The sequence below is a fragment of the Lactuca virosa genome, chromosome 4 (assembly GCF_052849685.1).
Source record: "Lactuca virosa cultivar CGN04683 chromosome 4, Lactuca_virosa_CGN04683_v6, whole genome shotgun sequence".
NCBI lineage: Eukaryota > Viridiplantae > Streptophyta > Magnoliopsida > Asterales > Asteraceae > Lactuca > Lactuca virosa.
This window is the reverse complement of record NC_136429.1, coordinates 522511626-522583714: the sequence shown is the minus strand read 5'-3', so window position 1 is coordinate 522583714 and position 72089 is coordinate 522511626. Positions and strand designations below refer to the sequence as shown.

At 37.2% G+C, this 72089-nt stretch overlaps 5 protein-coding genes across 5 annotated transcripts; 2 read left to right on the top strand and 3 right to left on the bottom strand.

The window, feature by feature from the left end:
- Positions 1 to 40818: 40818 nt before the first annotated feature.
- LOC145107113 (uncharacterized) lies at positions 40819 to 42026 on the top strand. Its single transcript, XM_079043981.1, has 2 exons — positions 40819 to 40971; positions 41112 to 42026. Exons 1-2 carry the CDS (start codon positions 40819 to 40821, stop codon positions 42024 to 42026), a joined length of 1068 nt encoding a protein of 355 aa, XP_078900107.1.
- Positions 42027 to 42491: 465 nt separating this feature from the next.
- On the top strand, positions 42492 to 42938 carry LOC145107112 (secreted RxLR effector protein 78-like). The gene has a single exon (XM_079043980.1). The coding sequence runs from the start codon at positions 42492 to 42494 to the stop codon at positions 42936 to 42938; it is 447 nt and encodes a 148-aa protein (XP_078900106.1).
- Positions 42939 to 45777: 2839 nt separating this feature from the next.
- On the bottom strand, positions 45778 to 46738 carry LOC145103680 (uncharacterized). The gene is made up of 3 exons (XM_079040966.1): positions 46594 to 46738; positions 46345 to 46433; positions 45778 to 46124 (listed from the first exon to the last, which is right to left on the bottom strand). The coding sequence occupies exons 1-3, from the start codon at positions 46630 to 46632 to the stop codon at positions 45977 to 45979; spliced, it is 276 nt and encodes a 91-aa protein (XP_078897092.1). The 5' UTR covers positions 46633 to 46738; the 3' UTR covers positions 45778 to 45976.
- Positions 46739 to 48840: 2102 nt separating this feature from the next.
- LOC145107111 (uncharacterized) lies at positions 48841 to 52303 on the bottom strand. Its single transcript, XM_079043979.1, has 6 exons — positions 51917 to 52303; positions 51792 to 51873; positions 51231 to 51716; positions 50841 to 50984; positions 49963 to 50185; positions 48841 to 49858 (listed from the first exon to the last, which is right to left on the bottom strand). The coding sequence occupies exons 1-6, from the start codon at positions 52301 to 52303 to the stop codon at positions 48841 to 48843; spliced, it is 2340 nt and encodes a 779-aa protein (XP_078900105.1).
- Positions 52304 to 69201: 16898 nt separating this feature from the next.
- LOC145109456 (putative galacturonosyltransferase-like 10) lies at positions 69202 to 70570 on the bottom strand. The gene has a single exon (XM_079046614.1). It carries the CDS (start codon positions 70492 to 70494, stop codon positions 69370 to 69372), a length of 1125 nt encoding a protein of 374 aa, XP_078902740.1. The 5' UTR covers positions 70495 to 70570; the 3' UTR covers positions 69202 to 69369.
- Between the last annotated feature and the right edge of the window lie 1519 nt (positions 70571 to 72089).

Sequence of the window (72089 nt, the reverse complement as noted above, 5' to 3'; positions counted from 1 at the left end):
ATCTAGCATGTCCAGGTTTTGCCGTCGCTCTGCCTCGTTCGAGCCTGCGTCGAAACTGGTTACCCGCAATGATTCACTCATAATTTCGAGTGGGAGCACCGCTTCCGTGACGTATGTTAGGCTGAAGGGCGTCTCTTCCGTCGCTGACCTCGCGGTAGTACGGTACGACCACAGTATTGTTGGCAATTCTTCCATCCAGGCCCCTTTTATTTTCATCAGGCGTTTCTTAAGCATGTTCACGATGGTCCTGTTTGATAATTCAGTTTGGCCGTTCGCGTAGGGGTGTGCGACTGAGGTAAAGCGACGATGGATCCGCTTCTCCTCATACCATTCTTTGAAGGGGCTTTGTAACACAGTAAATTTTCAAACAAAATTTTCATTTTAAAACACATGTCACATTTCCTCAAAATCACAAGTAACAATTTATCAACACATTTTTATTTCAAATTGTTTATCACAAATCCAGGATCCTCCAAACATAACTCTTTCTCTCGTGTGTACAATCGAGCCGACGCCTTCCCGATATCATGAAAAGTACTTGAAACACATATCATATAACACGGTAAGCACGAAGCTTAGTGAGTTCCCTAAAATACCACACACATCTCAGTAGCCTCTCATGGCTATACTCAGATAAGACCCTCCGGTCAGTGTGTCTCAGTGGGACCCTCCGGTCCCATAACTCGGGTGGACCCTCCGGTCCTAACTTAGTAAACTCAGGATAATACACAGCATAAATCACAAAGACATAATGCAGGATACCACAATACTCAATATAAGCACATAGACATCTCAGTCGCACAAATATACCACACATGGTAAGTATAGTGAGAAGACTCACCTCGAAAGCTAACAAGTAACAATCTCGTACACGGAAATCTCGAACTAGCCTCCACCTAACACATAGGATAAATATCTCTAATTAATACTCTATTCATACTCAATATACCAAAAAGGTTGCCCTCTCTCTCTCTAGCTCTTGGATTGGGTAAAAGACCATTTTACCCCTCCATGGTCTCCATTACTCATGTATGCCCAAACCCTAAAGTCAACATAAGTCAAACTCGAGTCAACAGTCCATGTTTGACATGACTCGCCGAGTGCATCTATGTGACTCGTCGAGTCCCCTTTCTTTCTTCTGTCCTATCACGAAAACCCACCTTGAATCGTCGAGTTGTCTCGCCAACTCGTCGGGTCACCCATGTCCAGCCTCATCGAGGAAAAACCCCAGCCGACTCGTCGAGTCAGCTCATAGACTCAGTGAGTCCCTTCAATCTGATTTCTCATTCAGACGATTCAAAACAACTCTACCAGTCTAAGCACTAGATCTAGCATCCCAAGACTCCATTGTCACGTAAAGCTTCGATCTTTACGTTCATGCATGGTAGTTTTTCTCCAACATACCAAAACATGCTCTCACAATGTGTTAAGCACAAAATCCCTCATATGGGTGAATAAAGTTGGGACCTTTGGACTCTAGGGACCTCACAAGGTCCAAATCTGAGGTCTAAACCTCAAGAAAACTTTGTAAGCTTGAAGTCCCAAATAAAGGTGGTATAAACCCTAACCTTCCAAAATCATGAGATCTAACCATAAGAATGATAAAGGTGCAGGCTTTTTACCTTCCCCTTGAAGCTTTGGACGAATTGACCCTTGATCCAACAGCTCCTCCTTGTTCCTTGCTGAACAATTCATCTTCTCCTCAATAGATGCATTTAAATTTCTCAAGATTAGCTTGGAGACTCTCATAGCTCACCACACACGTTTAGGGTTTCACATAAGAAGGTTGGGCAACTGATGAGCCGCAAATGAGGCTATAAGTTCCCTTATATAGGCCCCAAACCCGGGGATTTAGGGTTTCACTACACAGCACCTACTCGGCGATTCGGCTCTCTGACTCGTCGAGTCCGCTCATTAATCTCACGCAGTCAACTCGACTCTACTCGACGAGTTGGAATCACAACTCGTCGAGTCACTCAATAAATCCCAAAATTAAACACATAAATAATATACCTGGGAGTCCGGATGTTACAGGCTTCCCTCAAACTGGGTGTCGTTGTCGCTTATTAGGACCTTGGGGGTGCCGAACTGAGTTAGGATGTTCTTCCACGGGAATCTAATATCTCAATAGGAACTCATAACACAAACAAATAAGTAAGGGTATTTTGGGAAATCACCGTTCGGGCTCTGGCTGATTGTACACACTGCTTCTTCTCGTTTTTTCTTAGAAACTCTTGCTCGTTTAGAAAAATCATTTCCTTTGAATTTTTTTCTCAAATCCTCAGTTTGAGTCCAGACATACCTGAAGGTGCATCTGAATCCCTCAAACCAAGGCTCTGATACCAACTTGTAACACCGTAAATTTTCAAACAAAATTTTCATTTCAAAACACAATAAAACACATGTCACATTTCCTCAAAATCACAAGTAACAATTTATCAACACATTTTTATTTAAATTTGTTTATCACAAATCCAGGATCCTCCAAACATAACTCTTTCTCTCGTGTGTACAATCGAGCCGGGGCCTTCCCGATATACACATATCACATAACACGGTAAGCACGAAGCTTAGTGAGTTCCCCAAAATACCACACACATCTCAGTAGCCTCTCATGTCTATACTTAGATAAGACCCTCCGGTCAGTGTGTCTCAGTGGGACCCTCCGGTCCCATAACTCGGGTGGAGCCTCCTGTCCTAACTTAGTAAACTCAGGATAATACACAGCATAAATCACAAAGACATAATGCAGGATACCACAATACTCAATATAAGCACATAGACATCTCAGTCTCACAAAGATACCACACATGGTAAGTATAGTGAGAAGACTCACCTCAAAAGCTAACAAGTAACAATCTTGCACACGGAAATCTCGAACTAGCCTCCGCCTAACACATAGGATAAATATCTCTAATTAATACTCTATTCATACTCAATATACCGAAAAAGGTTGCCCTCTCTCTCTCTAGCTCTTGGATTGGGTAAAAGACCATTTACCCCCCCCCCCATGGTCTCCATTACTCATGTATGACCAAACCCTAAAGTCAACAGAAGTCAAACTCAAGTCAACAGTCCATGTTTGACCCGACTCGCCGAGTGCATCTATGTGACTCGTCGAGCCCCCTTTGTTTCTTCTGTCTTATCGCGAAAATACACCTTGACTCGTCGAGTTGTCTAGCCAACTCGTCGGGTCACCCATGTCCAGCCTCATCGAGGAAAAACCCCAGCCGACTTGTCGAGTCAGCTCATAGACTCGGCGAGTCCCTTCAATCTGATTTCTCATTCAGACGATTCAAAATAGCTCTACCACTCCAAGCATTAGATCTAGCATCCCAACACTCCATTGTCACGTAAAGCTTCGATATTTACGTTCATGCATGGTAGTTTTGCTCCAACATACCAAAACATGCTCTCACAATGTGTTAAGCACAAAATCCCTCATATGGGTGAATAAAGTTGGGACCTTTGGACTCTAGGGACCTCACAAGGTCCAGATCTGAGTTCTAAACCTCAAGACAACTCTGTAAGCTCGAAGTCCCAAATAAAGGTGGTATAAACCCTAACCTTCTAAAATCATGAGATCTAACCATATGAATGATAAAGGTGCATGCTTTTTACCTTCCCCTTGAAGCTTTGGACGAATTGACCCTTGATCCAACAGCTCCTCCTTGTTCCTTGCTGAACAACTCCTCTTCTTCTCAAAAGATGCATTAAAATTTCTCAAGATTAGCTTGGAGACTCTCATAGCTCATCACACACTTTTAGGGTTTCACACAAGAAGGTTGGGCAGCTGATGAGCCGCAAATGAGGCTATAAGTTCCCTTATATAGGCCCCAAACCCATGGATTTAGGTTTTCACTACACAACACCTACTCGGCGAGTCGGCTCTCTGACTCGTCGAGTCCGCTCATTAATCCCACGCAGTCAACTCGACTCTACTCGACGAGTTGGACTCACAACTCGTCGAATCACTCAATAAATCCCAAAATTAAACACATAAATAATATACCTGGGAGTCCGGATGTTACAATTCTCCCCCACTTGAATTAGATTTCGCTCTCGAAATCGCTCCTCAACAACACATAGATCGAATCCAATAACCCAAAAAGCACCATCGAAGGATGTCATACCGCACAACTATCTTCCTCCAAGGACACCTGAACCCAACCAGGAACTCCCAATCCCGAAAAAGAGAGACCCTGCTGCCGCTACGAAACCCGTTCTCATTCTCCAGAACCTGGAAACTCTAGTGGTCTGTCTCACTGCCAGACCGCCCTCACAAGATATCACCTTGCTAATTGTTCCTCGAATAACAGACCCAGATAACTCACTGCCCCTCTGATTCTCTTGCTGCGACTGATAGAATCAAGACATTGACCAAAATTGGCCACCGATCACTCATACCAGATATACTAATCGATCCAGATCATACGCCAAAGGAACGAAAGGGTCACATCTCACCAGGGACTCATCCACTGTACTGCTATCAGAACCCATCTGAAACAATGAACTCTCAACACCATGTCCTCATACACAACAAAATGATCATGCTCGCTCAGAAGTATCCTCTGACATCTAAAATCATAAGCCCCAGCTTCCTCTCCAATATTCCATTCAACACTTGAGCACCAGTTCAACTCCCGACCCAACAGTTGAACCTCCAAAGATTACCCATTTCATACCCAAAACATCTCACTGGCTTCCTTCTCACAATAACTATCTCGGCCCACTCTGACACACAAGTTACGAAGTCTGATTTACCCCAAGAGAATACTAAAATCCCAACTAAAATCGTCTCATCCTCGACCTCTGTCGTCTACTACTCATTAGTTCCATGCGTATCTCGGTCCTTCCCCTACGAACGAACTGACCCAATCAGGTCTGAGACGTCGGATGACAAACAATACCCCTCAAAATGAGACCTATCTCTGAATCTGTAATCTCATTTCGCCTACTCAATACACCACTAGAGCCAAACTTAAACTCGAGAGTCTGATCCGAAACGAAATTGGAACCACTCGTCCCAATGAAGCACTCAACTCATGACCCATGACCCGTAATCCACGCGTACATCACTTCTCCAATTCCTTCCGATTGCGATAACCACATCTTAACTTAGACTATAACGATTCCCGACCAATATGGAGACCTCAGTCTCACCCCTGGTCCGACGACCAGGTTCCCGAAAACTCAATTAATAAGGCTACCCAAGCCTAAAAACTCTTCTGCGCCATGCTCTGACTAGCGAATAATACGGCTTCCCGTAGTATCATAACATTCCCTCTTACTAACCCACGAAGGCTACGGCTCCCCGCAGGCCTACGACACTCTCTCACTGACTCATGAATACTACGGCTCCGCGCAGTATCACAACACTCTCTCGCTGACCAGTGAATACTACGGCTCCCCGCAGTATCACAACACTCTCTCGCTGACTCGCCATGGGCTCACTTCATGGTTTTCCCCAGATAATCCAAAGTGATTACTCCCACTCGGATCCACTCACCCTCTTATCACCCCATAATCTCATCCTCGAGTCATCACCCCACTAAGTTCACTATCGAATACTCCACGGTCCAACATGGATAGGTACACACACCCACCCAGGTTAAGCATCACCACTCCTGACGACAACCGTCGTGACCAAACACTTTTCTCGCTGCAATTTACATTCTTGGATACTCCCGTTTGATGACAATTAGCTGAAGGGCTCCCGTTGGAACCATAGTCACCTGATACACCACTCGCCATCTCATAACTCAAGTCTCAAAATAATCTGAAGTTCGGGGCATCAAACTCGGATACCTCAGTACACCATCACAGAACCTCACGATGTCATGCTTCAACTACTGATCTCCTACTTACACAACTCGTAGCTTTGAAATATTCCAACTCTCAATTTGAAACACGGAGGAATCGTCAATGACTCAGAACACTTTGACGATAATCCGAAACTCCCTCCTCTATTGCTCAAAACCCATGCAAGAATACTCATACCGACCCTGAAGTTGGTTGCCCAATCAACTAATGCCCTTCCCAAAGTGCATATAACAACCCATACGTTGAACCAGAAGTTCTCAACCGCCGAAAATATTCTTTCGAGCCAACCACCTCGAATTCACCATTACAACCTCGAAGAATTGCTAACCACCACAAGGTCTCTGACCAACGGCCACCTGCCGTGGAGACACTCATCCTTTCCTGAACACGTACAACATGCATTATCTCGCTCTGCACCCCACCTCGCCCACCAATAAACCCTGGTCTCATGTATCCGTACCACAGGTCTCTATATCCGGTTCTCTAACCGCTATTGAACAAATCTCGGATCCTTTCAATAAAATACCCGGATCTCCCCTACTCAGGGTTCGAACCATCACCATAGGCATACCAACAATCTACTTCATAGACAGTTTCATATGTTATATCACACTTGACTCTTGAAACGTACCACGTAATCACTCAATGATCTTCCCGATGGAAACTAAGCAACTCCAAATATCCCGTAGCTCAGATAAAAACCTCAGAATCCTCCCAACGTGAATGCCTCTAGTCATCTTGAATGCCTCAGACCGACACACCGCCGGATACCCCGATAGTTCCGGAACAATCCTGACTCTCAATCTGGAAATAATGCACTATCACGCACCTCGTCTTTGATTCCTCGACCAGCCTCCCAACGTGTCATTCAAATCTCATACTGACACACTACTGGACATCTCAACTGTCCCGTAGTAGCCACGACTCTCAGTCTAAAAATAAGGAACTATCACACTCCTCATCTTCGACTCCCCAACCAACGTCCCATCATGAGAATTATCATGAGAACTGAGACCCCACTCCCACACTCGATATCCATCATAGACAATGAGGGACACCGCCCCGATATACTCCTCTTGATCGCCCGACACTGTTGCTAGCATATGCCCTACTATACTCAAATAGGGTATATCCTGTTAGATAAGGTGTCTAAGTCCATAACTATGTTTAGTATGTACTTGACCCGATTTGGCATGGTCCATTTGGGTTGCATGGCATTACAACAATTGGATAGACAAAATGAGAAAAGGACACTTATGGTTTGTTAATATATTATAAGTTCTAATATATTAATGATATTATTTAATTAGTATTGATCAAGAATTAATTTGGAATTAATTTTGTGATCAAAAGGAGACTAATTAAATATATGGGGATTGATTTGTAAATAATTCATTCTTGTATAGTGGGCTTATGGTTCATGATTCACTAGATTGGGCTAGGACCCATTGGGTGCTCCATGGATGCTCCATGGAGGTTATAACCCATGGATCATGGGGGAAATGAAAAGCCATGCACATTAGGGTTTACATGGTGTAACCCTACATGTGACACGCTATATGAAGAGCCCCATAGCTAGTAAAATCGGCCACTAAAACAAGAAAAAGAGGGCTAGCCGATTTTTGAGTGAAAGTGTTCTCTTCTCAAGTTATTCCAAGAGTTGTGGTGTTGTGTGAGACATTTGAGGCATCACTTTGGGGTTCTAGGCTCACAAGGTCTTAAGGAATTCAAGTTACAAGAAAGGTATGTCATTCTACTAGTTTTTGTATTACAAGTTCCCCATGTCATGCTAGTTAGGATGAAAAACGTTGGAAAATCAAATTTGCATGTATCTTAGTAAAACATAGATCCAAGGTTTCTAGGTTTGCATGTACACCATAGGAGTGTTAGAATGCTTAAAACCCATCAGTGGTATCAGAGCCTAAGCTTGTTTTCAAAGGTTATTATAAAAAATTTTAAGTTTTATATGTGTTTATATGATTCTTGAAATTTTTGATATGAATGTTCATATACTTATGAGTTTGTTAGATCATAGGAATTATTTGCAAATTGTTTGTTAGTTTAATTCTTGATCTAAATGTTTTAATGGAGTCCATAATTTGTCCTCAAGTTATGGATTACCAAAAGTCTTTTCTTTTAGAGTCCATTAAAGAACACATAGGTTACATAAAATGAAGAGTCTTCATTTTAATAAACCATTAACTCATAAGTTATGAAGTTGAAAAGTTTTGAATTGTTGAAAAACTTGCCCTCAAGTTTTGGAACATGTAAAGTCACTTTAGAAAACTTTAGTTCTAACCCCTAGAATTTTAAAAGTTAAAATTCAACCCTTATACTTTATAGTATTATAAGTTAATATATATATATATATATATATATATATATAAGATCAAGTCGTTTTACCGTTAGTAGGCCTCATTCACGAAGTCGATCTATCAGGGGGGTATAAGGTTGTTGCCTATAAAATGGCAGCTTAATGGGTGTCCACTCTCACCCACCGCTTCCTTTACTGGTAGAGGGTCGTTAGCCGAACGGGTAGGACAATGACTTTATTTCTCATTAAAAGTATAATGATTATTATAAAGTAACTAAATGTTTTTTATAAATTCCCAATCTTAGTTACTTTAGTTGAGCGTGTGTGGTTAACCGGCATACTAACTTGGATTTAACAAGGTTGGAAAAGGGTGACTTAAGTTTTATCATAGATCGGTGGAGCGCGTGTGGTTAACCGGCACATCGATTAGGTGATAAACATTAAGAGTACCAAGTAAATTTACATGGTTATTCACACCTTTTTTTGTGATCCTCGGCATCCCAGTCACAAAACTTGAAGGGCACAATCGAGACTGAAACATGCCATTGAAAAGTTCAATGAATCTCAAAAGAATCTAGGAGTTTCAAAACCAATTAAAATCTAATAATACATTTCGTTTTCATGGTGGAAATTGGTGAATCATCATTCACCTACCTTCAAATATTTTATAGCTTGGATTACGACATCCCTCTTTTAAGTTGTAAAATATTGTGTTGGGTCCTAGCCTTCATATTACATTTGGGTGTCTTATTAAGGACTATCTTTATATCTAATCTAAACTTGTCTTTCTTCCTTTTCAGATGTCTTCCAACAATGTTGCTTCTGGCTCAAACCCTACCGGCTCCTTCTCTCTCATGAACCTTTATGGGAAAGTCATCTTTGATGGGACTAATTTCAATGATTGGATTAGGAACATAAGGATGGTCACTCGCTATGAGGACAAGGAATATGTCCTCGACAAGCAGCTGAAGGAACTTAATGAGTCTTCTGCTACTCCCGAGGAGATCGCTGACTTCAGGACTAATGAGAGAGATGCCATTAAAGTGGCATGTATCATGCTGGCTACGATGACAGCCGAACTCCAAAAGTCCTATGAGGACTTTTATCCTTTTGAGATTCACCAGGATCTGATGGAAAGATACCATCAGAGTGCTCGTCAAGAGCGATATGAAATAATCTCCTCCATGATAACAACCCGAATGAAGGATGGTGAACCCATCACGGGCCACATGTATAAAATGCAAAGGTTTGTGGACCGTCTAATGAAGTTGAATGTGAACTTCCCCGAGGAGTTGGCAATTGACATCATATTGCACTCCTTACCTTCTTGTTATGATCAATTCCGAATGACCTATCATATGAACAAGGAGGAGGTCACACTCAGCAAACTTCAAGGACTTCTGAAGACCGCCGAAACTGGTCTTAAAGGTAAATCGGTTGTTACTACTTCTACTCCTACCACCGCCCCTGTTCTGGCTATCGGGCAAGGTAAAGGGAAGAAGAGAAAGAACCCTTCGAAGAGTACCAAAGGAAAGTCCCTTGATGACTCCTCTTCAAGTAGAACCAAAAGTGGTTCTGTCACACCTTCTTCCAACCCTAAAGAGGCTGAATGCTTCTATTGCCATGAAAAGGCGCACTGGAAGCGAAACTACTCAAAGTACTTGCAAGATGTTAAGGATGGGAAAGTGAAACCCAACCATGCAGATATTTACACTATATTGTCTAATAACTCACCATGTTCTAATTCTTGCGTCCTTGATACAGGTTGTGGTATTCACATATGTTCTGATTTGCAGGGACTAAGAAGAAGTAAGAATGTGGACCATGGAAAGATAAACTTGATCATGGGGAATAGGAAAGCTTCACCTGTCACCAAGATTGGAGTTTATTCTTTGTTGCTAAGTAGTGGGTTAAGATTAAATTTGAATAAATGTTGTTACTCGTCTGAAATGGCGAGAAATATTATTTCCTTTCACGGTTTGTACAAGCAAGGATTTACTTTTTCATTTGATAATGAATGTGGTGGTATTAATGCTTTCTATAATAATGTTCTTTATTTTAAAGCATTACCTTGTGATGGTGTATATGAAACTGTGTCGGTTGTAGATAACCTAGGAAATAATGTGTTGTGTATTGATACTTCCACTAGCTTGGATAAAGCATCATTATGGCATTGTCGTCTTGGACATGTGAGCAAGAAACTCATAGGCCAACTCCAAAAGGATGGAGTCTTGGAGTCATTTGACCTAAAGTCAGATGATAGTTGTGAATCTTGTTTACTTGGAAAAATGACAAAGTCACCCTTCACTGGTTCTTGTGCTAGGGGTGAAGTTTTGTTGGATCTTGTACACACAGATGTGTGTGGACCCTTCAGAACCGCCACAAGGGATGCTAACCGCTTCTATGTGACTTTTACTGATGATTACAGTAGATATGGTTATGTCTACTTAATCAAGCATAAGTCAGAAACCTTTGAAAAGTTCAAAGAGTTTAAACACGAAATGGAGAATCAGCTGGGCAGGGACATTAAGATGCTTCGATCCGATCGAGGTGGTGAGTATCTTAGTACAGATTTCCTCGACTATCTTAAGGAATGTGGGATTGTCTCACAATTGACACCTCCCAGAACACCACAGCTTAATGGTGTGGCTGAGAGGCGTAATCGAACCTTGTTGGACATGGTTCGTTCCATGATGAGTCGAGCTTCGCTACCAATCTCATTTTGGGGGTATGCCTTAGAGACTGCCGCCCATATCCTTAATCTAGTCCCTACCAAAAAGGTTGCCAAAACACCTCACAAGATGTGGACTGGGAAAGTTCCCAATTTGGAACACATCAAGATTTGGGGTTGCGAGGCTTTCGTGAGGCGCGAGACTCACGATAAGCTCGAACCTCGAAGTGAGCGGTGTATTTTCATCGGCTACCCACAGAAATCCTTTGGTTACCTCTTCTATAGACCCAGTGATAATGTGGTCTCTGTGGCAAGGAGAGGAGTCTTTCGCGAGAGAGAGTTCATAAGCCAAGGAAACAGCGGGAGGAAAATTGACCTTGAAGAAATTCAAGAGTCAAGTAGTGAAGGAGCCTCAAACCCTAGCAATCAACCTGAGGAGGAAACTCCTGTTGATCCAACTGACGAGTCTCTACCTCTGAGGCGTTCCACTAGAGTTAGGAATGCACCTGAGCATTACTATGGTTTCCATATTACTGCGGAAGGTGATCCACTTATCAGTGATAGTACACTGGTAAGTTTGGATGAACCTAACAGCTACACGGAAGCCATGGCAGGTCCCGAGTATGCTAAATGGAAAGAGGCTATGGACAGCGAGATACAATCCATGTATGATAATCAAGTTTGGAACTTGGTCGACAATGTACCAGGTCGTAAGACAGTTGGGTGCAAATGGATCTTCAAGAAGAAGACCGACATGGATGGGAATATACACACTTATAAGGTGCGTCTGGTTGCAAAGGGCTTTTCTCAAACTCCGGGAGTTGACTATGATGAGACCTTTTCACCAGTTGCGAAGATTAAGTCTATTAGGGTTATGTTAGCCATTATTGCATTTCATGACTATGAAATATGGCAAATGGATGTCAAAACCGCTTTCCTTAATGGAGAGTTGGCTGAGGATGTTTACATGAGTCAGCCAGAGGGTTTTGTCAGTACAGAGTACCCTAATAGAGTGTGTATGCTTGAGAAATCCATATATGGATTGAAACAAGCACCTCGCAGATGGAATCTTTTTTTCGATGAGAAAGTCAAAGAGTTTGGTTTTTCGAGGAGCGAAGATGAGTCATGTGTATATGTCAAGGCTAGTGGGAGTATAGTCAGCTTTTTGGTACTGTATGTGGATGACATACTACTCATAGGAAATGACATCCCAACTCTGTAGGAGGTGAAGTCCTGGCTTGGGAAGTGTTTCGCTATGAAGGACCTTGGAGAAGCTGGTTACATCCTAGGGATAAGGATTTTGAGAGACAGGAGTAAGAGACAACTTGGAGTTAGTCAAAGTACCTACTTCGATAAGGTGCTGAATAGGTTCAGCATGCGGTATTCCAAGAAAGGAGAGTTACCGATCCAGAGTAACGCCAGATTGAGTAAGACTCAGAGCCCGAGTACAGAGGATGAGATAGCTGAGATGAGTCGAGTACCGTATGCTTCCGCTGTAGGCTCGATCATGTATGTTACGACTTGTACTCGTCCTGATGTGGCCTTTGCTTTGAGCATGGTCAGCAGATATCAGGGGAACCCTAGCAAAGCTCACTAGACTGCGGTAAAGAACATTCTCAAGTACCTGCGGAGGACTAAGGACTAGGTCCTTACCCTCGGTGGGAGTGATGACTTGAGAGTAGTGGGGTATAGTGATGCTAGCTTCCAGACTGATAGGGATAATTTCCGCTCTCAGTCAGGCTGGGTATTTACCTTAAACGGAGGAGCAATTACTTGGAAAAGTTCCAAGCAGGAGACAGTGGCTGATTCAACTTGTGAATCAGAGTACATAGCAGCAAGCGAGGCAGCAAAGGAGGCGATATGGCTGAAAAACTTCATTGGAGACCTTGGAGTAGTACCAATTAAAGGAGCCTATGGAGATTTTCTGTGATAGTAAAAGTGCAGTTGCCTTAGCGAAGGAACCAAGGGATCACGGGAGATCCAGACACATCGATAGAAAATATCATTTCATTAGACATCGAATAGGATAAGGACTCCTCGTGGCAAAGAGGGTATCATCGGATGAGAACCCAACAGATCCCCTCACGAAGGGACTGAGTAGGGTTAAGCATCTTCAGCATGCGAGGCGCATTGGGCTAAAGGATGATATTAGTTTTAGAAATTAGATAGTTTTTGAAATTTGTAAAGTGTAATTGACATTTGGTGATTAAATAAAAGTTGTTATTTGTTTATAAGTAAAGTGTTACTATCTTCTGTCAATCGTTTACTATCATTTCAATTTTGCATGTTTTGACTTCCAGAATAATTATTTTATGGTATATCATATTATTCAAACCGTCCACAGTCAATCATATTTTGGAACTAGGTAATGAGGCAAGACTGTCATGAATGGGTCTGCAGTTTGTCTGGGACAAAGGGGATGTAGTGTTCATGAGTACTCCTAGAATAGTGATTTGAGTATTGGATTCAACCCACACTCACTTGTATCAATTCATGGAATTTATCTCGAGTGATCGTGAGATGGTAATATCATATAAGTCTTCAAACCCAGAGATATGAGTTGTTGACTATGAGTTGGTTATACATTGATTGTACGAAAACGCATTGGTAACTCGATGTTATAAAATGTGCCTTTGTGTATGATTCAACAAGTAGTAGAACAAGCATATGAGTCGAAGTTTATCTATTCCTTCTAGTCCTTGGAGGATTAGAAGTGATATCTGGGCCCCTCGATGATTTTGTTTTGACCTATGTACCAGGCCCGGTCATAACCAAATTGATCTGTTCAGTTTAGTTCTATGTCAAACAAATCGGAAATCGAGAAACAAACTGCTGGACAATAAGTACGACATTGTTCCATGTATTTGTCCGGCTGATATCTAGAATACAGGATTATATAATAACTTATCTTAAATGGCGCATCATCATCTTAGTTCCGCAAGACTTTGAAAGAGCTACGATTGCTGGTCGGTTCCTGAAGTCATACATGTAACTATAGTTATTAGACTTATCCAAGTGGGAGACTGTTGGATAAGGTGTCTAAGTCCATAACTATATTTAGTATGTACTTGACCCGATTTGGCATGGTCCATTTGGGTTTCATGGCATTACAACAATTGGATAGACAAAATGAGAAAATGACACTTATGGTTTGTTAATATATTATAAGTTCTAATATATTAATGATATTATTTAATTAGTATTGATCAAGAATTAATTTGGAATTAATTTTGTGATCAAAAGGAGACTAATTAAATATATGGGGATTGATTTGTAAATCATTCATTCTTGTATAGTGGGCTTATGGTTCATGATTCACTAGATTGGGCTAGGACCCATTGGGTGCTCCATGGATGCTCCATGGAGGTTATAACCCATGGATCATGGGGGAAATGAAAATCCATGCACATTAGGGTTTACATGGTGTAACCCTACATGTGACACACTATATAAAGAGCCCCAAAGCTAGCAAAATCGCCCACTAAGACAAGACAAAGAGGGCTAGCCGATTTTTGAGTGAAAGTGTTCTCTTCTCAAGTTATTCCAAGAGTTGTGGTGTTATGTGAGACATTTGAGGCATCACATTTGGGGTGCTAGGCTCACAAGGTCTTAAGGAATTCAAGCTACAAGAAAGGTATGTCATTCTACTAGTTTTTGTATTACAAGTTCCCCATGCCATGCTAGTTAGGATGAAAAACCTTGGAAAATCAAATTTGCATGTATCTTAGTAAAACATAGATCCAAGGTTTCTAGGGTTGCGTGTACACCATAGGAGTGTTAGAATGCTCAAAACCTATCATGTCTGTGACCATCTCTGTCCCCACTGATGCCTCTCTCATGCTATAATATTACCTTGCGGCAGACATACTGCCCAGATACTCTGGTGAAAGATCGCAACAATTGCTACCCACAGGGTTTACCTTCAAGCTCAGAAACTGGAAACTCAATATCTCTTCTACTTCTCACAGGAACGGAAATAGCGCAACTCTGGTCACAGAAAGTGACATCTCCACTATCGGCCGACTGCTCGACTCAGACCGCAATCCTCCATAAAGCACCATCTCTACTCATCCCTGAGTCTTGCGACTCCAACTGGCATCTCACCAATAAAATCTCTCGGAAACTGACTTGATTTCCCTCTCAAGGTGTGCTCCATTGAAACTCGTTTGACATGGCCCTCAGGCCCCACACTCTGTCATATCTGTTCTCAGTCTACTCAATCACAACGGGATAACTGGTAAACTCTGAAGCACTAACCGCCACGAACCATGGTACTCGAACCATGTTATCACCTCTCAATCTGCCACGAATCATGGTACCCGAACCATGTTATCACCTCTCAATCTGCCACAAATCATGGTACCCGAACCATGTTATCAGCTCTCAATTTGCTACCTAGAACCTCTGGAATTCTCCCGGTTTCGAGTACGGGTCCTCTGCTTTTAGTAGTACGGGCCCATACTACCTGCCACATCTACCCATACTTTCCACATGGATCATCCCAGATTTCCTAAGTATTTGCTCAACCATTCTCGATCACCAATCCCGATATACTCAGTCGCTACCCAACGAATACTCTCCTCTATCAGCATACTCTTTTGACTACAGACACCCCCTAGGCTCTTCCTAAGTTCTCACACTTCCCTGCCATCAATTGCTGACGAACTCCTTATAATGTCAGCCATCTACCTCCTGAATATCGTCATATTCACTTAGTATTTGACTCCCATCATGAAGAGTTCCACAAAGCACAAAGCAAGCAGCATTCGGGCATCGAATAATCTCCACCAACACGTAAAACCACTCTAGGTTACAACTCTATTTGCTCTACTTGCTCTCAAAAGGCATCACGGAACTCAGGCTATCTCATTACTCTTCTCAGCAAACTCCTCAATGCTCATCTAGATATCTCTCCTAGATTATCTCTGGACTCATAACTCCCTCTCTAAGTGATTCCTGCTAGATATTCTTACTCATCACATACTCAAGGCACATAACAGATAGCAATAACCCCTAGGCTAAGGCCTCACAAATCAGGAAACTCTAGCCCTAATATATGAAATACCTAGCCTATCTTCTAGCATGCATCACTAATATCTCAATAGGAACTCAATACACAAACAAATAAGTAAGGGTATTTTCGGAAATCACCGTTTGGGCTCTGGCTGATTGTACACACTGCTTCTTCTCGTTTTTCTCTTTGAAACTCTTGCTCGTTTAGAAAAATCATTTCCTTTGAAATTTTTTTCTCAAATCCTCAGTTTGAGTCCAGACATACCTGAATGTGCATCCGAATCCCTCAAACCAAGGCTCTGATACCAACTTGTAACACCGTAAATTTTCAAACAAAATTTTCATTTCAAAACACAATAAAACACATGTCACATTTCCTTAAAATCACAAGTAACAATTTATCAACACATTTTTATTTAAAATTGTTTATCACAAATCCAGGATCCTCCAAACATAACTCTTTCTCTCGTGTGTACAATCGAGCCGGGGCCTTCCCGATATCATGAAAAGTACCTGAAACACATATCACATAACACGGTAAGCACGAAGCTTAGTGAGTTCCCCAAAATACCACACACATCTCAGTAGCCTCTCATGGATATACTTAGATAAGACCCTCCGGTCAGTGTGTCTCAGTGGAACCCTCCGGTACCATAACTCGGGTGGACCCTCCGGTCCTAACTCAGTAAAATCAGGATAATACACAACATAAATCACAAAGACATAATGTAGGATACCACAATACTCAATATAAGCACATAGACATCTCAGTCTCACAAAGATACCACACATGGTAAGTATAGTGAGAAGACTCACCTCAAAAGCTAACAAGTAACAATCTTGCACACGGAAATCTCGAACTAGCCTCCGCCTAACACATATGATAAATATCTCTAATTAATACTTTATTCATACTCAATATACCAAAAAGGTTGCCCTCTCTCTTTCTCTCTAGCTCTTGGATTAGGTAAAAGACCATTTTAACCCCCCCCCCCTATGGTCTCCATTACTCATGTATGACCAAACCCTAAAGTCAACAGAAGTCAAACTCGAGTCAACAGTCCATGTTTGACCCGACTCGCCGAGTGCATCTATATGACTCGTCGAGCCCCTTTGTTTCTTCTGTCTTATCGCGAAAATCCACCTTGACTCGTCGAGTTGTCTAGCCAACTCGCCGGGTCACACATGTCCAGCCTCATCGAGGAAAAACCCCAGCCGACTTGTCGAGTCAGCTCATATATTCGGCGAGTCCCTACAATCTGATTTCTCATTCAGACGATTCAAAACAGCTCTACCACTCCAAGCACTAGATCTAGCATCCCAACACTCCATTGTCACGTAAAGCTTCGATATTTACGTTCATGCATGGTAGTTTCGCTCCAACATACCAAAACATGCTCTCACAATGTGTTAAGCACAAAATCCCTCATATGGGTGAATAAAGTTGGGACCTTTGGACTCTAGGGACCTCACAAGGTCCAGATCTGAGGTCTAAACCTCAAGACAACTCTGTAAGCTTGAAGTCCCAAATAAAGGTGGTATAAACCCTAACCTTCCAAAATCATGAGATCTAACCATAAGAATGATAAAGGTGCATGCTTTTTACCTTCCCCTTGAAGCTTTGGACGAATTGACCCTTGATCCAACAGCTCCTCCTTGTTCCTTGCTGAACAATTCATCTTCTCCTCAAAAGATGCATTTAAATTTCTCAATATTAGCTTGGAGACTCTCATAGCTCACCACACACTTTTAGGGTTTCACATAAGAAGGTTGGGCAACTGATGAGCCGCAAATAAGGCTATAATTTCCCTTATATAGGCCCCAAACCTGGGGATTTAGGGTTTCACTACACAACACCTACTCGGCGAGTTGGCTCTCTAACTCGTCGAGTCCGCTCATTAATCCCATGCAGTCAACTTGACTCTACTCGACGAGTTAGAATCACAACTCGTCGAGTCACTCAATAAATCCCAAAATTAAACACATAAATAATATACCTGGGAATCCGGATGTTACAGGCTTCCCTCAAACTGGGTGTCGTTGTCGCTTATTAGGACCTTGGGGGTGCCGAACCGAGTTAGGATGTTCTTCCACATGAATCTGATTATCTGCCTGCCCGTGACCGTGGCTAGGGTCTCCGCTTCAATCCACTTTGTGAAGTAGTCAATTGAGACAAGTTGGAACTTCAATCATTCTGGGGCTGTCGGGAATGGTCCTACGATATCGATGCCCTATTGGTGGAAGGGCCATTGGCTGCTGATGCTGATCATGGTTGTCGCTGGCTGGTTCTGGAACGGAGTGAATTTCTGGCATTCCAGGCATTTCTTTGTGACTCCCACCACGTCTTTGAACACGTTGGGCCAATATACCCCTAAACGCAATATTTTACCCGTGAGTGCCTGTGCCCCCTCGTGTGCTCCAACTTCGCCCGAGTGGCTTTCCTCTAGGAGGACTTGGCCTTCTTTGTGCTAGATGCATCTGAGCCATGACGCTAGGTACCCTGTCTTGTACAGTTGCATTCCTTTTACATCGAACTGGGGGCTTTGATTTTTATCTGCTTAGCCTCTTCCGGGTCATCCAGAAGGATCCCATGATGTAAGTAATCTAGGTATGGCTTTGTGCAGTCCGGCGATTCGGCGACGACATCGACTTGCTTGTTGTCGATGCTCCTTTATCTGAGAACCTCTACCAGTACCTTCTTGTTGTCAGCTCTTGTATTGGCCCCATGGGTATTTTTTTGATTTCGAAGTTATTGAACGAATGTGCTAACTGCCGTGTCTTTTCTAGGTATCTTTGCATCCTTCGATCTTTGGCTTCGTAAGTACCATTGATCTGGTTGGTTATCAGTAGTGAATCAATGAAAGCCCGGAGGTGTTTCGCTCTGACTTCTTGTGCCAATCGTAGGCCTGCGAGGAGTGCTTCATACTCGGCCTCATTGTTCGAAACCTAAAAGTTGAATCTTAGGGCATATGTTATTTCATCTCCCCTGGGTTTTTTGAGGATTAGGCCTACGCCTGAGCCCTCCTTACTTGCGGCACCATCAGTGTGTAGTTCCCATATGTCTTTACTTTCCTCGGTCTCTAGTGCGTCTGCTGGTAAGACCTTTGGTATTCCTCTAAGTGTGTCGGGTATTTCTACTAAGAAGTCTGCTAAGGACTGGGCCTTGATACTGGTCCGTAGGCGGTAATCTATGTCGTGCTCCCCAAATTCTATTGCCCATTATGCCAATCGTCCTGACTTTTCAGGTCTCAGCAGGATCTGTTTTATTGGGAAGCTAGTCAGCACTTCAATTTCGTGTGCTTGAAATAGCGTCGTAGGCATCTGACCGTGTAAATTAGGGCCAATACCAATTTTTCAAAGACTGGGTAGTTGATTTCGGGGCCTTGTAATGCCCTGCTTACGAAATGTATTGGTGAATGCTTCTTGTTTCTCTCTATCGTTAGTACCGATGAGATGGCTTCATCGGCCATTGCGAGGTATACCTATAAGGTTTCTCCTAGGAGGGGGCTTGCCATTGTTGGTAGCTGAAGAAGGGCCTCCTTTAAGCATTGGAGGATTTCCTCGGCCTCTTTCGTCCATTTGAAGTGACTCTTATCGACACACCCTTTTAGAGTGTGGAAGAGTGGTAGGGCTTTTTCTGCTGATTTGGCAATGAACCTGCCTAGTGCGGTCAACCTCCCGTTGGTTTCCTGGATCCCTTTTACGCTGTGTGGGGTCTTGGAATCGAGGAATTCCTGGATTTTGACTTGGTTTGGTTTGATTCCCTCTTTAGTTATTCGGTATGCCAGGAACTAGCCCTATTCTACCCCGAAAGTGCATTTTCCCGAGATGAGTTTCATTTGTGCTCGCGCCAAGGCCTGTAGGGTCTCCTCGACGTCTTGGAGCAATGTTGCTTCGTTGCGACTTTTAATGACCATGTCGTCGACATATACTTCCACATCCTTTTCGATATGCTCTGCAAAGACTTTATCCACCAGGCGCTGGTATGTTGCACCGGCGTTTTTAAGGCCGAATGATATTTTCTGGTAGTAGAACGTGCCTCGATCGGTGTGGAAGGCCGTCTTTTCCTCTTTTTCCCTTCGCATATGGACTTGGTGATAGCCTTTGTAGGCGTCAAGAAAACATTTGAGTTAGAAGCCTTCAAGGGATTCGACCTTCTGGTCTATTTCCAGGAGAGGGTAATGGTCTTTTGGGCATGCATTATTCAGGTCGGAGTAGTCAATGCACATTCACCATGAGTCGTCGTGTTTCTTTACCATTACCGGGTTTTCTATCCATGTAGGGAACATTGCTTCCCAGAGGATGCTTGCATCCACAAGCCTGGAGACCTCGTCACAAGCTTGGAGACCTCGTCATTGATTGCCTTGGTTCTATCACTTGCTTGCCCCCTCCTTTTTTGCTTTATCGGAGCGCTGCCCGGTATGGTGTTTAGACTGTGTTCGATGATCTTTCAGTTCACTCCAGTCATATCTGCAGGCTTCAACGCGAATACCCCAGCGAACCGTGTTAGTAGTTCAACTAGTTGAACTCTGTTTTAGCCGATAGGTCATCTTCGATATTTATTGCTTGTTCGGGTGGTTCGTCATGTATTACGTGATTTTCTAGTGAGTGGTCTGTTTTAGATTTCTTGGGGGCGCTGACTAGGTCTGATGCTGCCATAATTTGGTGACATGTCTGCCTGTGTGTAGTGTCGGCGACAATGGTTGCTGATCCGAACCTTGTGCTGAATTTTATAGTGCCGTGAATCGTTGACGGCACAGCTTGCAGCTCAAAGAGTCTTAGGCACCCTAAAAGTATGTTTTGTTCTGCTGGGTAACGTATCACGGAGAATTTGATTGTTCGTGTCGTGCTCTCTCTTTCCCTCTCTCTCTCTCTCTCTCTCCCGTTGAAGTTGACTAATGTTAGTGGGAGGTGTATTGTTCCAGAGGCCATAGGTTGTGTCATGTGAAACCGAACAGAGGTCCACCCGTTGGGGGATTCAATTCTTCCTTCCAGGGCTCTGGTAGTTGCCGGAAGCAATGTTCGTACAGGATATCCGTGCTACTCCCATTATCTATGTAGACTCGATGGATTTGTTTGTGACGTATGCACGTTGTTATGAGAAGTGGGTCTCTGGGATTCCAATCTTGCGGTCTCGGGTCTTCCATAGAGAAGTTGATGTTGCTGATATTCCGGGTCAGCGTTTTGATGTTGTGCTTTGCCTCATGTCGCACACGTTTCTTGCATGGTCTGTTGATCATAAGCACTCTGTCCTGTCGTTGTTGTTTTTTTGATGTTGGCTTTTTATTGGCTAGACGGTTACGCAGCGGGCACCCTACACTCGTCGTAAATTTCTTGACAACGCTGGTCGGCCCAATACTTGGCGTCAGGCGGCCAAGTCTGCTGGCTGATAGCGTTTCTCTGGCGGGGCCAGTGTTGTCGTTTTGTGACGATGTAAGTCTTGTGTTTACCATTATAGACATGTATTGTTGTTTATCGGGTTATGTCGTACTGGGTGCACATCCAGATGACGCCAACTGTTGTGATATGTCTCCGGCTTAGCTCCATCTCTTTGAGTGATGGAAATGAAGGGCCTGAGAATCACAACTAAGGAAACAAAATCGTCAGTCGTCATCCGGGAGGCGATCCCGGAACAAAGCTCTGGCGACCAAGTCAGTTCGTTTTTTTAGAGAATGTGAAAAGGTTTAAGTAAGTGCATAAGGGTTTTTTTCTCTTGATCCCTTCTCTTGGAGGAGAAGGGACCTTTTTATACCTGTGGTTGGGGGGATAGATCCCCGACAATATCTTTTACCTTTTTCAGGTTTGGCAGGGATAGACGACATTTGATTGGTAGATCGTACTCCGCGAGTGGTCGTTTGTCATTGGTGCAGGTATGCCAGGAGCAACGTTCTGAGCGCTACACCTGTCGCACTGAGAGGCAGTTGGTACTATTTTGTCTTGACACTGGCTTTGGCGCTTGGGCGCCAAGGAATGAATATGGGATCGCGAGAGTGAGGACCCGACGTTAGATATACGCCGCTCTTTGCCCAAACCGTCTATCTGACTAACGGTTCCACTATATTTGATGTATTCCTTGTGGGATACGTTAACATCATCTATATTCTATTAAATAACTACATCGTTAGTACAATAATACTAGTTCCTACATCATTAGTACAATAGTACTAGTTCTTACATTGTTATTATTATTACATCGTTAGTTCAATAGTACCAGTTCCTATATCGTTAGTGTAATAATACCAGTTCCTACATCGTTTGTACAATAGTACAAGATCCTACATCGTTAATACAATAATACCAGTTCCTACATCGTTAGTACAATAGTATTAGTTCTTACATCGTTAGTACAATAGTATTATTAAAGTCGTGACATCATATCATCAATTTCATCTTTCATTGCGACATCACCATTTTTACGACTAGAAAAGACCGATTTGTTTATGCTTATTAAATAAGAGTATTCTTTTAAAAAAAGATTAATTATGCGGAATTTGTCCCAAAACATGATAATGATATTATCAAAGCATTTCAAAGAAATGTGTTTTGTTTGTATTTTTTTAAAACTCGGGATGTCATAATTAATATAAAATATAAGCATAAATAGAGACTTACAATGTCTCAATATACTAACAGTCTACATCTCACTGAATCTCTCATTGTGCATGTACCTTTGTATCGCTACCTGTGATACAAAGAAGTTGAGTGAGTCAGGTTGGGAAACCTGGTGAGTACATAGGGTTTTCAACCCACAATAATATAATTCATCTCTTTTATATAATTTACACCAAACAGCAGGGCCGGTCCTGAGGATTCAAATACCTAGGACGAGCCGGAAAAAAAGATCCTTAAAAGTCGGAAAATTATGCACATTTTGGGCGATCTGTGCACATTTTGAGCAGTTTCTGCAAATTTTGTTGACTGATATTGAATTAAATTGTAGAGAGAGAAAGAGGAGGTAGCTAAATGCGAAGCAAAAGTCGGAAATGAATATTGAAGAACTGGAATGATAAAGCAGATGATGAAATCCCTCATTTTAGATCCAATTGACTTGAAATTTGAAACACAATGTCTACTAACATATTAGAAGGTGTTGGCATTGTTTTTTTTGGTCTTTAGAAAACTCTAAGAGGGATAGAATTAACCATTTCGGGAAAAAGGACCAAAATGCCCTTTTGTCCAAAAATTACCAAAACCCAACCAAACAACCTCCAAACTTAATGCTCAATTATATTAACATTGAAGTGTTTTAAGACATTTTTTCATTCACTATATGATTCAATTCATTAATTAGTCATATCAAGTCTTCAAACTCACTATTTTGAGCACAATTTAACCAATTAAAACTTTTAGTTAATGGAACTTCATACAATCTATGGAATCATAATCCAAAAGGTCTCTTGGTGATTCATCCTCGAACTCCCTTTTTAAAGCTAAATTATCAGTGGTAAGTTGAATTTTAGATTTTCGGGATAAGTATAATTTTAGATTTCTTGGACAAGTAGAATAATTAGTGATAAGTAGAATTTCATACTTCATCACTACAAGGACTTCGACTACATCAATGAATCAGTTTCCCCTAAAATTACAGACTTCGGATAAGTAGAACGCACACTAAAGTGATAATTAAAAAATACTCATACTAAAGTGATGAATTGATAATGATTCAAGTCATTCAACTATTCAAGTATGAACTATGAAGTATTTAATTACAAACTGAAAAACTGATGATCAATTGATCATGGTCGGTGTTGGCTGTTGAATCAGTGATGATAATCTATTACCTGATAACAATTGATTATGTGATTCAAATGATTCAAATGACTGAATGAGTAATCGACCCCAAACCCTTCACCCTTGTTGCTATACAATGAAGCCTAAGCCCTGAATGATCGCTAAATCGCTGCTTCTATTATACAATGATTTGACAATCGTTGTTATGATGCTTCTATTCTAACGTATGAACTACGATGACAATTAATCTGGACTATCTTTGAATTTAGATTTGGGCTAAACTGAATACACATAAAAAAAAATGGGCCCCTTGAAAATATGGGCCCTGTGCACATGCCCACATTGCACACCCTCATCACTGACCATGCCAAACAGTTAACTCGATTACCCATTCACGTTACTCTCTCTCTCTCTCTCTCTCTCTCTCTCTCTCTCTCTCTCTCTCTCTCTCTCTCTCGATAAAATTTATCTCAAAGGTTCTATCCTAAGGGTTATTGTAAGCAACGAGTATAAAAATATTGCTTAAGGAATTTCCTAGCATTACGTGTCAATAAGGTAACCATGGGAAAATAGAGTATTCAAATGAACCCACAATCCATACTTTCGGTTTGTGTGATTTATTAACACCTACAGATTGCAAGTCTAGTAGGGTTCCATTGGATTTATGATTACAAGGTTATAAATACAGTAGTAAATAGAGGTGGCCAGATAGGGTGGGGTTGAAACAAGTAAAGCCTTAAGGCTACACCGCATGATTATGCAAAGATAAAAGACGGAGAGAGAATATAATGATTGATTGGGAGAGTTTGTTATTGACTTTAATTATTATTAAGCTCGTGATACATTTGATGAGAGAGATGATATGTTGTTTGAACCCATTCTATATTTATATTTATATTTGTATACATTGTTGTATTTGGAGTTAAGGTATCAAGCTTTTTAATGAACCTCGTTTAATGATATGGATCACTTGGTTGGTTCAAGGGACACATATTTGAGGTTTTAATGAGCGTGTTTTGCAACGACTTAAAAACATAAAAAAATAACCTAACCTGCATTAAAATAAAGGGAGAATTTCGTATATACCCTTCCTAAGCCTCATAATATCGTATTTGCCGGAGATAATTTCTAAATATCATATTTATCCTTTATAGAAGTTCAAAATATCATATTTGCCCAAATCACTTTTTTTAATATTATATAATCATTTTCTAATATTTTAAAGTCTTTATAATTATAAAAAACATTAAATTGACTATATTGTCCCTTTATTGTTTTAACCATGGCCAAACCGAGGACAGACATATTCAGGGGCGGACGCAGGATTTTATAGTAGGGGTTGCACGGAAAAGATAGGGGTTGCACGGTAGTATAAAAAATAAAATTTTTGAAAATTTTTCCACTGCGGCCGGAAAAGTTAGGGGTTGCCGGTGCCACCGTGGACCACCCCTAGGTCCGCCCCTGGACATATTACAATCCTTCTTTTTTATAGCAACCAATTGATCGATTTTTTGTCCATGGAGTGATAACGACGGTGATGGCGATCTGCATATCTTAATGAGTTGTGAAATAACTGATGAGATCTATCAACAACGTATAACAACGAAATACGGGAAGAGATTAGGGATTGGCTGATAATGGTGACGATGATGGTGGTGTGATAACGATGGCCTAGAAATCACCGGTCTTTTTGAGACGTGTAGTTTTTTTCAGAGTTGTTTTCACTTCAGTTGATGTAAGATCCCTCTGTTCCGGTGACGTTGAGGTTGCTTGAGGTCGATCATTAATTGTTAGTTAACTCCCTAGCAGAAAAATTCAATTTTCAAAACATATGAATCATTCAAGAAGTCACTTCAGTCTCGAGATGGTGTTGCAAGGGAAGATATCTTGTCACTTCAATTAAATTGCTTCCTCGCCAAAGGTGAAACGTTCGACTATCATGCATCTAAAAGTTCAAATTGTCAAAATTCTGATGGATTAATGAGAAACTTTAAGGATTATTTTAATCGCGTAGTTATGAGGCATACGCCATTGATCTTTTCCCTGGGAATGAGGCTACCGACCCTGCATATTGATCAAGATGGTTTTATGTAAAAAAAATGAATTTTATATAAAACCAAGGTGTTATGATCTAATGTACTTTGAGTTGTACAATACATCTCATGGATGCAATAAGTTTGAACCACATTTGCACCAATAAAGATCGAAATGTAAAGCTTAATGTTAACTTTATGGAGAAAACCTATTTGGATGGGTAACATGATTGGAAAAAAAAACCTATTGCATTGTTAAATTGCACGGTACAACAACTCTTCAATAAACTGACTTTAATCACTCAATCACAAATCATCAAAGTCACCAAGTTTGAGTGGCGGATGATAATGAAAAAGTCCTCATTGGTATATATTAGAGACTCCTCTCAACAGAAGAACAAGAAAAAATCGTCCATGAAGAATGCGATATGATCAAAGCTAAAACAATGGTAAAAATATACAAATAAAGATATTTACAGATGGAAATAAGAATGCAAATATATATATATAAAGGGTATAATTGTCAATTTATGAAAATAAGAATTTAAAATGATTATAAAATATTTAAAATTGCTAAAAATAAGGATTTGGACAAATTCGATATTTTAAAAGTTTAAAAAAGGTAAATATGATATTTAGAATTTAAGTTGGGCAAATATGATATTTTGATGTTTAATAAGGGCATATACGAAATTCTCCACTAAAATAGAAGATATTATAATTTAAAAGAACGAAATGAATAATTATCACTAAAAAAAGTATCATTATTATGTAATAATTATGATTATTTTAAAAAAAAGTAATACAATATAATGATTAGGAGGTATGATAAAAATTAAAAGGATGTATATATAGCTTAACCCTTAAATTGGGGTGTCTTTTTAACGACCCTTTAAATACTTACGGTTATTAACATTTCAAAATAAATAAAAAGAACATATTCATTTTTGCCAATTATATCCAATGTATATAGAACAATAGTTTGCATTTTTTTTTTGCCAATTATATCCAATGTACATTGTCTAATAGTTAGAACAGTAGTTTAGCCACACTTATACTCCCAGCTGTTTAATTTAGGGGTTGTCTAAAAAGACATCACATTTTACCATATAGACACTCTGATTAAATTTTGAAATATTTTTATTGGTTGAAATTGTAATGTTTTCCGAAAAAGATGATTATAAGTAGTTAATTATAGGTTGATTTTTTATAAAGTGGTCAATGAGATGTCTAAGGGATGTCTTATTAGCATCACCCTATTTAAAACATGCAAAATGACGTAAAATAAAATAGGGATATCTCCAAAAAAGTCCCAATATTTTTGACAAATTTTTAATAAAATCCTAAATTTTATTTTTTGAATAAAAAAGTCCTGACTTTTTCACCTTTTGAATAGAAAAGCCCAAGAAACCGGCTAATTTATTCACTTTAGCCATTTTTGACCTGTTCAGCAGTTCATGAGACCAAATTGTAAATTTTTCGAAAATATTGGAACTTTTTTACAGATTTCGTCAAATTTTTTATATAATTTATAAACATATTTTTTACATATCTATATCTATTTTTACGTATTTTTGTATTTTTTATGTTTTTTATATGTATATATTTACGTATTTTTTATGTATTTTAAATGTATAAACGTATTTTTTTACTTATTTATATGTATTTTTAACCATTTTACATATATTTTATGTATTTTTATGTGTTATTTTTTTATGTATTATGTATTTATATGTATTTTTATATATTTTTACGTATTTATGTATTTTTTTTAAAGCTTTTTATATAGATGCTTATGTATTTTAAGTGTATAAACGTATTTTTCATGTATTTATATCTACTTTTAAGTATTTTACATATTTTTTGTGTATTACATATTTATGTATTTTAAATGTATAAACGTATTGTTTTACGTATTTATATGTATTTGTAAAGTATTTTACATATTTTTTGTGTGTTTTTATGTGTTTTTTATGTATTATGTATTTATATATACTTTTGCGTATTTATGTATTTTTTTAGTTTTCTTATATAGATGTTTATGTATATTTGTGTATATTAAATGTTTAATTGTATTATTTTTATGTAAAAAATATATAAACACGTAAAAATAATACAATTAAACATTTAATATACATAAAAATACATAAACATCTATATAAGAAAACTAAAAAAAATACATAAATACGCTAAAATACATATAAATACATAATACATAAAAAGCACACAAAAAATATGTAAAATACTTAAAAAATACATATAAATACGTAAAACAATACGTCCATACATTTAAAATACATAAATATATAAAAACATCTATATAAAACACTTAAAAAAATACATAAATACGTAATACATAAAAAATATGTAAAATACTTAAAAATATATATAAATACTTAAAAAATATGTTTATACATTTAAAATACATAAACATCTATATAAAAAGCTTTAAAAAATATATAAATACGTAAAAATACATAGAAATACATATAAATACATAATACATAAAAATAACACCTAAAAATACATAAAAAAAATATGTAAAATGGTTAAAAATACATATAAATAAGTAAAAAAATATGTTTATACATTTAAAATACGTAAATATATACATATAAAAACATAAAAATCACACAAATACGTAAAAATAGATATAGATATGTAAAAAAAATATGTTTATACATTATATAAAAAATTTGACGAAATCTGCAAAAAAGTCCCATTATTTTAGAAAAATTAACAATTTGGTCCCTTTGACCTGCTGAACATGTCAAAAAGGGCTAAAGTGAATAAATTAGCCGGTTTCTTGGGCTTTTCTATTCAAAAGGTGAAAAAGTCAGGACTTTTTTATTCAAAAAATAAAATTTAGGACTTTATTAAAAATTTGCCCAAAATATTGGGACTTTTCTGGAGATATCCCAATATTTCTAAAAACTAAAGGTGTATTTGGTTATGATTTAAAAAAATGAAAAAAGAAAAGTTAGAAAACATGTTTTTTTTCTAAACTTCAAAGAAAAATACATATAACTTGAAAATGTAACAATGTTTTTTCACTACTTTCCTAATTCTACAAAATTCCTAAAATAAAAACGGGATAATGACTTAAAAAGGTAATATATGTTTCGATTTGTACACATTTGGTCACTGAGTTTTTTTTTCGTCCACATTTATCCCTTCAACTTGTTAAACTGTACACATTCAGTTCTTATGACCAGTTACTCCAGGTTAGTCGGGAAAAATGACTTAATAGGATAATATATTTTTCATTTTGTACACATTTAGTCCTTAATATTTTTGTACACATTTAGTCCTTAATATTTTTTGTTTCAAAATAAGTCATTTTTGTTTTTGTATTCATTCAATACTTATGAATGATTTCTTTAGGTTTTTCTCACGACATCTTACGTATGACAATCATTGATGAGGTGTTTGGGTTGTTGATGTTTGTGTCCATCGTGATCTCGATTGCTTAGTTGCATAGATCTTGTGGTTTGGCTTAGGTCTTGTGTTCTGAACGTCGTAACTTATTCATACGATATCATAGTTTAACGATCTTTATATCCACATGTTCGTTTTTTGAGTCTACTATAACTTTCGTTAAGATTACTCCCGTTAAAATGTAATATATTTTTACTAACGATTTTATAAAAAATAAAAAAAAACATTCATACATGTATTCATAAAAAACGTATAGATATAAAGATCGTAAATAAAAATATATTACTTTTTAACGGGAGTAATCTAAACCAAAGTTGTAGTAGACTGGAATACGAATGCATGAATATAAAGATCGTTAAAATCCGAAATCGTATGAAGAAGTTATGACGTTCAAAACACATGACCTAAGCAACCAAATAGTCGAGATCGCGATGGACATAAGCATCAACAACCCCAAACACCTTATAATGATTGTCTCAAGATGTCGTGAGAAAAACCTAAAGAAATAATTCGTAAATATTAAATGACTACAAAAACAAAAATGACTTATTTTGCAACAAAAAAATATTAAGGACTAAATGTGTACAAAAATATTAAGGACTAAATGTGTACAAAGTGAGAAATATATTACCCTATTAAGTCATTTTTACCGGCTAACCTAGAGTAGCCGGTCATAAAGACTGAATGTGTACAGTTTAACAAGTTGAAGAGGTAAATGTGGACGAAAAAAAAAAACTCAGTGGTCAAATGTATACAAATCAAATAATATATTACCCTTTTAAGTCATTATCTCAATAAAAACTTTATACACACTACACCCCACCCTACTCCACACCCACACCCACACCCACACCGACACCCGTCACATTCTCAAGTCTACCACACCCCAAATCTATACATTTAAAATTACATCAAAAGTTAAATGTAAAAGAGTAAGCACTAAGCACCATTTATGTAAATAAATGTTTACAAGTACATGGGGAGCATTTATTCACTTTTTACATTCCCTAGTAATACCACGAACCATTTCTATATTTTTGTTCATTTCATGCAAAATGTAAGGGCATAGAGCCCATTTATGTAATTTTACTATTACACAATAATTTTCTATAATTCTACAAATTAATAAAATATGGAGCATATATATAATTACTGAATTAGAAAACTATAATTTAACGTGTCCTTAAAATATGTTAATTATTGTACTATTTGTAATATCAAATTAAAAAAATAAAAATTCATATATAATACATATCCAACACATTTTTTTAATTTTCTAAAATGAAACATAAAAAACACAATCAATTTTAACCAAACAAATTTTCTAAAAACTTAAAACAATTTCCCACGCTTTAAGTTTTAAAAACTCCGTAAGACTTTTTGGATTAGCTTTTAGATTATGAGTTCTTTGAAAAAATTTAAGTTTGAACTTCATTTTTTTTATTTGAACTTTTTTTTTCCAAAGCTAAAACTATAAATTACTATAAGCTCTCAAAAAAACATTGTAAACGCACTCATATACACCTAATTTTTTGGAAAGCACATGACCAATCTTTGTAATATACTTTGATTTAATTTGATAGGCGTTTGAGGTTTTTACATGTGATTGTTTATATGTTGTCCGATGTCAAATTAGAAGTAATATTTTGGACTATTTGATAGCATCTAAATGACCTCTAAACATTTAATGGACCCTATCTTCAATCAATGAAGTTTCAACCATTACAAGTTGTAATTATATACCACTAAAAAGTTCATTTTAAGAAACAACCGCCTGCATAGAATTCGATATATCTTTGATTATTAATCTGATGTATTTGATATATTTGATATATTTGATTATTAATATGATGTATTTGATATATTTGATATTCTGATCTCCCTATTCTAATAAAAGAATAAGTTTAATCTTTTATTGACAAGTGTTAATTAGAACTTTTCATTTTAATGTTATATATCACTTATCATTTCACTTGTCAACCTATTAATTATCCATTTCAAATTTCAAATTTCAAATTTCAAATTTCTACTCTAATTATATTAAATTAATAATGGGTAAATAGCACAAAAAAACTCTACGTTTACACGAAAATTCTAATTTGACACTGTGTTATTTTTTGTCTCAAATTTGACGCTGTGTTTTCTAATTTATTACAATTCTGACCACTTGACCGTCCAACCCGGTTACTTGCTGACGTGGCATGATGACATGTCAGTTTTGATGACGTGAGATGCTGACATGACATGCTGACGTATCAAAATTGATTTTTTTTCCACAAAAGACACTAAGTTTTCATTTTTTTTTTCGATTTTGACATTAAGTTTATTTTTTTTTTAATTTTGACACTCTATTTTTTTGTTCCAAATCGAAAATCATTTTTTCCAATTTTTTCAATGCCGATCATTTTTTATTTGAAACCTTATAATTATTTAATCGTAAATAAAAATATGTGTAAAATCTACAACAAAAAATAAAGTAAATAATATTTCATAAGTGATAATTGATAAAATTTTGTTATTCTCATTCGAAGTTTGTGGTTAGTTCGACTCTCAATATATAACTAAAAATATTTATAAAACATATGCTTTGAATGTAAAAAATATGGTTTTCAAATGAAAAAATATATATATTTATATGGTTTAAAATGTAATAAAAAAATATTTATACGGTTTCAAATGGAAAATGGTTAAAATTGAACAAAATTGAAAAGAAATAATGTTCGATTTGAAAAAAAAAATAAAGTGTCAAAATTGAAAAAAAATAAACTTAGTGTCAAAATCGAAAAAAATTAAAAACCAAGTGTCTTTTGTGGGAAAAAAAATTCAATTTTGACACGTCAGCATGTCATGTCAGCATGTCACGTCATCAAAACTGACAAGTCATCATGCCACGTCAGCAAGTATCCGGGTTGACCGGTCAAATGGTCAGAATTGTAACAAATTAGAAAACACAGTGTCAAATTTGAGACAAAAAATAACACAGTGTCAAATTAGAATTTTCGTGTAAACGTAGTGTCTTTTGTGCTATTTACCCATTAATAATTGATTATCCATTTTAAATTTTAAATTTTAAATTTTCACATTCTAATTACATTACATTAAATTAATAATTGATTCTTCATTTTAAATTTCAAAATTTAAATTTTCTCACTCTAATTATATTAAATTAATAACATAAGATTGAAAAATAAAATAAAATTAATACATATTATAAGATGATATTACTTCACGTATTTATTTAAATCAACGATTATAATTTTATATAACTAAAAAAATATCTCTTAAGTAATAATTTATTTAAAATAATTAATTAATAATTTTGATTTTTTGATATGAAAGTTTAATTAATTTTATAACCGTGGTTCTCACGAGTTATAAACTAGTTAATAATATAAAACACAAGAGAGTTGTATATGGAAAATACACTTGGAGTAAAATCATAAGAAAACAAAAGGGGCAATTACTAATCTACCTTAATTAAATAAATAATTAACCATTTTTAGCCAAAAATCAGAATTATCCCAAAATAGCCCACGAAACCGCAGATAATTAGAGTGGGCTACTATTTCGCCAAATGGGCTACTGTGTCGTGATAAGTATTAAAAAAATTCATTTTGAACTTGTAAAACCGTAGGTTTTTTGGAAGCCTACGGTTTCCTCTCAAGAACCTACGGTTTCGTTAATTTTTTTTTAAAGTTTTTTGAAAAAAAAAATGATAAAATCATAACATATATATGATGGCTTAAGAGGTTACAACAAATTTAAAATAAAAGAACGAAAAAAATAAAATAAAACTGTAGGCTTCATACGAAACCTACGGTGTACAAGTCCACACTGCACAATCTATGCATTGTGCACTTGTACACTGTAGGTTTTGTATGAAACCTACGGTTTTAATATATATATATATATATATATATATATATATATATATATATATATATCGTTATTTAAAGAAAAAAGGTTATCCTCATATACAAAAACTACTCCTAATCAATAATACGGTAAAATTTTGATAAAAAATGGGCGTACCTTGTTCTGATTCGGGTGCTCCATTGAGAGAAAAAAATAGGTAAACAAACAAAACAATAGTCAAAATAACCTAATCTGAAAAATTATACATTATATACTATGGGTCAATGGGCCGCGAAAGAGTAGACGGGCCGGAAAACAATAGCCCATTGTCACAAAAGAATAGTTTCCTACCGTTGACCGTAGTCAACTTGTATTGACCGTAGTCAACTCTGGCCAATCTATTATTTCGTGGGCTACTTTCGACTAATATGTTTTTTTTGGCTATTTTTAGATAGGTAATTAGTGTTTTAGGCTAGATTAGTAATTTCCCAAAAACAAAATACAATTGTCTGTTTTTCTAAAAATAATAATTATGTTAAATGTAAGTTATAACAAATTTTGTTGTTTTAAACAAATCTTGAAGTTTGTATAAATTAAAGATGGAATTTTCTAATATGTGCTTTAAGGGCACATATAAGAAACATTAATACCATGTGGTGCCCTCCCTCCTTGAGGTTGAGGGTTCAAGTCCCGTGGTGGACATAAGTGGAATTAGGTGTTAGTTTAGGAGTAGATTATAAAATTTGTATTTGTCGGTTAAAAAAACATTAATTAAAGTATTAATTATAATAAATATTACCATAATTAAATGTGATGAATTAACGCATAAAAAAGTTATAATTAACGCATATGGGAGACGCCTGGACGGAAGTACACCGGAGACAGTCGCAATCAAAGATAACTAGGAGATCCGGTGATCATGGCAGAAAGCGGCTAGAAAAATCAACTACTATGTTCGTCTCCAACTTTCCCGATGGTGCTCATAAGGAGATTATTAAGAAGATTTTTTTTCAAAATATGGAGATATCTCGGATGTCTATATGGCCACAAAAAAAGATATACACAGAAAAAACTTTGCATTTGTTAGATTTAAAGGAGTTGATGACGAGATGAGACTAGAGAACTCCCTTCAAGGCCTAAAATGTATGGGGTCATCGTTGGAGGTAAACGTGGCCATATTTGAAAGGAGAGAAGTGACAAGGACAAAACGGAACATAACTGAAAACAGTTTAAATCCTCCACGAAAGCCTACAGACGCATTCTGTGATGGCAGGTCCTTTGCAGCGGTGACATCAGGGGTCTTTCAAGGCCTGGTTCCTCCCCCTCCTCCTTCGACGTTAACAAACAAACCTATTCGCCTAGAGGGAGACTCATTTTGGGCGCATTGGGTTCTTAGTCCTTTAACTCTAATCGGGGTTGCCCGTAGTTTGGAGCATTTAAGGAACTTAGCTGTGAAGTACAGACTGGGTCAAGAATTTGCATATGGAATGAAGTACATGGGAGGACTTTCGGTTGGTATTAGATTCAGAAACTCGGCTGTCGTAAAACAGTTTCTTCTAAAAAAGGAGCAATGGGGGAAATGGTTTAGTGAATTCAAGGTTGGAAGCTCTTACGATGGGAATGTAGAAAGGATCGCATGGCTGAAAGTAGTAGGTCTCCCTCTTCATATGTGGAGTGAGGAAAACTTTTCTCGGATTGCAAGATGGGTGGGCCAGCCTATTGGACCCTTGGAGATTCCATTGAGCATGCAGGACGTTTCACATGGTAAGATTTGCGTTCTAACAAGCAGGAAGACCAAAATTAACGATGAAGTGTTGGTGAAATTAAAAGGGAATGTCCAAAAAATGGGGCTTGTTGAGGAAAATTTCGATTGGCCTCCATTCCCTGTTGGGTTGTGGATCAGTGAGGAGCCTTGCAGATATGAAGACGATGGTTCGGCGTTTATTGATGATGATGGCGATAACAGGGCAGGAGGTGAAAATCTGGAAGATGAGAATATGAATAAAGGATTAGATGATGAAGAGCTGGAAGAAGGGGAACTCCGGTACGATGAGGATATCCGGATCGCAAGGGTGATGTCCACGAAACCGTTGGTGGCAGAGGACGAGCCATTGCCGGAAACCAGGACCCAGATCGACGGAACACAGGGACTGGAAGATGTTTCGACGGAGGTGGTTCCAAGGAATGGGGAAGATCAATCGTTTACTAATATTAATTGTCAACGGGAGGGAATATCTTTTATATTTAATGCAGAGTCGTCAAAGGAAAAGACTCCTGTGGCTCCTTAGGAGGTGCACAGTGGGAAAAAATTTGACTTGGTCAAAGACAGTTGTTTTGGGACGTATCCAACTGGGCTGATCAATAGTGGGGGAAGAAAACTTCCTAACTCATTTGGGCTTGGGCTTGTTCAGAACTATAATAAGGAGCAAAATTTGTACGCTGATCTATTATCTGTTGAATCACTCACAAAGAAGAGGCGATATTTGATGTGTATTTTTAATGCACTAGTTTTTTATTTATAATTCCTATTTTATCGCATTTAAACCACACCTTACAGGCAGTGAACCCGGTCGAGTATAGTATAGCTTTGATAAGCAAGGGTGTCGAACTCAAGGGGAACGGTAGTGAATTAATATTAGAATTTTTGATTATAGGTTATATAAAAAGGCACAAAAGTAATAAGAAAAGTTTTATTAAATTAAATCTCAACCAAACAATTAAATAATAAATCTCGATAAACTGACAGAAGACAAATCTCTTTAGGTACCTTGGTTTAGACAGATTACATCTTAAAATCATAGATAATTGCACACACATATTTGTTTATTCATGTTCACCAATTTCTAAAATGATTAGATTCATATTCACTATTACTAATTCTTTAGCAAACAAGTCAATTCAAGTAGTGATCAATTGATTAAACTAACATGTTTCCTAGTGTTCAGTTCGTATCAAGCAAGATTTGTAATAATAGTTAATTAAATTTGTCAATTCAATCAACTTATATGTGATTGGTCGTCACATATACTCACACATTAATTTACTTATTTTCTAGTTAACCCTAGTTTCATGTTCACTATTCATATGCATATAATCTTGATGGTCATCAAAATCATAAGAGGCAAACAATCAAGCAGATGTTCATACAACTCGATATACTTAATAATTAACAGAAAATAATTGTCATTAACACATAAGGATCTTTTAACAAGCTTAACAAGATAAATTAAACATGAATAAATAATCAAATATAGCAATTAATCCAATAATCAAGGTTTCATCTAATCATAAACTCAAAGCAAATGGTTTTAACACCAAAATCAGAAAGTAAAAACATAATAGTATCATAGTGGAATGCTAAACATGGTCACGATAATAAACCACATGATTACCGACACGAATCCGCTCTCTAATCCTTCAGATCTTTGCTCCATATCAACTTAACGGCCTTCCGGCCTCCTTCTAGACCCTCAAAACGGCAGTTATGAAGTTTTCTTGTCGCATAAGTCGAAGCGGAATATCATAGATAATGAAAATGGATGAATGATATGGGGTATTTATAGTTGAATGGAGATGGAATTAATATGGAATATTAGAGTTGGATAGTAATAAAGAAACTAATGTTGGCTTATGGATTAAGCAAATAAAAATAAGGTAAGTGGTGCTTGGGGAATAAGTAACTTGGAGGGTATTTTCGTCCATCTTTTATGTTTCATCTTCAAGGCCGATTTTGGATACGATAAATGCCGAATTAGCAAAAAGGCCCTATCACATAAGTCGTAGGAAATTTCGTCTAGTTTTCAGAACATTTTGAATCTCGTCAATTGGACTTACGAGTCATCAGATATACCCGAAACACTGAAGATGGGTCAATCTGCCATCAATATCCTTTTTGCATCTTTTCAGCTCCATTCTCTTTCTTTTGCATTCCAGCTCCCATTTTAACTGTAATTGAATATTTCAAAACATATTAAGTATCTTTTAGTTCTAAATAACTTAAAAACATAGTATAAAATAATAATAAAACATCATAAATATATGCATAAAATAGACATTATCAAACTACCCCACACTAGCCTTTTGCTTGCCCTCAAGCAAAACTGATTTTATTATCTCACCAATATCGCATAGAATAATCCATTTCAAACCCAGCCATTATCCCAAGACCGCAATTCATGTATTTCTGTCTACAATTCCTAAGAACTTCCCACTCCTAAATATTCATAATCTTTATGAACCTTCACCCCTTAGCTTATACGACATTCATTTTTGCAATCCTCCGAATCAATCCTCAGAAATCTTTCTTAACCTCAAGGTATTTTTGTAAAGCTACCCAAGCATACATAATCTAGAAATTACAACTTCTGATACCACAATGGAGCTCTTTTGAATTCTTCACTTCTTTGAATTGGTCTTTGATTTCTTTGAATTCACCACCTTTTTGTTTGATTTTTTTGGTATCTTCATTTTTTGATTCTTCAGAATTTTGATCTTTTGATCTTCATACTTTGAAAACTCCAAAAATTCTAACAACTTTTTGGTAATTTCTCTCTCTTTGTTTTTTTAATATCTCACTTTTTTCGCTCATATCCTACATGCTTAAGCAAGAAGCTTAACTTCAACATTTATTAGTTATGGTATTAGTCTAAGTGCAATGACTACATAAGCTCCCCTAGATAGATTTCTGGTTTAGGATGGAAAACGTATTATGTCATATAAACTACCAGATTACCTTTCATATCTCATGACTTTTCACTAAGAAATGGGAAGCCACAAATACACTATAACATGTGTTGGCTCAAGTAAACATTTGGGTTCTCATTGGATCATCCCATACAATATTAGCAAAAAAAAATTAATTATCACTAGATTTTACTAAATTAAACTATTCTTTCAAGTTTATAAATTTTTAAATTTTAAATTTTCCTAATCTAGCAATTTTAAATTTTCCAATTTAAATTCCTTTTTCGACCCCCTACCCCACACTTATTTCATATAAAGACCTCACTGTATGCATAAAACTAATTAAGCACATAAAAATAGTAAAAAAAAAAAAAGGAACAGACTCCCCTGAGGTAGTAGTGGCGAGATCGACTGGGGCTGCTAAAAGTTGCTCCATAAATGTGCTGGAAGATAGAAAATTGGAACTGATGCTTCTAAATGTGCCAGAAAATAAAATCAAGAACACCGACTTCTGAAATGTGGTGCAAAGAATTGCAAACTAATGCAATGTGTAGTAACCATGACGTGGGAAAGTGTCGACCACGTCGTGTCGTCGAGTGAGGTGAAATCTATATTACGAATAATAGCATGGCCACGACGTGGTAATTGATGGTCACGTCGTGATATCGAGAATGACACCCTCCTCTCACGATGAAAAACTCCCCCACGACATAGGAAAGTGTCAACCATGTCGTGGCAGCCGGAATGGTACTTCTACCTCGCATCGAAATAAAACTCTATGGTGTGGGAACAGCTCATCCATACCATAGGAATCAAAATATGGTAGAAACGCCACTCTTCTAAATAATATACTCTCACAATATCGACTTGCACCCCACACTTATGAAAAATCGTGGGTCTTGACTATAAACTTCAAACTCTCACACGACTCTGTCTCTAGTGATAAGACAACAGTCGGACCTAGCTGCTAAACTTACTGCCAGCTTTCTAAGGGTGAAAAATATGCAAAGATCTAAAACAATCAAAGAGCATCAACATGGAAAACAAAAATACATAAACCAAAAATAAAACATCCTAAAATAACTAAAAAAATAGCAAACCAAAATAACTAAAAAGGATATCACGATCACTCGTCTTCGTCGAAATCAAGCTACAATTGTTGATTAAATCTCTTGCATGCAAGAGGTGGTTTGTGAAAACAAAAACTTTCGGGACCTGTCAGACTATTTCCTTTGTTTTCTTTGCACCATTAACTAATAAGTAGAACAAGAGTTGACCCAACTAGTCAAGAGTAGCAAGATTTCGGTCTTCCACTTAACCACCTCGATACGCCTTGCTATAATACGCCTCGTGGATTGAGTTGGACAAATCACCAAAGTAGTAGACTAAACAAGTCAAGAATTCCCTAATCGCTTGCAATCTCGAAATCCATGCAAAAAGTAAAAACCAAGCAATGCGTATGATCACAAATTCCTGCAAATAACAACAAAAACCTTCCCGACAAGTGACATGATATCAACGAAAATAAAAAAGAAATAAAATAAAACTAAAAGTTAAAAACAAATAACGAATAATTAAATAAACTAAATTAATTGAAGACCGTTCCCCGACAACGGCGCCAAAAACTTGATGTGTATTTTTAATGCACTAGTTTTTTATTTATAATTCCTATTTTATCGCATTTAAACCACACCTTACAGGCAGTGAACCCGATCGAGTATAGTATAGCTTTGATAAGCAAGGGTGTCGAACTCAAGGGGAACGGTAGTGAATTAATATTAGAATGTTTGATTATAGGTTATATAAAAAGGCACAAAAGTAATAAGAAAAGTTTGATTAAATTAAATCTCAACCAAACAATTAAATAGTAAATCTCGATAAACTGACAGAAGACAAATCTCTTTAGGTACCTTGGTTTAGACAGATTAAATCTTAAAATAATAGATAATTGCACAAACAGATTTGTTTATTCATGTTCACCGATTTCTAAAATGATTAGATTCATGTTCACTATTACTAATCCTTTAGCAAACAAGTCAATTCAAGCAGTGATCAATTGATTAAACTAACATGTTTCCTAGTGTTCAGTTCATATCAAACAAGACTTGTAATAATAGTTAATTAAATTTGTCAATTCAATCAACTTATATGTGATTGGTCGTCACATATACTCACACATTAATTTACTTATTTCCTAGTTAACCCTAGTTTCATGTTCACTATTCCTAGGCATATAATCTTGATGGTCATCAAAATCATAAGAGGCAAACAATCAAGCAGATGTTCATACAACTCGATATACTTAATAATTAACAGAAAATAATTGTCATTAACACATAAGGATATTTTAACAAGCTTAACAAGATAAATTAAACATGAATAAATAATCAAATATAGCAATTAATCCAATAATCAAGGTTTCATCTAATCATAAACTCAAAGCAAATGGTTTTAACACCAAAATCAGAAAGTAAAAACATAATAGTATCACAGTGGAATGCTAAACATGGTCACGATAATAAACCACATGATTACCGACACGAATCCGCTCTCTAATCCTTCAGATCTTTGCTCCATATCAACTTAACGGCCTTCCGGTCTCCTTCTAGACCCTCAAAACGACAGTTATGAAGTTTTCTTGTCGCATAAGTCGAAGCGGAATATCATAGATTATGAAAATGGGTGAATGATATGGGGTATTTATAGTTGAATGGAGATGGAACTAATATGAAATATTAGAGTTGGATAGTAATAAGGAAACTAATGTTGGCTTATGGATTAAGCAAATAAAAATAAGGTAAGTGGTGCTTGGGGAATAAGTAACTTGGAGGGTATTTCCGTCCATCTTTTATGTTTCATCTTCAAGGCCGATTTTGGATACGATAAATGCCGAATTAGCAAAAAGGCCCTATCACATAAGTCGTAGGAAATTTCGTCTAGTTTTCAGAACATTTTGAATCTCGTCAATTGGACTTACGAGTCATCAGATATACCCGAAACACTGAAGATGGGTCAATCTGCCAGCAATATCTTTTATGCATATTTTAAGCTCCATTCTCTTTCTTTTGCATTCCAGCTCCCATTTTAACTGTAATTGAATATTTCAAAACATATTAAGTATCTTTTAGTTCTAAATAACTTAAAAACATAATATAAAATAATAATAAAACATCATAAATATATGCATAAAATAGACATTATCAATATTTCTCCTCTCTTGTAATTGATTTGAATAACAATCCAATAACGAGCAAGAGATGGATATTGTAGAGCTTTGCGGTCAGTCTTCTCCTATTGTTGTTGAGGCCGATAACTATGGGGGACCGGTGAGAATTGAGGTCGACCTAACAGTTGAGGTTGGAAAGATGGTTGATGTAGACATTGAAATTAGGATTGAGGTCCTAGAGGAGGTAATGGGCAATGTCGGTGAGTGTCATATCCCATAATGAATGTGATGTCGCTAAACGTAAGGGGAATTGGTGAGGCTCATAAGCAATCATGGGTGAAGAATTTATGCTCTGCACATCGAATCTCGGTTGCTTGTCTTCAGGAATCTCAGCTGGGGTTAGTTTCTTCACTTCATCCAAACATTATAAATTGTTGGGCCAACAACAATTTGGGGTATGAAATAATTGAAGCATCGGGTAGGTCTGGAGGAATAATTACAATCTGGGATGATGGAGTCTTTATGTTCACGGATTCTATTAAATCCAGACATTTCCTGATTATGTTTGGGAGATGTGTGGGTAAAAACTCGGATATAGAAATCGTAAATGTGTACGCTCCACAGGGGACGGTGGATAAGAGGAGACTGTGGGAAGAACTAGCCCAAATAAAAGCAAATAGAGCGGCGATGTGGATTTTTACCGGTGATTTTAACAATGTCGGGAACAAAGAGGAAAGGGTAAATTCGAGATTTTGTCATGTCTCTGTAGATGATTTCAATCACTTCATCTATTCTAACGCATTAATTGATCTGAGAATGGGAGGTTCAAAATTCACCTGCTTTAGACCGGAAGATGGGGGGAAATTGAGCAAATTGGACAGGTTTCTTGTATGTGATCAATTTATGGACTCCTTTCCTGGAATCTCGGTGACGGTCCTCCCTAGGGACTTGTCGGATCACTGCCGAATTGTGATAAAAACATATTGTGAGGAATTTGGCCCTTTTCTGGCAGCTAAGCTTCGATTTTTGAAAGCAGAAATAAAGAAATGGCGTGATTTAAATTTTGATAAAGAAAATGGGGAATTGATTGAGTGCGGGAACAAAGCAGCACAATTTGATTTGAATGCGGAATCAAGACCTCTGTTGGCAGATGAAATAGGGTGTAGAACAAAATATGTGAGCAGAATCACGGAAATTGAAAAAGCAAGAGCCATGGATATGAAGCAAAAGGCAAAAATAAAATGGTTGGCTGATGGGGACGAAAACACCTCCTTCTTTCACGGTTATGTAAATAATTAAAATAGGAGGAACCACATTCATGGTCTAATTATTAACGAGCATTGGGAGTCAAATCCTACTGTCATACGACAAGAGGTTTTCCAATTCTTTTTTGGGAAATTTGATGAGAGATGGAAGAGCCGACCAAAAATTCGCAGCAACAGGTTTAAAAAACTTTCACAAGAGGAGAGTATCTCATTAGAGAGGGCTTTCACAGCTGAGGAGATCAAGCATGCAATACGGTGTTGTGGATCGGACAAAGCCCCAGACCGGATGGATTTACATTCCAATTCTTTAAAAATTATTGGAATATCATAAACGATGATATTATGAGATTTGTGAAATTCTTTGAGCAGGGGGAGTTTTTCCAAGGGGTGTAACTCGTCGTTCATATCCCTCGCGGCCAAGATTAAGGATACATTATCCTTAAACGACTATAGACCAATAATTCTTATTGGTGCTCTGTACAAGATTGTTACAAAAGCCATGGCGATCCGAGTGAAAAAATGTATTAGTAGTTGTATTGATGAGACACAATCGGCATTTGTGGAAGGAAGGAGTATATTAGAAGGATCTTTGATTGTTAATGAATTATGCTCGTGGGTAAAAAGGAGCGATCGGAAGATGTTATTATTCAGGGCAGATTTTAATAAAGTGTTCGACTCGGTAAATTGGGAATACCTTGATTTGATAATGGAACAAATGAATTTCGGATCAAAGTGGAGAGGGTGGATAAAAGGATGTCTAGAATCCGCTAGGGCCTCGGTGTTAGTTAATGGTAGCCCGACGATGGAGTTTTCTATGTTTAAAGGGGTGAGGCAAGGCGACCCGTTATCGCCTTTCCTTTTTATAATGGCAATGGAAGGACGAAACGTTATGATGAAGGCGGCTACAGAAAGAGGGGTTTTTGATGTAATTCACATATGTAGATGATGCTTTATTTATTGGTGATTGGTCAAGGAAAAACATTTCTAATCTGGCTAGAATCCTGAGATGCTTCCATGTGGTTTCTGGGCTGAAAGTAAACTTCACCAAATCAAAGGTATTCGGTATCGGGGCATTACACTCGGAGGTGTGTAGTTGGGCGGCTCCATTGGGATGTGCCCCATCATCCCTTCCATTCACTTATCTCGGGGTCCCAATTGGAGAAAATATGAACAGGAAAACAGCATGGAGGTCGATTATAGATAAGTTTCGGTCCAAACTCTCAATGTGGAAGGCTAAGACTTTGAGTTTTGGCAGAAGAATGACTTTGGTGAAATCAGTCCTTGGGAATCTTCATACGTTTTACCTATCTTTATACGCAGCCCCAATCGGAGTAATTGAAGATTTAGAAAAGATTCAGAGATAATTCCTTTGGAGTGGGGGATCTGGAAGGGCAACAGTACATTGGGTTAATTGGGATAGAATGAAGGCTCCAAAGGATATTGGAGGGGCGAGTTTGGGTTCTTTGAGAAACCTAAACTTGGATTTGTTATCAAAATGGTGGTGAAAGTTCAAATCAAGTCCACAATCTCTTTGGGCTCAGATCATCAGGGGGATTCATTTCCACACAAACCGTCCTTGGTATTGTTTCTCAAAACGTAGGGTGAGCGGGGTTTGGTCAGGCATTGATAAAGTGAAGATTGGACTATGGAAATTAAATATGGAGGCGAGGGATATCTTTATATCCAAATGAGGATGGAATAACATGGAGGTCAGATTTTGTAGTAGATGGGATCTTCAACGTTGCAAAACTCCAGAGTCGACTAGATAGAGCATCACACCCGACAGCGATGGGGAGTTTTGGTGGTTAAATTCAGCCCCGAAAAAGGTAGAGAGCTTTATATGGCGGGGAAAACAGGGACAGATTCCTTCGGTTGAGGAGTTACAAAAACGAAACATCCAGGTTCCTTCCCCGATGTGTGGGTCATGCAACAACATCGTGGAAACGACAAATCACATCCTCACATCTTGTCCTTTTGCGAAAGACACGATAAACAGGGTGCTTAATTGGTGTGACATTCCTGCCAAACAGTTTTCTGGAGTGGAAGAAGTGGTGTATGTCACCTATTAGTTGTATATAGATGGTGATCTATCTTCTCTGTTATGCCTCCTATGTACGATGTATATTTTGGTCCCTAGCATCTTGCTAGGGTCATTGTTTTAATATAATTGTCAGTTCAAAAAAATGTAAAATATATTAATTATAAAGAATATACCTGTTGCGAGGCTGAAGATGAGGATGCAGTCCATGTGATCTTACGATGCCCAATGGCCTCAAAGGTCTGGGATTGGGTGTTTCCTTGGTGTGACCTTCCCAATACACATTTCGAACCCATTGAGGAATTGTTTGCCCCACAATGGGGGATATGTGTAAAGAAAAGGAAAAGCCTGATTAGTATTTGTTACGGGATGACGTGACTTATTTGGAAAGCAAGGTGTGATTGGATTTTCAAAAAATAAGAACTTCTCCTGCTAAAGTGGCTGATTTGATGAAATCCACTGTGTTTACATGGATTTACGATAGGAGAGATCATTGTAATTTTCAATGGGTTGAATGGTGCGTCAATCCTTTTATTTGTATCTAATCTTTCCCTTTCGTTGTACTCTTTTGCCCCTCCTAGCATCTTGCTAGGAGTGTGGCTCTTTTATTGATATTTGCCCTTTTTTTAATGTTTTTTATATGCACCCTTAAAGGACATATTAGAAAAGCATTTTTTTTTTTAAATATTCCTAAACTAGTTTATAACCTGTGGAAACCACGGTTATAAAATTAATTAAACTTTAATAGTGAAAACTCAAAATTATTAATCAATTATTTTAAATAAATTATTAATTAAGATATATATTTTTAATTATATAAAATTACAATCGTTAATTTAAATAAATATGTGAAATTATATCACCTTATAATTTGTATTAATTTTATTTTAATTTTTATTCTAATGCTATTAATTTAATGTAATTAGAGTGAGAAATTTAAAATTTGAAATTGAGAATTAATAGGTTGACAAGTGGCATGCATTAATTAGGAGGCCTAATAGGATGACACATGACAAAAAAAAAATGCATTAATTAGAAGGCCTAATAAGATGACACATGTTAAAACGAGATTAAAACTATTCTTTTATTAGAACTAGGTGTGAAACTCGTGTATTACACGGGTTGATTAAAAAAATTATATATGAATATATAAACTTTAAATATTTTTTTAAAGAAAACATTAAATATCAAAGTGTAAACATTAAGTATTTTTTAAAATAAAATTTCAAAATATATATACAAACAAAATGATGAATAAATAAATAATTCAATTTATATTAATAAAACAAACTACAAAAAAATAATTATATTTTGACCATATAACATTTTTTTTAGTTTGTCAATAAAATGCAACAAAGTTTGATTATTTTTTTATACATATCATTTTAAAAATGACAATGTACTTTAAAAGAAATATGTCAATTTTGAATTATATTGAAGGAAACATATTAAATTTTGAAAATATAAGGAAACAAATTAATAACACATTAATTACTTTCTATAACCTAAAAATTAGATAGTTAATTAAGAAAAAAAATCAAAAATTACCATAAAATGACAAGTGGAAATCAATTTCTAAGAATTAACCACAAAATTAAATGTGTCCAAATGCATAAGAAGTAAAAATTCTTTATTTATTAGGGAGGACAAGAAGATTCAAAAGTCTACAAGGTAATACATTGTTTTCAAACGTAATAGTCTCTAATTCGGGTTAACTTAAATGCACAGATTATTCTTAAATCCAATATAATATAATTTACACCCTTTGATTATGATTTTTTTTTCACTGATTTGGAGCAAAGTACAGGAAAACTGATTATAAAAATAAATCTAAAATTATACAACTAGTCACTAGATTGAATTAAAGTATCTATTCGAAACACAATCGCTTCTAGTGTTTCGAAGGTAAAATGGAAGATCACACCATAAACTGCAAGTGTATTTATTTATTTAGGGTCTGCAAAGAAGGAATTGATATTTGGCATGATCTCCGGATTCTTGTTACGAACAAATTTTCTAAGTGAATGCTCTGCGTACTTTTCGCCTTCATCAAAGTTATCCAGCACTCCGGCAGCTCTTTTTTTCTTCGCCACTCTGTACATAAGCCAAATCAAATACCAATATTTTTTAAGATCATGGAATGGAATCACTGATTCCACCAAAATGTACAAATTATAAACATAATCAATTCATAGTCAGACGAAAGGAATCGTAAATGCAACGCATCGAGTTTGTTAAAATTGGTAATCCAAAAGGGGAAACACAGCTAATTAAGTCATAAAAGCAATAGAGCTAGAACGAGAGAGACAGACACCTGACTTCAGGATTACCGCTGATGTTCCGAAACAATTGCATGCCGCAGATACCGACGGCAACACCAACGGCGGCGAACAGAGGATATACCTGACGAATTAAACAGATCAATCAAATCGGATATACAAACACAAATACAGATCATGATAAGATGCTCGTTAGAGCAGTATGCATGTAAAATTAAACTACGAACTCAAACAAAATGGGGGGAAATAGATGAAAACACGGAGAGTGATCGATTGCTACGAACCTCAGGCCTCAACCAACGCTTGAGCGTCGACGAAGTCATTTTCTAGTTTTGAGAAACGCCGGAAGACGGAATACAAAGAAAAGGGGAAGAAAGAAGGGAGACGGAGGTCGTCAAAAAGAGGACAAAGGCGGAGCTAATTATGATTGGCACTTGGCAGACTATATAGCACGTTAACCTGGTCGCCAATGGAAGGCGAGTTAACCCCTCCCCCACAGTCTAGAACCTTCGAGTATTTGGAGATAAACCGTAATTGTATAAAGGGAGTTTGGATAAATAGTTTTTAGTTTTATTAGTTTATTAGCTTATTGTTTATTTGTTTATTGTGGTGGGAATAAACACTTGTTTAAAATGTGTTTGGATTAGCTTATTGCGGTGGAAATAAGCAATAAGCAATAAGCATTTTAAGTGTTTGGCAACAAAACAACTTATATGAGTAAAATGACCAATAAACAATAAGCAATAAGCATTCCCCCATTGCTTATTAAAATCAGCTTATTTGGCTTATTCCTACCGTAATAAGCTGATTTTAAAGACTCCTATCCAAACACTTCAATTTGCTTATTACGGTGGGATTAAGCAATAAGCAGCCTATTTTTTCTCTATCCAAACACCCCCTAAATTAAGGGGTATTAACTAAAATAAGACATTTTTGTGTTATAAAAATAAGTTTTTCTTTTTGAAGAAAAAAAAACTAATTTTTTGAAATGGATTATTTTCAAAGTTGTCAAAAAACACAACCAACAGATCTAATCACATCATCAACATATCTTTTATTAACCAAAATAAGATCCAGTTGGTTTTCAAGCAACTTACAACTGAAAACTCACTACATAACACTCACGCTCAAAGAATACAAAAACTAACAGATTATAAAGTTCACAGAACAAAACTAACAAGAACAAAAAACAACTCTAAACTTGATCAAACCCTAATTTGAAGAAGAAGAGGATAAGAGAGCAGAGAGACCCAAGTGTAAGTGTGTAAACAAGAAAATGGTCTGAATGATCAAAAATACAGCTGAAACCAAATATATATATACTTTGGGTAAAATCCATAGACCAAACCTGAAATATATCCGACCCAAACCCATCCTCAAGGATCCGCGTGCTTTCCAGTTTCTAGATAGTGAGCCCCAGTCCCTGCAATAACAAAATACTACACAATACACCCAATGCCACAAACCTCTTACAACACACATCACAAACCTTTCTTCAATCTTACAGTTTTAACCCACTTTACGTGAATCATTCTCAATGTTAATCTTGTTCATAAATAACTATGCTTTTCAACATCCCCCCTCAAGATAAACATTGAGAGAGGAAAAATTAATCTACTCAACTTTAAATGGATCATACAATCCTAATTCAGACCACAAAAAATCATGTTGCTTTGAAGACAAAGCTTTAGTAAGAATGTCAGCTTGTTGATGTTCTAAATCAATCTTAACAATTTTTAAAATTCCTTTCGAAACCCTATCTCTCACAAAATGAACATCTACTTCAAAATGTTTAGTTTTTTCATGAAAAACATGATTAAGGGCTAGTTTAATTACAGAATCATTATCACAAAAGACATTAACAGGAAATAAACCTTTAACTCCCAAATCAAAATAAAGTTTTAGAATCCACATAACTTCACAAGTAACTGAAGCCAAAGCCTTATATTCAAATTCAGTAGAAGACCTGGAAATAGTATCTTGTTTTTAACTTTTCCAAGAAATTAAGGAATCTCCAAAATAAACACAATAACCAGTAACAGATCTCCTGGAAGTAATATATTTTGCCCAATCAGCATCCACGTATGCACATAAAGAAGGTTTTTGATTTTTTAAAAAACTAATCCCTCTACCAGGACTTTGTTTCAGATATCTCAACACACGCATGGCAACATCCAAATGAGACTTTCTTGGAGAATGCATGAATTGATTGAGAGTTTGGACAGTAAAGGAAATGTCAGGTCTAGTTATAGTCAGATAAATCAACTTACCTATAAGTTTTTTATACTCAATAATATTACTCAACAAAACATCCTTATCATCAATTCCTTTTTCAGATATATTAAAATTTAAATCTAAAGGAGTTCTAACTGGCTTACAAGCTAACTTCCCAAACTCATGAATTAACTCTAGACAATATTTACGTTGGGTTAAACAAATCCCATCAACTTTATCAATAACTTCGATGCCCAATTTTTTTTTAAGTTTCTTAAATCTTTAATCAAATATTTGGATTTCAGAAAATCTTTTACTTAAGTAATCTCAAGTTCAGAATTTCCTGTTATAACAATATCATCAACATACACAAGCAAAATAACAATAGTACCATCTTTATTTTTAACAAATAATGAATAATCATTTACACTCTGGACAAAACCAAACTCAAACAATGAAGAACAAAGTTTTTCATTCCACTTCCGAGGAGCCTGTTTTAACCCATACAAAGATTTTAACACTTTACAAACATGAGTATCACCAGGAGTATGATACCCTTGAGGAAGGGTCATATAAACATCCTCATCAAGATTTCCATAAAGAAAGGCATTGTTAACATCAAGTTGAAATAATTTCCAAGAAGAGTTAACAGCTAAAGACACAACAACTCTAACAATAACCATTTTAGCTACAGGATAAAAGGTCTCCTCATAGTCAATACCTTCCTTTTGACTATAACCTTTAGCCACAAGTATAGCTTTATACCTCTCTACCTCACCATTAGATTTGTACTTAATTTTATACACCCATTTACACCCAATGGGTTTTCGATTAGAAGGTAAATTTGTGATTTCCCAGGTTTTATTTCGATATAAAGCCTCCATTTCCTCATTCATTGCAGTAACCCAATTTGAGTCAGTAGAAGCTTCAAAAAAATTCCTAGGCTCAACAGTTTTATTTAAGTTTGAAACAAAACAAAGATTTTTAGGATTTAATCTTGCATAGTTTAAAGTTTTTTCAATACCATACTTATACTTGCCTTCAACAATATAATCATCAAATCTAAGAGGCATCCTAGACTCTCTACTAGATCTTCTAACAGAAACACTACCAGATGGTTCAACATTTTCCAAACTATTTCCCTCAGAAGAACCAGAAACACCTGGACCAACCTCCTGAGACTGAGACACTTGTACCAAGCCATCCTGGCTACTAACACTAGCATGCTCACAAACAATGGCTGCACCAGTGTCATCAGTCTGGTGGCTTATCACAGGAGCATCAGTTTCAGGAGCTTCATCCATATAGGATGATTGAAGAATTTCATCATAGGGACTAGAGTGTACAGTATCATTAAAAACAGAATCATTAAAAATGAAAATAAATTTTCATCAATTAAATCCTTCTTCATTTTAAAAGGAAATACATCATCATAGAACATTACATCTCTGGAAAAGAAAACAGAAGAATTATCAAGATTATACAACTTATATCCTTTCTTTTCATTAGAATAACCAATAAGAACACATTTTTCAGACCTTTCAACAAACTTATCTGATATATTTTGCTTAACAGAAAAACATAAACACCCAAACACTCTTAAATTCTCAAATTTAGGCAAACATTTGTAAATCATTTCAAAAGGAGACTTCCCTTTTAAAACTGAAGTAGGAAGTCTATTTATCAAAAAAACAGCAGTCAAAACAGACTCACCCCAAAACTTAAGAGGTAAACCAGATTGAAATAAAAGTGATCTAGCTACATTCAAGAGATGTCTATGTTTTCTTTCCACAACACCATTCTGTTGTGGAGTATAAGTACAAGTAGTTTGGTGAGAAATACCATTTTTATCAAAAAAAATCTTTAAATTGAGAATTAACAAACTCAGTACCATTATCAGATCTAACAACTTTAACATTTGAATTAAAATGATTTTTTAAGAAATTATAAAACACAGAAAACCAATAAAAAAAACTTCAGATTTAGATTTCAAAAGATAAACCTATACACCTCTGGTGAAATCATCCATAATAGTTAAGAAATATTTGAAACCATCAGTGGTAGCAACCCTATAGGGACCCCAAACATCCATATGCACTAAATCACCTAAATAAACACTCTTATGTTCACTCAAAAGAAAAAGAGTTCCTAGACTGCTTATCCTTGTGACAAACATCACAAGGAGGAAGAGACTCGGCCCCAAAAGACAAGACATGCTTAAGAGAATTTAAAGACTGAATAGCAGGGTGACCCAATCTATTATGCCAAGTAATCTTTGAAACATAACAATCAATCCTACTTGAAGAAGCTATATTACCTGAAGAGTAGGAATCCTCAAGATAATACAACCCTCTGGATTCACTACCAGTCCCCATAGTCACCTTAGACTGTGAATCCTGAACAACACATTTAAACTCATCAAAAACAAGTTGGCACTTATTATCCTTACAAAGTTTATGAACTGAAAGTAAATTAACATTAAATTTAGGAACAACAAACACATCAGACAAAACAACTCACTCAGACAATCTCATATTCCCAATTTTATTGATTCTAGCAGAAGATCAATTAGGATGATCCACTCTAAGATCAAGTTTTGAAACATCAACAATGTTATTTAACTTAGAATCATTTTTGGTCATATGATTTGCACCAAAATCAACAATCCACTTCCTATTAGTAGACACAAAAGAGTTACAATAAGTACATGCCATATTCGCAGACACTTCACTTGATGAAGGTTTCTCATTAATGAGACTGAGAAACTTGTTATATTGCTCACTTGTGAGAAAAAACTTTTCAGAAGAGTTGTTAGTTTTAACATCCAAATCAGAAAAACTATTAATATTAGATGAAAATGATTTATTAGAAGAAACTGTCTTATTAAAATTCTGAGACTCATTTTTGAATTTAAAATCCTTTGGAAATCCAATGAGTTTATAACATCTTTCAATAGTATGTCCCTTAAGACCACAATTTTTGCATTGAAGGTTAGAATTTCCACGAAACTTATTTCGTTTCTGATCATTGAATTTACCAACAAAAGCAGTAGCCTGAGACTTAATGGAAGATTGAGAAATGGAACCTCCTTTTTGATGTGATTCCTCACGAGAAACAATCGAAAAAGCATTTTTTACATTAGGAAGAGGTTCCATTAACAAGATATGGCTTTTAACCTGGCTGAATGTATCATCTAAACCAGACAAAAACTACATTAGCTTCATTAACTTTGAGTGATTAACAAAACTAGCTGAAGCTTCACATGTACATTCAGCCAAATTAACTAACCCATCAAATTCTTTCCACAAAGCATCGAGCTTACTGTAATACTCAGAGACAAATAAACCATTCTGAGTAAGAGAATTTATTTTTTTGATGTACATTAAAAACAACAGAACCATCAGCTTTAGAATATGTTTCACTCAACTCAGACCAAATTTCAGAAGCATTGTCACTATAAGCATGATTAGCATACAAAGACTCAGAAACAGAACCAAGAATCCAAGAACATACAACAACATTAGCACGTTCCCATTTATGAATTTTAGTTTCATCCCCATTAGGTTTAGGAAAAGTTTTATCAACAAAACCTAATTTATTCCTACCTTTCAAAGCCCTAGTCATAGAGACCTTCCAAATTCTAAAGTTATCAGTTCCAGTCAATTTGAAACTAATAATCGAAACTACACCATTATCAGAAGGATGTAAAAACAATGGATCATCAAAATCATAATGATCTGGACTTTTGGAACCAGATGCAGATGGGGTTTCCCCAACCATGACTGATACAACTTATATAATAACAAAACTGCGTTCTCTTAGAAGAGTGACTATACCAAACCAGATTCTGACCACCTTTCTTGGGGTAGACAAGCTAGTATAACCACAAGACCATAGTCTCGTTATCAACAAATTGTAAGAGTCACAACAAAAAACACAGAAGCACCCAAGAAATTAACATGAACAAACAATAAAAGAAACAGACGTGCGAATACTTACAGAAATCCATTTAAACGCTCTGCAAGCAGCAATGTTGTTTATCGTTAGATCTATATAGAATAGAATCTAACACTGAAGCAGACGGGCATTCAAATGCCAGAAACCATCAAACACCTCAGATTACACCGTTTGCAACCTTAACGTTGATCGTCGCTTAACGTTGGCCGTAAGACAACGAGAAATTAGATCTAACGTTTACAGTCAAGAGATCGTTGTAACATCCGGATTCCCAGGTATCTTAAATTATGTATTTTATTGAGTTTTGGAGAGAGACTCGGCGAGTAGGCGCTCAGACTCGCCGAGTAGAGTCGCGAATCTCCATCCGGGTTAATGACCGGACTCGGCGAGTCCATACGTGGACTCGGCGAGTCCACGCTGTTTAATGAAACCCTAATTTCTTGGGCTTGGGACCTATTTAAAGGCCCTTATGGCCTTCAAGGGCGGCTACCAGACCATAGAGAGAAACCCTAGAGTGCTTGAGCGTTTTGAGAGAGAAAGGAAGCCATTCTTGACCTTGGAAGTGTTGTTTAGCAAGAAGAAGGAGGTACTAGCCAAGAGGAAGCATAGGAGGTTGCTATTCTGTGGATTTGGAGCTAAGATCTTCACATTTGAGGTAGTAATTCGACTCTCCTTCTGTTCTTATGATGATCATATGGATTTAGGGTTTCTTAGACCCTTTGTTGGTTAGATTTGATGTCCAAATTGCCCCTTCTGGTGATAAGGCTTTGGATATGGATCCATAGAGGTCCAGAGAGCCTTATTCATCAAGCTTTATGAAGAACAATAGAGGTCATGGCCTTGGGTTAAGGTATTTGGGGCTAAATCATCATATATGGTCATATAAATGTTGCTTGTGCATCAAGATCGAGACTTTACGTGATTATAGTGGTTGGGAAGGCCAAATCTATGGATTAGAGGAACAGATCTGACCTCAGGAGGTCATTTGAGTTGGTGCATGACATGAACTCGCCGAGTCCAAGGGCAGACTCGGCGAGTAGGGTTAGGGTTTCCCGTGAATCACTCAGTGAGTGACTTGCCGAGTTGGGGGAATGACTCAGTGAGTCAGAGGGGGAATAGAGGACTTGAGTTCACGAATGAACTCGCCGAGTCACATTTGTGCACTCGGCGAGTCGGGTCAAAAGTTTGACCGTTGACTTTTATTGACTTTTAGGGTTTGGTCAACTTTAGGGTCTTTGAGCCATGAGAGGGGTAAAATGGTCTTTTACCCTTCTGAGAGTACTAAGAGGAGGAATAGTCTAGCCTTGAGAGATGTATTGATTCAGAGTGTTTATTTCATGTGATTAGGCGGAGGCTAGACCCGACTTTACAGAGTTCGAGCTTTACCGAGTTACCCGAAGTGAGTCTTCTCACTATACTTACCTAGAGTGGTAATTAGAGCTATGAGACAGAGTATTGTGTATGCTTTTGCATGATGTGATTTCTATGTGTTATATGCTATGTATGTTACAGAGCTTTCAGAGTTAGGACCGGAAGGTCCACAGAGTTAGGGTCAGAGGACCCATAGAGTTATGGTCAGAGGGCCCACAGAGTTATGGGACTGGGGGTCCCACAGAGACACTTTGACCAGAGTGTCAAACAGAGTTATAGCCTCGAGTGGCTAATATGTGTTATGTGTGGTATTTTGGGGAACTCACTAAGCATTTATGCTTACAGTGTTGTGTTATGTGTCTCAGGTACCAGCGAAGATCGCGGGAAGGCGCCGGCTTGATCAGTACACACGCGGGGAGATTTTATTATGATCCTGGGATATGATTTTATGTGATACAATGGTGTTTTTATAACGATTATGAATGAAAACGTGTTTTATAAAATGTGAAAAATTGTTTTGAAAATTTGGGTGTTACAAGTTGGTATCAGAGCCTTGGTTTGAGGGATTTAGATTCATCTTCGGGCGTATCTGAACTCAAACTGAGGATTTGAGAGAAATTTTGATGACTAAAAACTTTTTGAAAGAGTAAAAAGAGTTTTGAGATAAACAGAGCATAGCCGTGTGTACGATCAGCCAGCGCCCGAACGGTGATTTCCCAAAATACCCTTGTAATTAGTGTCATGAGATATATTATGTTATGATATATGCTGAGTTATGCTATGCATGCTAGAGTAGACTAGGCATTCTTAGGACTAGAGTGGCCTGATATGTGATGCCCTAGTCTAGGAGTTTTGCTGCTAGGGATACTTGAGAGTGTTTAGATAGCAGGGAGGAGTTTATGAGAGAGCCGCTAGTGAGTAGCATATGGTTAAAGAGAGTAGAGTACTTGGGACTTGGGATCCAAGGAGGAGGACTTAGAGTGGATGCTGATGCGGTGTGGACGATAGTATAGGGCCCGTACTACTGAAGACACCGGAGCAGTGCGCACCCTAAGTAAGAATCCATTGGGTACTAAGGAGCAAGTAGGGTGGAGTTATCGAGTGCGAGTATACTCGAGCGAGTCCCTGATATTTATTATGTTGTATTTCGGAGACATCATGGTTGGGACACGCCACACACCAGAGAGCAGCGGTACTAGTGATGAGGAGATCCGTAGGATCATTCATGAGGAAGTGGCTGCGGCCATCAGGGCAGAGATACCAGAGATGTTCGGGTCTATCAAGACCACACTGATAGAGACATTTGACGAGAGATACGCTGCTCTTTCTGAGGCTGCGGTTGCTGCGGCCACTGCAGCTATAGCTGCGACTAGGCCGCAGGGTGGTGATGCGTTGCTATTTCGTGAGTTCAGCAACACAAAACCACCGGAGTTTGATGGGACCCAGGACCCGATTGCAGCGATGAGGTGGATATCAGACATTGAGGGGTGTTTCTTTACTTGCTCATCTCCAGAGCATTTGAGAGTCCGGTTCGCGTTGAACCAGCTTCGCTTGGGAGCGAAGGACTGGTGGAAGTTTGTGACGGCGCACTATTCGCCTACTGAGCTTGCTGCAGTGACCTGGGAGAGGTTCACTGCTATGTTACGAGAAGAGTACGTTCCCCAGGTGGAGAGGGAGCGTTTGGCCCAGGAGTTTTTGACCCTCAAGCAGGGTACAAAGTCTGTTACAGTGATCACCAGGATGTTCCATGAGCGGGCGATGTTCTGCCCAGAGCACGTGTCCTCCGAGCAGGCACGTATGAGCCGATATCTGAGCATTTTGAGGAGGGATATACGAGAGTTCGTGGCGAACTCGACGTACCGGACATTTTCCGAGCTTCAGGCAAATGCCCGGAAGAGGGAGATAGAGCTGGAGACTCAGGCTAGGGAGGAGGCGGAGTCTCAGGGTAGGGATCGGCGACCGGCACAGTCTCAGCCGGCAGCCAAGCGGGCCAAGCCCGCCGATTCGAGATCAGGGAGCCAGAGGGGCCGCACTTGTGGAAAGTGCGACAAGAGTCATGATGGAGTGTGCAGAGCAGGGTCTTGCTACAAATGTGGCAAGGAGGGGCATATGGCCAAGGATTACCCCAAGGGGTTTGCAGTCTGTTTTCACTGCAACCAGACCGGACACCGGAAGGCCGAGTGTCCGCAGTTACGAGGGTCAGCTCAGGGAGCTTCTCAGGGATCTGCCCCTGCTGCTGTTCGAGCTACAGAGAGTCGGTCGGCGAAGGCCGAGGCGCCGAAGGCTCGCGGGAGAGCCTTCCAGTTGACAACGGAGGAGGTCCACGCAGCACCCGATGTGGTAGCTGGTACATTTCTTGTGTGTTCTGTACCTGCCTTGGTGTTATTTGACTCGGGTGCGAGTCGGTCTTTTGTGTCACTAGCATTTAGTCAGCACATCAGTACCCAACGCGAGGCGTTGAGTCGACCTCTACGAGTTTCCATAGCTGACGAGCGAGCGGTGTATGCTACTGATGTGATTCGAGGATGTGTACTCAAGATCTTCGGTGTCGAGTTTCCGATAGATCTGGTCCCGATTGCTATGGGGGACGTATGTGTCATAGTGGGCATGGATTGGTTGAGCCGTTTCGGAGCTGTGATTGACTGTGAGCGACAGTTGATGACGATACGAGACCCCAGTGGGGGAGTACTTACGGTGTACGGCGAGGGTTCCCGTTCTGGGTCAGCATTTTGTTCGGACGCTAGAGCGAGGCAGAGTTTATGGCAGGGCTGTAGTGGGTTTGTGGCTTATGTGGTGGATACGAGAGTAGATGCAGAGAGACCGAGGTCGATCGGTGAGGTCCCGATAGTGCGCGAGTTCCCGGATGTTTTCCCCGAGGAGTTGCCGGGTGTGCCTCCCGAGAGGCAGGTAGAGTTCCGTATTGATTTGGTTCCGGGGGCAGCGCCTATCGCCAAGGCGCCCTATCGCCTTGCGCCACCAGAGATGCAGTAGTTATCCTCGCAGCTTCAGGAGCTGCTGAGGAAGGGGTTTATACGGCCGAGTAGCTCGCCGTGGGGAGCGCCGATCCTTTTTGTCAAGAAAAAGGATGGTTCACACCGGATGTGCATTGATTACCGGGAGCTGAACAAACTGACGGTCAAGAACTGTTACCCCTTACCGAGGATCGACGACTTATTCGATCAGTTGCATGGAGCGTCTTGGTTTTCCAAGATCGACTTGAGGTCTGGATATCATCAGATGAGAGTACGAGATGAGGATATCCAGAAGACAGCGTTCAGGACTCGTTACGGGCATTACGAGTTCGTGGTGATGCCTTTCGGGCTCACCAATGCACCGACGGCGTTCATGGATCTCATGAACAGAGTATGCAGACCGATGTTGGACCGTTCGGTGATCGTGTTCATCGATGATATACTGGTGTATTCGAGATCCAGAGAGCAGCATGAGGAGCATTTGAGAGAGTTACTTGGAGTTTTGAGATCGGAGAGGCTTTATGCCAAATTCTCCAAGTGTGATTTCTGGTTACGAGAGGTCCAGTTCCTAGGGCACCTCGTTAACCAAAATGGGATATTGGTCGACCCGGCCAAGATTGAGGCAGTTATGAGTTGGGAGGTGCCGAGATCCCCCACCGAGATCAGGAGTTTCTTAGGGTTGGCTGGCTATTATCGGAGATTTATCAAGGATTTCTCCAAGATCGGCGTGCCACTCACCAGGTTGACCCGGAAGGGTGTTGCTTTTTCATGGGGACCAGAGCAGCAGGCCTCCTTCGAGACACTTCGCTAGATACTGTGCGAAGCCCCAGTGTTAGCCCTTCCGGAGGGGATGGAGGACTTTGTGGTGTATTGTGACGCATCGATATCGGGGCTGGGAGCGGTGCTGATGCAGAGAGGGCATGTGATAGCATACGCATCGAGGCAGCTGAAGCCTCACGAGACGAGGTATCCCACCCACGATCTGGAGTTGGGGGCTGTAGTCTTCGCCCTCAAGATCTGGCGTCACTATCTGTATGGGGTTCGGTGTACCATATACACGGACCACAAGAGCTTGAAGTACTTGATGGATCAACCCAACCTGAATATGCGCCAGAGGAGATGGTTGGACGTGGTAAAGGATTACGATTGTGAGATCCTGTACCACCCGGGCAAGGCTAACGTTGTAGCTGATGCCCTGAGTCGTAGGGCGGAGAGCGCCCCGATACGGGACGTTTGTATGAGATTGACAGTGATGACTCCGGTGTTGGACACCATCCGAGGGGCCCAGGCTGAGGCCGTGAGACCTGAGAACCGCAAGAGAGAGCGGGTTATCGGATATGTATCGGAGTTTGTTACTGATAGCAGAGGGCTTATGACCTTCCAGGGTCGGATCTGGGTGCCATTTGTGGGCGGGGAACGTACCATATTGATGGAGGAGGCACACCGATCTAGGTTTTCGATCCATCCCGGGGCCACTAAGATGTATTTGAACCTGAGAAGAGATTATTGGTGGCCCTGTATGAAGAGGGATGTAACATGGGTTGTTGAGAGGTGCTTGACCTGTCGCAGGGTTAAGGCCGAGCACCAGAGGCCGCATGGTAAGTTGCAGCCGTTGGAGGTTCCCGAGTGGAAGTGGGAACAGATTACCATGGATTTTATCACCAAATTGCCAAGGACTGCGAGGGGCGTCGATGCAATTTGGGTGATTGTGGACAGGTTGACGAAGAGCGCTCACTTCCTTGCTATCAGTGAGAGCTCCTCCGCTGAGAGGTTGGCAGAGTTGTACGTGAGGGAGGTGGTATCACGGCATGGAGTGCCGATCTCGATCGTCTCAGATCGAGATGTGCGTTTCACTTCCAGATTCTGGAAGAAGTTTCATGAGGAGTTGGGTACGAGGCTGCATTTTAGTACTGCATACCACCCCCAGACAGATGGGCAGAGTGAGCGGACGATTCAGACGCTCGAGGACATGCTTCGGGCATGTGTGTTGGATTTCGGAGGGAGTTTGACACATACTTGCCCTTGGCTGAGTTTTCCTATAACAACAGCCATCATTCGAGCATCGGTATGCCACCCTTTGAGCTGTTGTATGGAGGAGGTGTCGGACTCCTATTTGCTGGGGTGAGGTCGGGCAGCGTGTGATGGGTAGTACAGAGATAGTACTCCAGACGACTGAGCAGATTCAGCAGGTCAGACAGAGGTTGTTGACCGCTCAGAGCCGCCAGAAGAGTTATGCGGACAGACGTCGCTCGGAGCTTGAGTTCCAGGTTGGCGATTTAGTACTCCTGAAGGTATCTCCTTGGAAGGGGGTGATCCGATTCAGGAAGAGGGGTAAGTTGGGACCTCGGTATATTGGTCCTTTCAGGGTGACTGCCAGGGTGGGCAGGGTAGCGTATCGTTTGGAGCTACCTACGGAGTTGAGCCAGATTCACGATACCTTCCACGTGTCTCAGTTGAGGAAGTGTATCGTTGATGAGTCGGCAGTGGTTCCGTTAGAGGACATTCAGGTAGATGCGAGCCTGGATTATGTTGAGAGACCAGTTGCGATTGTGGATCGAAGGATCAAGACTTTGAGAAACAAGGAGGTGCCATTGGTTCAAGTCCAGTGGCAACATCGGAAGGGTTCTGAAATGACCTGGGAGCCGGAGTTAGAGATGCGCGAGCAGTATCCAGAGTTATTTGTGGAGTGAGACTTCGTGGGCGAAGTCTGATTCTAGTGGGGGAGAATTGTAACATCCGGATTCCCAGGTATCTTAAATTATGTATTTTATTGAGTTTTAGAGAGAGACTCGGCGAGTAGGCGCTCAGACTCGCCGAGTAGAGTCGCGAATCTCCATCCGGGTTAATGACCGGACTCGGCGAGTCCATACGTGGACTCGGCGAGTCCACGCTGTTTAATGAAACCCTAATTTCTTGGGTTTGGGACCTATTTAAAGGCCCTTATGGCCTTCAATGGCGGCTACCAGACCATAGAGAGAAACCCTAGAGTGCTTGAGCGTTTTGAGAGAGAAAGGAAGCCATTCTTGACCTTGGAAGTGTTGTTTAGCAAGAAGAAGGAGGTACTAGCCAAGAGGAAGCATAGGAGGTTGCTATTCTATGGATTTGGAGCTAAGATCTTCACATTTGAGGTAGTAATTCGACTCTCCTTCTGTTCTTATGATGATCATATGGATTTAGGGTTTCTTAGACCCTTTGTTGGTTAGATTTGATGTCCAAATAGCCCCTTCTGGTGATAAGGCTTTGGATCTGGATCCATAGAGGTCCAGAGAGCCTTATTCATCAAGCTTTATGAAGAACAATAGAGGTCATGGCCTTGGGTTAAGGTATTTGGGGCTAAATCATCATATATGGTCATATAAATGTTGCTTGTGCATCAAGATCGAGACTTTACGTGATTATAGTGGTTGGGAAGGCCAAATCTATGGATTAGAGGAACAGATCTGACCTCAGGAGGTCATTTGAGTTGGTGCATGACATGAACTCGCCGAGTCCAAGGGCAGACTCGGCGAGTAGGGTTAGGGTTTCCCGTGAATCACTCAGTGAGTGACTTGCCGAGTTGGGGGAATGACTCAGTGAGTCAGAGGGGGAATAGAGGACTTGAGTTCACGACTGAACTCGCCGAGTCACATTTGTGCACTCGGCGAGTCGGGTCAAAAGTTTGACCGTTGACTTTTATTGACTTTTAGGGTTTGGTCAACTTTAGGGTCTTTGAGCCATGAGAGGGGTAAAATGGTCTTTTACCCTTCTGAGAGTACTAAGAGGAGGAATAGTCTAGCCTTGAGAGATGTATTGATTCAGAGTGTTTATTTCATATGATTAGGCGGAGGCTAGACCCGACTTTACAGAGTTCGAGCTTTACCGAGTTACCCGAAGTGAGTCTTCTCACTATACTTACCTAGAGTGGTAATTAGAGCTATGAGACAGAGTATTGTGTATGCTTTTGCATGATGTGATTTCTATGTGTTATATGCTATGTATGTTACAGAGTTTTCAGAGTTAGGACCGGAAGGTCCACAGAGTTAGGGTCAGAGGACCCATAGAGTTAGGGCCAGAGGGCCCATAGAGTTATGGGACTGGGGGGTCCCACAGAGACACTTTGACCAGAGTGTCAAACAGAGTTATAGCCTCGAGTGGCTAATATGTGTTATGTGTGGTATTTTGGGGAACTCACTAAGCATTTATGCTTACAGTGTTGTGTTATGTGTCTCAGGTATCAGCGAGGATCGCGGGAAGGCGCCGGCTTGATCAGTACACACGCGGGGAGATTTTATTATGATCTTGGGATATGATGTTATGTGATACAATGGTGTTTTTATAACGATTATGAATGAAAACGTGTTTTATAAAATGTGAAAATTTGTTTTGAAAATTTGGGTGTTACAGTTTACTATTAAGATTGACGATGTCTGAGAGAGTTTACAACACCCAAAAATGAACAACCAGATCAGTCGATGATCGGAACAAAGAACAGATCAGGAACCCTAACTCAAAACAAATCGAAAAACCCTAACTCAAGGACTCGAAATCAAAAAAAATGACGCAGGAGTAAACCCGCTATGATACCATGTCAAAAAACACAACCAACAAATCTAATCACAACATCAACAGATCTTTTATTAACCAAAATAAGATCCGGTTGGTTTTCAAGCAACTTACAACTAAAAACTCACTACATAACACTCACGCTCAAAGAATACAAAAACTAACAGATTAAAGAGTTCACAGAACAAAACTAACAAGAACAAAACAACTCTAAACTTGATCAAACCCTAATTTGAAGAAGAAGAGGATAAGAGAGCAGAGAGACCCAAGTGTAAGTGCGTAAACAAGATAATGATCTGAATGATCAAAAATACAGCTGAAACCAAATATATATACTTCGGGTAAAATCCATAGACCAAACCCGAAATATATCCGACCCAAACCCATCCTCAAGGATCCACGTGCTTTCTAGTTTCTAGATAGTGAGCCCCAGTCCCTGCAAATAACAAAATACTAGACAATACACCCAATGCCACAAACCTCTTACAACACACATCACAAACCTTTCTTCAATCTTACAGTTTTAACCTAGTTTACGTGAATCATTCTCAATGTTAATCTTGTTCATAAATAACTATACTTTTCAACAAAAGTATTTTTTCTTATCAAAAGTATATTTTTAATCAGAATTTTGGATTCTAAATCTGTTCAGGTATTTCAAAATTATGTTCGAATCAAAATACATAATACGGAGTATTGAAATTTCAAAAATATATTTTGTTTCTTCCACTAAAATCTAATAAAAGAAAGTTAATAAAACATATATATATATATATATATATATATATATATATATATATATATATATATATATATATATATATATTTAAAATCAAACATTTGATTGAACTTTAAAATGGATATTTCTAATTGTGAAAGCTTTTTTTTTTTTAAATTGTACAACTAAAAAAGAAAATTACACATTATTATTTTTGATGAGTTTGAAATAAAAAAAATCCAAAATAACTCATTTAGAATAAAGTGGTTATTTTTGCAAAACAAAAAAACCTTGATCTTATTTATAATAGTTAGTTTATCTAATATATCATCACATTATGGAAAATTAAGGTAAATGTCTAACTTTTAAAGTAAATATCCAAATTTTAATCATTTTCTAAAATGGCTTATGATTATATATAGTGATAATGTCATAATAAGCCTCAAGTTTGGTTGAAAATGTCGATTTTACGCATTGATAAGATTTTGGTTTGTTTATACCGCGAACTTTCAACTTTTTTTTGGTTTTGCCTTTTATAAATATTAAGCCGGTCACCTGTACAGCTGGCAAGACAGATGTGCGTTGACTAGGCTGGATTTGCTGATGTGTCGGTGCTAATTGTTCCTTTCGTGCCTTTATCATTAAAAACTCGAAAATAGAGAAAATGAAGAGAGCATGAATCAAACACGCCTCCTCCAAGTAACAAAGCCACAATAGGCTGAAAGGCTTTTGTGTTTACTATATGATCAAATAATATATATGATATTTACCACTGAAACAATTTAAATATAATTTTGATTATTTTTATTATTATTATTATTATTATTATTATTTCCTATTTTCAATATAATTATGTTTTTTCTATTATCAATATAATTTTTTTTGGTTTTTTCGTATTTTCACTATAAATGCATTTTTTTGTATTATTAATATAAGTATTTTTTTCTTCATACTTTCAATATATATAGTTAAATACATACATTTTGTATTTTCAATATATATACCGATATACCTTATATCAATATAACTGTCTTTTTTCATATTTTCAATATAAATACTTAGATTTCGTATATAGTATATAAATATGTATTTTTTGTATTATTCATTTACTAAACAAGTATTTGAATTATTCGGTTGAAAATACGTTTAATAATAACACATTTAAAAAGTATATATATATATATATATATATATATATATATATATATATATATATTAAATTTATATAATATATATGAAATATATTGAAAATACAAATAAAGATAGTTATATTGATATAAGACATATAGGTATTTATATTGAAAATACAAAATGTATGTATTTAACTATTTATATTGGAAATACGAGGAAAAAAAATACTTACATTGATAATACGAAAAAATGCATGTATAGTGAAAATACAAAAAAACAAAAAAAAAGTTTTTATATTGATGATAAAAAAATACATAATTATATTGGAAAATTGAAGTAATAATAATAATAATAATAATAATAATAATAATAATAATAATAATAATAATAATAATAATAATAATCAAAAGCATATATATATATATATATATATATATATATATGGTTATGTTATTATATTCTAACGATCTATTGTGTGATGTATGATTGATTATGGACCAATCATTTTACTTATTTTAAGAAAATGATTAATAAATATAATTGAATTAAAAATAATTGAAAAATATCATCTAATTTCATTGAAAGTGTATTTTAGTCAAGTAACATAAATTTATTAAAGGAAAATTGTAGATTTTAGGGAATAATTAATTCTCTTAACTTTAAAAAACTGATTTTTCTTAATAGTAATTATATTAATTCGGACATTGTAACAGAATATGTTCATGATTATCTTAAAAATATTATATTTCGACAGAATACTATAAACAAATATTATCAAAATTAATAATTTTTAATGAATACTTATTTTATATGAAAGGAATTTTAATAATTTTGAATCAGTAATTACATTCATTCTTAAAAAATACAACTATGAATATAAATTACATACATTTTGAAAGAATAGGACTAATAATGGTTAACAATTACATATATTCTTCAAGGAATAAAATTAAGAATGGTTGAAAATCAAGTAAAAACATTGAAATCTAAGTAAAACACTAATATATTCTGAGAGAATATTCTTGATAATTCATTCTGACAAAATAAGAAATCCATTCAGAAAACATAACAATCCATTCTGTAAGAATATATTATGTTGGAATACACTATCGTCATCCATGTTTTCTTTCTTGTCCTCTTCAAAACCTAAACCCATAAAGAAAACATAATCAACTTTCAAATATTAAAAATGTCATTACATATGTAAAACTATACATTACCTTGTCCTTTGCTTCATTATCAACATCCATAAAATCATCATCGCTAAGATTATACACATGTACAGTTCGACAGTAACCAATTGGTGGAATACCTTATATATTCTTCATGAATGAGTATTCTAAATTCAGTGCATTATAAAAGAATGACAATCTGTGAGAATAAAATCAGTTGAGAATGATATTTTGTATATTGTTTAACACACCCACATAGATTATACAAAGCCATTGCGTAATTTTTTTTAAAGAAAATAAAAAGGATTAACCAATGGCAAAATGAACAAAAAAGAAACCTTACATGCATAATCCATTTAAATTCGTTTAAAGTAATTAACAAAGAAATCTATAAATATAGGGAAAAACATGCGATGACAAAGAGATGAGACATGGTCTTTGATTTAAGTTGACTAATTCTTTATACAAACCTATACCTAATGATTATAGTTTCAAAATCTAATTTTACTATAAGCTATTATACTTTTGGTATTCTCTTTATTAAAAAAAAGATGAAGAACACAAACACATAATTCAAAACAAATCGATCTTAAGGTTCAATATCTAATACCTAATTGATAGAACTCATAATTAAGATTAACAAACATCATTTAAATAAGAAAGCCTCGTGATGTTTATTAGCTCAAGATTGAAATTTAAAAAATGCGAAATTCAAGAAAAAAAAACAACAATTTCTTATAGCTCAAGATTAAATTCATAAGAAATCAATTTCCAATCGTTCCAATTCTATGTTTCGATTTAAAAAGCCCATGAGTTCTCTCGAGTACATGCTCAATTCCAAATGATGCCCAATTATTTTTAGTGGGTAATTAAGTCCCAATTTTCAAAACCAATAATACATAGAAATTAGAAAAATACATTTGATTCAAAAATGGGGATGAGACATGTCCCCTATGTGGCTATGTGCACCTAATGACCCAAATCGATACAATATATATATATATATATATATATATATATATATATATATATATATATATATATATATATATATAACATTCAATCAGTAATATAATTAAGAACACCCAAAAGTTAAACCAAGCAAAAAGTAATTTCTAATGATAAAAAGTGAATAGTCAACTAAACCTGAAATAGTGCGCCTTCGTTCCACTTTTGACTTCTTAGGGCATGGTTGCCCTTTGAGGAAAATGGCGACCAACAATACTTGAGGGATGCAAATGACGAACAATCGACCATTTTAGGAGACATGGTTGTACACTATCACTTGAGCAGATGAATGCAAACAGGAGGTACGTAGGCGGATGGCATAAAACAGGCGAAAAACGGATCGTCGCCTGAAATCGATACAGAAAAACGGGGAAGAAGGAACGATGCAGACGAGATGGTGGTTGAATTCGATGGTGGTCGGCGGCTGAAAAATTGGTAGGGTTTTAAACTAAATTCTCTAATTTAAAAGGGGATATTAAGGGTGCGTTTAGTTGCGGAAAAATTGGCCGTTTTCCGGAAAAATTTTCCAAGAAAAATGGGAATTTTGAAAACGCATTTAGTTTTTCTATTTTTCTAAATTTTTCACGGAAAATGAAAATTTTTCGTTTTCTAAAATTACAAAGAAGTTTGAAATTTTTGGAAAACCAATAATCATTGTTTTCTATATTTTTCTAATTCCAAATTTTTTCTAAAATATAAACACACCCCACTCCCATCCAACTCACCTCTACCTACCCCCACCTTAACATGTCCAACCCACCACACCCCTACCTACCCACTCACAAGCCCACCCTCACAAACACACACACACCACAAATATACACCCCTACCCACACCCACACCCACACCCCCACCCCCACAAAAAACACACACATACCCACAAACACCCCCACACCTAGCCCCAACCCCACAAACACACATACACACACAACCCACACAAACCCACCCCACCCCCACCCCTACCCCCCACCCTTACACCCCTACACACACAACCCACACACAAACCCTTACACCCCCCCCACCCACCCCACAAAAACACACACACACCCCACCCGAACAGCCGAACCTATCTCATACCTACCCACCCCACCCCTACCTACTCCAAAGATATGAATTAATGCATTAAACTTAGCCCAAAACATCATATGAATAACATTAAAATAAAATGCACCATGAAATGATTTGGTAACCATGGATGATCAATCTCATATCGATTTGAGGTAGGGTGAAGTTGGGTGGCATAGGGTGGGGTAGGGGTTGGTGGGGTGGGGTAGTGTGGGATGAGGTAGGGTAGGGTGGGGTGGGGTGGAATGTGAGTGGTGTTGCGGGTTTGTGTGATGTTAGTTAAAATAACAAAAATTGGAAAATGAAAACTCATAGAAAAATGCACATCTAAACGCGTTTTATAATTTTCTAAAACAGAAAATGAAAAATGAATAAGATTTAACTAAACGCGTTTTCTAAATTTTCCAATGAAAATTGAAAACGGAAATCGAAAACTAAAAACGGAAAACCGAAAACAGAAAATGAAAACTGTTTTTCCACAACTAAACGCAACCTAAATGTTTCGAATATTTACTAAAATTAAAAATAGTAAGATTACTATTATACCCTATAAACAATTTATTAATTATTTTATATTTTGTAAATTTTGATTGGTCTACAATTAATCCTACATCCACACAAAAGATAATTAGAATACATAAACTCATCTCTCTCTCTTTCTCTCTCTCTCTCTCTCTCTATATATATATATATATATATATATATATATATATATATATATATATATATATATATATATATATATATAAGAAGGAAATTTTTGGTAGGAAGGTAAGAAATTTTTTTTCTACATATTTTTTTCGCGAACAAACAAAATGAATCATTAGATGATTCATTTGTAAGATGATTCACAAGAAAAAATTCTCAAAAAAACATCTCGATGATTCATTTATACAATGATTTTGTTGTTATTCACTAAAATTGTCATAAAAATGAATTTTTTCTTAATTTACTTAAAAATGAATCATAAAGATGTTTTTTTGGGAATTTTTTCTTGTGAATCATCTTACAAATGAATCATCTAGTGATTCATTTATTTTGTTCGTCAAAAAAATATGTAGAAAAAAAACTTCTTACCTTCCTACCAAAAAAAATTTCTTACCGGATCTATATATATATATATATATATATATATATATATATATATATATATATATATATATATATATTAATGATTATTTCAAATATCTCACACGAACGATATTTCATCATCCTAGACAATTTGCAAATCATCCTAAATGGTTTTGTCGGTGGTTGGATGATATTTGTATTGAAGAAATTGTTCTAGACTATTAGGTTAGAGCGTGTTCGGCACGGAGCGTTTGAGAGCTTCTAGCTTCTAGCGTTTCCGTTTTGAACATAAAGTCTCGTTTGACACTACAAGCTTCTAGCGTTTAGTTTAATCAAAATGCTCCAAGTCCAAATGCTACTTCATGTAGCGTTTCACAAAACGCTACAAGCTACAAGCTACCCGCTACAAGTTACCCGGTACCAGCTAGTTTTGTCGAACACGCCCTTAGTCTTCTCACATGTTTTAAAACATTTACGATTTGGAATTATCATATAAGATTTAGTATCGTCCTAGACAGATTTTATGTAAACTAGACAAGGATTATTGGTAACTGCGGCTAGTTTTACATCAGTTTTAAAGGTTCTAGACATATGGGAATCAATAAAGAGTATTGTTCTATCATACATTCACCATATTAAATCATTTGTTTATAAATCATAATCTACTAATATAACATGTCCATAAAGAACTCAACCATGATCAAGCTACATTGAAGAGATGTAAGAATTTATTCCAGAGTACTTCCGGCGAGGTTATTGTGATGTTAGATTAACATGGTGTGATCGTTACTTCGATTCCACGCAAGATTGTGAGTATTTTAGTCTTAACATTTTAAATAATATGGGTAATATTTGTAGACTTTTTTGTGCTTGCTTAAATTTGTTACTTTATTTTTAAGACATTGTATTACCAAACCATTATTCATTATAGCTCGTTTAGTTTAGGAGCTGAGACTCGTAATCAACATAGGATGCCCAAGATGTGGTAGTATCTTATGACATTATGTTATTTGTAAATTCCCACACTTAAAGACTAACACAAATAATTGTATAAACACATCAAAAACTGACACAAAAAATTGTATTTTGTAGACTAAAGATTAACAAAAATAATTGTATTCACACATAAGGTGCCTAAGATCGAATAATTGAACGTTAATAACTATAATCATGTTCATACGTCTATTTCGAAGTCTAAAGGAGATATTTTTGTAAATCTAATTTTTTTTGATAAGTTTGAAATGGTCTTGTCTTCACATTTATTACTTATAACAGTATTTTAGCACTGTTCTAACAGTGCCACAATTTTATCGAACAATATTTCAATGTTTTTATTGTAAGTTTTGAACAATTTATTAAGTAGCATGTATTGGAGAACTTCTTTGGCAAGTTATGACTCTTTTGGCATATTTTATTGAACAAAATTTTGATAAATTTAGTCTAATGGATTTGATTCAAATGGGCCTAAAAAAGCCAAAACATAAAACCAAAGTTGGCAACGGTTCAGTTTGTTCAGTTTTAGTTATCAACGATCCAGCTTGAATTTTCGATTAACAAAAACCGTTACTAACGGTTCGGTTTCGATTTAACCTAAAACCGCAAAAATCAGACCATAAACACCCCTGGTTATAAGAGTTGTGCAATAAGATTTTGTGTTTAAATAGTCATAAATTTGTCACTACAAAATTGCTTTAATTTCTCATATTCATGTATAGATATACAAAAGAATCCGGTATAGAACAACATTTCAACAAAATAATATACAAAAAAAAAATGAATGAATTAAATCACAAATAAGCACAAACAAGGCCTTCTTCATCACCATCATCATCATCATCATCATAATCTCGGTTGTTCTTTAGAGTGTCTGTAGAGATCATACGGCGACCATAGCTCATCGACCGGACATGGCTCACAGGCGTCCAGTCTCACCCACGGCTTCCCTTTCCCACTCCAATGCAACAAACTAATCGGACCTGGATGCAAAGACCTGCAACTATGAACCCTATTGTTCCCACCGAGCCCATGTTGGTTCCATCTATGATCAATCGCCGCCACGTCGCCGCCAAACACCAACAAAAATGGCGGAAGCGAACCCAAATCGTAGATCCGCTCCTCCTTTTGAATCTCCATCCATCTCTCAATTCTACTCCGGTAATCTTCTCGTCTCCACTTCGCCAAATCCATCACCATTACACCTGTGTTGAAGTAACACGGTTTCTTCCCGTCGAACACTCTCGACAACCGTGAATCGGACCAAAACCGATCGGTGAAATACTTGGTGAAATTCGCGTGACAGTACACCGGGGCTCCGATTGCCGTCGATCCTAATGAAAACGACCAAAGCTTCTGTATATCGTCAACCACGATGATATCAGAATCGAGATAAATCACTCGGGTCACACTCGAATCGAGTATTTCAGCTAAATAAGTCCTAGCGTAATTCAAAGGATCTTCAAGCGCTTCGCGAACCGAATACGAAATCAGATTCTTAACAACGCGATCATCGAAGCTGTAAACCCTAAAATCGAGAGACGGAAATATCGTTTTAATGATCCGGGATAAGTCATCGGGTTTGGGGGTTTTTGATTCGGATGCAATGAAGTGGAAGTAGAGATTTTCAGGACATGAAGTATGCTTAAGAATCGAATGAACAGCAGCTATGGAACCTCGCAAGTATTCAAAATCGAGAGTCATGGCGACATGAACAACAAAAGGTCCATACGCTGTGGCGGTTGTACCTAACACTCCACAATGATCACCATTTCTATACTCAGGTGCTTCAAGGTATTGTACGTTGTCACTTCCATAAACTCCGATATCCGAAGCATACTCTTTGATGGGTGTTTCTAATTCAGGAATCGATCTTATCGCATTTGTGCAGAGAAAAAACAGAGCAACAATCAACACGAAAACAGCTTGAAATCGAAGCATATCAGCATTCACAGAAGCTTTTCCGATCATTAGCAATGGTCGAATTCAGATGAATTTGTGTCTGAATTTGTGGGTTTGTGTTGTCTTGAAAAGTTGCTAGAAGATGAAGAAGGTCTGTGTGTATATATATTCAGAGTAGGAAGAAACGCGTTTTGTTTTGAACGCGGAAGGATGTGGAACGAAAATTGTGGAAGAATTGGAGGGGTGATATTGGAAAGATGGAAAAGAAAAGGGATGAAATTTGGAAATTGGTTTGAATTGAAAATTCAAAGGTGGAAGGTTCGAGGAGTGTGACAACAATTTTGGTCGATTGTATCATTGATTTCCATGTTACCACGTGCCTTGTTCTGTTGTTCACATTGATTGATATTCCATCATCAAAATTAAAATGTTTGAATGTGTATTTTAAGTTTTTGAAAATATTTTAAAATGAAATATTTTTATTAGTTGTTTCTATAATGAATTTTCATCATAAAAAAGTTGTTTTTTGAAAGGTTAAATCTACACATATGTAGATTGAAAAAATGTTAAAAATGAAACTGATAAAGACTCGAATTATATGATGAAGAATATTGATGTGCCAATCTGGCTTATGTATGAAAGTTTTTGACAGCTGATTTTAAAAACTTCTAACCTTTGGTTTTTAATAAAGACTTCAAACTAAACAAATGGTGGGTATCCTATAGGTTTTGTGGTGATGAGGTAACACTCATCACTATAATGGTTAGTAGTGGATATTAGCGATGATTTAAATAGTGTTTGTGAACCAAATTTTATGTATAGCTTATAGATTTATATTAGAATAATATTTGGTATAAATACTGATAACCTTATTATTCTACTCAGTTAATCTATATAATCTGTAGTTGGTAATTGTGAGTTTTATAAAGTTGATACCACCTAAAAACAATGATAAGTGAAAGGGGCTATGTTTTCTTTCAATATCTTTAGCTAATAAATATGTTTAAAGCTATTAATATAACTATATAAGATCATAATCAATGAAATAAAATTGTTTTTAATAGTGTTGGTAACAAGCATTTATTCTCTCATATTCAAATGGGGACTCGTGAATAATAAATATAATAAAATCAGGGTGTTTCCACTTTATACTATATTCATCGACGTCTTTCTATGCATTTTTAAATATATATACAAAAACGAAATCAAAATTAGAATTCAGTTTTAATAATTAGGTTCATTGCATCTAAGTCAAGTTTACCGTATTTTACCAACTCACATGGTCTGTTATTTACGGTTTCTTGGTTTCAAATTGACTCCTACCAAGATACTTGATTCCTTCACCTTTTCAATTTTCATATTCCACTTTTATAATCATAATTTTACTAATTTTTTTTTACTTCAATAATCATAATGTTTTTTACAGCTAAACTTACAAAATAGTAAATCACAAATTTGGTCCCTATGTTTTATTAACTAATTCATCGAAATTCAAGATCATCCCATTGTTGCCCAACTTGCAACTTTTTTGTGGAAACTGTTACTGTCTCACATAAAATGACTTTAAAAGTTATTTTAAGTTGCAATTGTGAGTAAAAACATTGGGATAATGTCCCACATAAAATGATTTTAAAAGTTATTTTAAGTTGCAATTGTGAGTAAAA

What these genes read in the sequence shown, in the direction of transcription:
- LOC145107113 (XM_079043981.1), top strand. Translation starts at nt 40,819, where the DNA reads ATGGATATTGTAGAGCTTTGCGGTCAGTCTTCTCCTATTGTTGTTGAG. An exon ending in GGATTGAGGTCCTAGAGGAG is followed by an intron (nt 40,972 to 41,111) that starts GTAATGGGCAAT and finishes GCTTGTCTTCAG; the next exon opens with GAATCTCAGCTGGGGTTAGT.
- LOC145107112 (XM_079043980.1), top strand. Translation starts at nt 42,492, where the DNA reads ATGGCGATCCGAGTGAAAAAATGTATTAGTAGTTGTATTGATGAGACA.
- LOC145103680 (XM_079040966.1), bottom strand. Translation starts at nt 46,632, where the DNA reads ATGACTTCGTCGACGCTCAAGCGTTGGTTGAGGCCTGAG. An exon ending in AGCGTTGGTTGAGGCCTGAG is followed by an intron (nt 46,434 to 46,593) that starts GTTCGTAGCAAT and finishes TTAATTCGTCAG; the next exon opens with GTATATCCTCTGTTCGCCGC. An exon ending in AGCGGTAATCCTGAAGTCAG is followed by an intron (nt 46,125 to 46,344) that starts GTGTCTGTCTCT and finishes GCTTATGTACAG; the next exon opens with AGTGGCGAAGAAAAAAAGAG.
- LOC145107111 (XM_079043979.1), bottom strand. Translation starts at nt 52,303, where the DNA reads ATGGTTGGGGAAACCCCATCTGCATCTGGTTCCAAAAGTCCAGATCAT. An exon ending in AGTGTCTGCGAATATGGCAT is followed by an intron (nt 50,985 to 51,230) that starts GTACTTATTGTA and finishes ATTTACTTTCAG; the next exon opens with TTCATAAACTTTGTAAGGAT. An exon ending in TTCTTTTCCAGAGATGTAAT is followed by an intron (nt 49,859 to 49,962) that starts GTTCTATGATGA and finishes TGTACACTCTAG; the next exon opens with TCCCTATGATGAAATTCTTC.
- LOC145109456 (XM_079046614.1), bottom strand. Translation starts at nt 70,494, where the DNA reads ATGATCGGAAAAGCTTCTGTGAATGCTGATATGCTTCGATTTCAAGCT.